The sequence below is a fragment of the Aedes albopictus genome, chromosome 3, assembly GCF_035046485.1.
Source record: "Aedes albopictus strain Foshan chromosome 3, AalbF5, whole genome shotgun sequence".
NCBI classification, from domain to species: Eukaryota; Metazoa; Arthropoda; class Insecta; order Diptera; family Culicidae; genus Aedes; species Aedes albopictus.
In genome coordinates this window covers 45,872,056-45,937,012 of record NC_085138.1, presented here as the reverse complement: position 1 = coordinate 45,937,012, position 64,957 = coordinate 45,872,056, and the positions used below count along the sequence as shown (strand labels likewise).

At 38.4% G+C, this 64,957-nt stretch overlaps 1 protein-coding gene and 1 long non-coding RNA gene across 2 annotated transcripts; one reads left to right on the top strand and one right to left on the bottom strand.

The window, feature by feature from the left end:
• Positions 1-10,099: 10,099 nt before the first annotated feature.
• On the top strand, positions 10,100-34,726 carry LOC109410438 (U5 small nuclear ribonucleoprotein 200 kDa helicase). The gene is made up of 3 exons (XM_062859757.1): positions 10,100-15,040; positions 19,306-19,831; positions 34,217-34,726. The coding sequence occupies exons 1-3, from the start codon at positions 10,227-10,229 to the stop codon at positions 34,457-34,459; spliced, it is 5,583 nt and encodes a 1,860-aa protein (XP_062715741.1). The 5' UTR covers positions 10,100-10,226; the 3' UTR covers positions 34,460-34,726.
• A 24,643-nt stretch (positions 34,727-59,369) lies between these two features.
• On the bottom strand, positions 59,370-62,211 carry LOC115256683 (uncharacterized). Its single transcript, XR_009998565.1, has 2 exons — positions 61,679-62,211; positions 59,370-60,820 (listed from the first exon to the last, which is right to left on the bottom strand). It is a non-coding gene; the product is annotated as an uncharacterized LOC115256683 (long non-coding RNA).
• Positions 62,212-64,957: the final 2,746 nt, after the last annotated feature.

Genomic DNA, 64,957 nt, shown 5'->3' with positions numbered 1-64,957 from the left:
AATCGGAAACACTCGGGCTGCGTGTTACCCGAAGCGTCAAACACCGTGCCCAGTGCCTGAGCACCGCCACCGATACCGGTGTTGAGCCAGACACGGTGCGTGTTCGTTCTGAAACACGGAGAGCTAGGTGGTGGCTTGGCACCCACGGTGGTGTGTTTGAGCATCGACTCCTCGTGCAGTGCAGTGTTTGGACATGTCTGCCATGATGTACAATATTCAGAAGGTGATACCTTCCGGAAAACTAACAGTTTTTTTATGACGTAATGGGGCACGTTCGGTGTAGTACTAGAATTGTAGTAATGAGCTGAATTTTGGTATGGTGAGAAGGTCAATTCTCCGTTTCTGCAATAAAATGGTGCAAACAGCGTGTGTATTATAATTTCTTGCCTAAATTGATGCTGTTTGAGCAAAACTTTGAATAACTATGTTGTCTATGTTGCAAGAAATGGAGAAAACAACAACACTGTTACCCAAAGTTTTGCTCAAACAGCATCAAATTAGGCAAGGAATGAATACCCACGCTTTTTGCACCATTTTATTGCAGAAACGGAGAATTGACCTTCTCACCATACTAAAATTCAGCTCATTACTACAAATCTAGTACTTCACCGATCTGTCCTATTCAAATCGTTCATAGGCGTGAACACAATGATCTAGTACTTCACACCAATTTGATCAACGTAAAACGATGAGAACGACGTCACATGTTTACATCCAAAATCGATGTTGACATAAGTTAGCAACCAAGAAGAATAACAATAGAGGCCTCCGATAGTCGGAGTCCTGGAAGGTGTTCCGGGAGGAATCTCAGATGAAACTTTTTAAGAATCTCAAAAGGGATCTCAGAGGAAACTTCTGTAGGAACCCCAAAAATAATCTTAGATGGAGCTCCCTGAAGAATTATCGAATGAAATCTTAGAACATGGAAGGATTCCTAGAGTTATCTAAGGAAAAAAATATGGAGTTATTCTAGAAGAAGTTCCTGAAGAACGCGGAATTAATTTCTAACAAAAATTTCGGAACGAGTTATGCAGTAATCTAGGAACTGCTTAAGAAATCCCTGAAAGAACATCTGGAACAATCCTGGGAGTTCTTCTCGGAGGAATCCTGGCAAGAGCTCTCGAAGGAATCCCAAACGGAACGTCTTTAGGAATCTCAGGAAGAATTCCAGAAGGAACTTCTGAAGGAATTTAAATAAACCTCAGGAAGATTCTTATCAAGTACTCCTTGGGAATCTCAGAAGAAACTTCTGGAGGAGTCCCACAACAGATGTGTGAATAAACTGCGAAGGATTTTTTAAAGGAATTCCGGATGATATTCCTGTAGAATCCCAGAAGGACCTCCGAAAGGGTGTCACCATAGACTAATTTGAAGACCTCGATGTACCAATGAAAACGATCAAATTTTGTGTGTCCAGTCCGGTACCCAATAATATTCATAACCGTGTATTTTTTTCCGTGTAAATTGTCTTTTGTGTAAATTATATTTAGCGTGTTAAACTGATCTGACAGCTCTGACAGTAAGAGACTAAACATAAATTACGTAAAGTGGGTACCGAGGCTTGTTCACAATCTGCGAACTTGACTTTGGAAAAAATCTTGACCATGACGCCGGCGTGCAGTGCCCTTTTTACGAAACCAATCGCGCTGATGCATCCGTAATGAAACACACTGCGGAAATGTTACTAGTCTTTTAATAGCCTCACATCTATGTTTACTATCTAATACAGGTCGGACTTGATTATCTGGAGCCAGGTTCTGAAGCATCCCAAAAATATACCTGAGGAACTTGAAAGGAACATATTTATCAAATCTAATATTTATTATTCCTCATGATCCCTACACGTACTACCGCTACCGGCAAATGCCATACGCGGCCCGGTTCCGTAGACTCTAGCTCTGCACCAGTGATGCGGTGCACATACCCTTTCTCAACGTACTCCGCTATTTGTTCCCTGACTTTTCTATCAAGAAAATTGTCTTTTACCAGTTTCCTCTCCAGAGCCACCATTCGTCGAACCGCCATGGACAAACTATCCGGCAGACACGGTTCTTCATATCGCCAAAGCAGCCCAATTTCAAATCTTCCGTCTATTCGTCTGCTGGTCTCCTCCAGTAATTTCAACGCCCGCTAATCGTTTTCTGATTATGGAGTCCGATTGATGGTTGCTTCTACAACTGGCAAGAACTGTATGAGCAGGTTGTGCATGATTGGTTAGTTTTCTGCCATCCCCACATGAGCGTTACCGTACCTACTCCACAAGTCGAGTTTTGAACGTAATCAATGCCATGCACCTTCACGATTTTTGAGAGGTCTAGTCAATTTAACATTGTCTACATCGATGATTAACCGAAGGGAGATATAAAGTTATGTAGAAACCACAGAGAAACAGACGTCACACTCTGATCGCTGACCATCGACCACCTTTTTAACGGTTGATTTAAATATTCAATAGCTGATCGATTGGCAACTCACTGCGCTGGCATCGTTTTTGCTTCTGTTTGACGTTTGCTCACTACTGCTATCTAGTGGTGGCTTGTCCAAACACGGCATGATTAGCATTGGCCGATAACGATTTCGCGACAATGATTTTTAACCCACGAGTGATCGCGCTGTTGTATTATGTACAACACGTTGAAAAAATCTCGCTTTTTGTACCCAGCATTAGCGTGGTGTTGACGCAGGTAGCAAATATATGTACTATATTAATAATATAACTCACTTCCAGCTATTTCTGGCGACCCTTCATCCTGTGCTTGTGGCGCCGCTTGTGACGAACGTGGCAACTATTACACTCTAAAACCGTATGCCCTTCAGAATTACACACGCTGTCAACATCAATGAACTAGGGATGTCAATAATCTCTTCAGTTATCGATAAATAATATCAAAATGTTTAGGGTTTAAATAAACAAATCATATTCTTTGCGTAATAGTTTTTGCACATAATATACTTTTAGTCAAAATGAACCAACAAGTATCCCCAGTAGCCATAGCAATTTGACCAAAATATTTCACTTCTCGGTACTTCCAAAACAAATATACTTCTGGAAAAAAATGATATTTGCGAAACGTCAAATTGCGTATGTTCCATCACTGATATAGGGTATATGTACCATTCCTTGGCCTAATTTGCAAACCGCCTTGACAATTTTGACCATAACTCATGAATTCATAGCACTAGAAATAATATGTTGATCATATTACACACTCTAGGCAATTCTTGTTTCCCCAATTGGAAGTTAATTAACGTTAATATTCAAGAATTTACTTTATTAAGTTGAAAAGATTCGATGCGATGGTATGCAACGTTGGTCCATGGTACAAAAATTGGCCTATTAGTGGATACAACGTTGGCCTATTGCTTTCCATGCACTAGAACCACTTATCATCTCATTTTTTCAATATTTCTGCTGAAATATTATCTCTGTTTGTTCACCAATCTTACTTGTTAATTACATTTTCGGAGCCAAATTTTCGAAAAACTGTAAATGAATTACTTAATCTAAAGTTCTTTCTTAATTTATCAACGGTAACAACGCAACCCTATTATTGTGTTATATTTTTGCACTCACCGTACACAAAATCTTTCTTCCTGTTCGTTCTTTCTGGTTCTCACGTAAGCAATGTTGTTGACGTCACTTTATCGGTGTTGTTGACGTCACTTTAGTGATGGGCCAAGATTTGGGTACATAGTGAAAAAAATGTCCTCAATGTTCGGCCCACATCCAATTTGTAAAATATTTATTATTCGTTGAAAACAAATACACAAGTTCAAAATAGAGTCTTTCACCGTCGCATCAAATGTTCAGTTATTGGAAAGTCAGTTCGAAATGTTCCAGATTCATGCCATTTATGATCATGTGTATAGACTACCCACTAAGCCGAAGAATCATGGCGTCTACAAAACATAAACAAAGAGACATTTTCATCCAATTTTAATGCTCCAAAGTACTAAAATTGAAACGAAATGTTACAGTTGTTTGCCGCATAGCTTTTCCGATATCCAGTTATGCGTGTTTGTTTGAGATTCTGGTTAACGTTGAGATAGGCTGAACGAGGGGACTATGCCAACGAAGCATCCCGATACCCTACGACAGTTACTAAATATAAACTTAATATTTGCTTTGTCCAATATCCCTGGGCTTGGATTATATCTTCCAGGAAGCTTTGATTTCAGGCATGTGGTCGATGGCCTTTGCAGCAATGATTGGAATAGCTGAATGTATAATCAATGGCAAACAATTCTGTAAGAATCAGATCTTCAAGTCATCTGATATAGTTATACTGATCATGACGCTGCATAGTAATATCGAACATTTGTCGAAGTCATTTATGTGCCGGGAAAATATAATTCCAAGTTGGAGAGAATATTACAAACTGAGGGAGGGTAATAGGCCCAGTCAGACCCCTGAATGGGCAATGTGGGTTAGTTTATGGGAATGCCATTGAAGGTTTGTAATATTCTCCGAGGCTTTCGAAATCCAACAGGGCGCGTCCCCGGGTTGCGGATAGGGGGAAAAGGGAGATTTTTCACATTTGTACTGTAATCAGCCAATGTGGTATTATCTCCTATGGTGTTGTAGTGCGAATGAATGATCTCATTCTATGGGAATTCGAACCTTGTAATGTATTGTTTATCAACTTCAATTTTCTAAGCTTGATAAGGTTTTGAAGACAAACATGAGATGAGAGAATTGCCTAATAGGAAAGTCACATCAGCAAAGCTTTTACATATGCAAATGCTATCCATGGGGTCATGTCTAGCATTTAATATGTATGGCAATGACTGATTCTTACCTAGCAGGGGTACTACAAGACCACGCGGACAATTCGATTAAAGGCTTAATTGGGAATAATATATTTTCCAAAACTGAAGGGACATTTTTTCCGGGGTGACTGGCGAGTCGGAGAGGGTAGAAGTTTCCGTTTGTTATAATTGACAAAATAAACAATCGGGCGCTTTTTCTTTCTATGACTTGCTTGGTATTTTGTGAATTATTGTTTTTTGGTTTTGGAAGGTATGCGATTCACTATTGAGCCTTAAAATTATTTTGCATCTGAATAGCATTGATATTGTCAAGTCTGTACCAACACCCTAATCCCACACCAAAATACCCTTTTCCTATCCCATGGCGTTTATGTGGTCAGCAAAGACTATTCAGCCATTACCCCTCCTTATCATCGGCTTTGGACTGACTTGCGCTCTCATTGCCCCACCAAATGCTGCAAAATGAAAATGAAAATGAAAATGAAATGAAATATTTGCTTTGTCCAATATCATAATTTTGTTTGTGCAAATTGAATCTTGTACATCTCTAAATATGATTGACGACCATAACAAAAGCAAATGTCATGGAGACACGGTTAAACATATTTAGCAAATATGTGGTTTAATTTAAGGTGGATTGCCACGTTTGACGCTAGATGGTGCTGTAAGCTGTTCGCCAATTCAATGTATGGGGAACGCGGAAGTGAATCATATTGTTTTTATTCTTAATCACTTAACCTAATTTACAGCTCTATTGTCCACTGGGGCACTACGTGAGCAATTTCAATTGACAGCTGCACTTACATTTTGTACAGCGCCTAGATTCTATTCTACTTTATCGAACTGGTTGCCTTTCTGCTGCTTTCACTTTTACTACTTTAGACCTAGTAGAATGATGAGCACAAGGATGATGATGGATGGCCGTTGTTCCTTTCCAGTCCGATTGGGGGTCCATTATGAGTAGCAGTTCGCCGATGTCCAGGTATCCGGGTCCGTTTGAGCCATGGGGCTCAGAAGAGGGTCAGTGTCAGTTGCTCTCGGGGGAAAAGCAACTGACGAAAAATTGCAAGTGACGGGGCTGGGAATCAAACCCATGACCATCCGCATATGAAGCGAACGTGTGACCAACTACGCCACGGGCCCCGGCCGATCATATTGTTTATATAATTTATTTGCAGGTAGTCAACCGCGCGAGTTACGGAAGGTTAATACAATTTGTTCTAAGTAGCGCTACGATTCCGAACCCGCGGTCCTTCAGTATATCGGCGAGTATGCGGGTGCTCCCGATGAAGTTGAGAGATCTGCAGTTCCACGTACCGAGCTCCCAATCGCAAGTCCCTTTTCGTCGCTGTGGTCGTCGCCATTGGTATTGGTTCGCATTCTTCTCTTGTTGGCTGGCTCTCAGGGCCTGACACCAACCCACTAACCTTCCCGGAAGCTACGGGTTCTGCATTGGCATTTCCTCCAACTACAGTGCTAAATAGTTAGGCTCAAGCGCCTGTCTTCGCCGGGGGTGGTGTTTTTAATGGGCGCCCAGGAGATAATATTTTATCTAAGCTTCCACCCCCAATTTGTTCTAAGTGTCACGCCTGTTTCTCTGTGTAGAAACTCCAATCGCTAGGGCTGGATTGCGTTCTGGTACGATACCACCCTCTGGCTGTCTGGTTGTTCAATCAAATTACTAGTGTTTTCTCTGAGAGTTTACTCTGCTCCTAATACTGCGGTTTTCCTCCTTTGCAGAAGCTGGGTTTCAATACGCAGAAAAAAACACTGGAAATCAATTCATTCATTGAATTCGCTTCTAGCATAGCTAACTAATGTATTGAAGAGTAAAGGACGAAAACAAATCAATCCAATTTGCATTTACAAAGTAATGATGATCTATCTTTAGGTGACCCACATTGCCCCGTCCCACCCTATACTTTCAGCACAGAGAAACAGTCGTAACACTTAGAACAACTTTCATTAAAAACATCGTCATGAAAACGTAATCACCCAATGTTCAACCACAGACAGGCAGACGTAACTCTTAGAGGAAATTCATCAAAAACTTTTGCCCGGTGTCTTTTTCATGAGCACACTGCCACCTGTTGGTATAGCCGCGCGATTTGACGTTTGTCTAACAAGCACACTTCTAATAATTCGCTTGTAATTTTCGTTTGCATCATTCAGCAACGTGTACACTGGCAAATGTCAAAGCGATTGAACACTAGCGCCTCTGGTGGAAGAATCGCGGAAATCAAATGCAATTTGAATCGATCGTTAAATGCATGTTAAATGTGGTTTAACATGTTGTGTTTGGCCGGGCCATCATTAGGTGGCGGTAGTGAGTAAACGTCAACAGCAAGCGCAAAAACAATACCAGCGCTATCAGTGGTTAATTGGCCAATTGCTGAATATTTGAATCAATCATTAAAAAGGTGATCGATGGGAAGCGATCAAAATGTGAAGTCTGTTTCTCTGTGTTTCAGATTATGTATACAATTTAAAAAATCATTTTTTATCGTTCTCACGTATGTAACCCCTTAAAGATAACCATTCTGTTTTTTTTTTAAATTTATTTTTTCCTGTATTTCAATTCTACCAGAGATTCCTATATCTACAGGGGATAGACAAAATGATCGGGACAGGTAAAATTTACACTTTTCAAAAAATGGTGGAAATGCTATAACTTTTTGAAAAGTGCATCAAAAAATCTAAAATTTTAACTGGAAGTTGTTCAACTGGTTGTGTATCAATGGTCAAAATTTGGGAAAGATCGGGCTATTCAACATGAAGTTAGAAAGATTCTAGAAAAAGTCATAATTATCCGATAGCCAACTTTGAACTGTTATATTTTCGGATTTAATGAACCAAATGCAATGAAGTTTTGAGCGTTCATGACTTAGGGTATCGCGCCACTTGGGTGGTGGCTTCTATATTCGTCTGTTTTCTACTATAACTCAGTCAATTTTGAACCAATTGGCTTGAAATATTGTACACGGGTAGATACTATACATAGGCATAGTATCTACCCGTAGACAATATTTCAAGTCAATTGGTTCAAAATTGACTGAGTTATAGTGGAAAACAGACGAATATAGAAGCCACCGCCCAAGTGGCGCGATTCCCTATATAATTAGCTTTAAAAAACTTTTGACACAACTTAAAATTGTTAACACGGAAGAAAATTATAGCGTTTAGATTATTTTTCTGAAACATCAAATTATCGAAAATTTCAACATCGCTTCAAAATTCTTGATGGTTAAATATAGTATATTTGAATTCCCTCTAATTGACTTCAATATAAATATGTATTGACAGAAAGTAAAAAAAGTAACCGGCCATAAATTGAAAAAGTAATAGGAAGTATATTGAAATTAGACCAATTTACTAAAAAAATCATAAAATAAATAAAATCGCTGTTACTTTTTTTCTTATTAACCCGGGAGCGGTCGCGTAGTGTACTGAGTACACGAACCATGAAAAATGCACGCATGTGGTACACAGCGTGAGCGCGGCGTCGCTGCAGGTAGTCAAAAACGCGACTGCTCGAGGGTTAATAATTTCAAGTTTAGTCAATTTTTTTCAAAGCTGATTATATGAGTCATAAACGCTCAAAATTTCATTATATTCGATTCATTGAATCCGGAGATATAACAGTTCAAAGTTGTCGGGGCCCGTGGCGCAGTGGTCCACACGTTCGCTTCATAAGCGGATGGTCATGGGTTCGAACCCAGCCCCGGCACTTGCAATTTTTCGTCAGCTGCTCTTCCCCCCGAGAGCAGCTGGCACCTGACCCTCTTCGGAGCATATAGCTCTAACGGACCCGGAATTTGGATATCGGCGAACCGCAACTCATAATGGACGACCCCCAATTGGACTGGAAAAGGAACAGCAGCCAACCACCAGCATCATCGTGCTCATCATTCTACCGTGGACAGGGTAGAAAAGTTGAAGCAGCACAAGTCACCAGTTCGATACAGTTGAATTAGAATAGAATACATGTAGGCGCTGTACAAAAGTGTAAGTGCAGCGTCCAATTGGAATCGCTCACGTAGTGCCCAAGTGGACAAAAGAGCTGTAAATTAGGTTAAGTGATTAAGAATTAAAAAAACAGTTCAAAGTTGGATATCGGATAATTATGACTAATTCTAGAATTTTTCCAACTTCATGTAGAATAGCCCGATTTTGTTCAAATTTTGACCATTGATGCACAACTAGTTGAACAACTTCCAGTTAAAATTTTAGATGTTTTGATGCTCTTTTCAAAAAGTTACAACTTCTTCACCATTTTATGAAAAGTGAAGTTTTTGCCTGTCCCGATCATTTTGTCTATCCCCTGTATGTATGGTATGTGGGGGCAAGATGGGTCAGGGGGCAAGATGGGTCAGTACCGTTTTCAACTGTACTATATATTTTTTGAATCTTTCAATAATTTTCCCAGATGAACGAAGTGGATACACAAAAAAGTGATATATTTTTTTAAAAACTCTTTACGTTCCTTGCACAGAAAAAAATAAACTATTTTTTCGTTATACTCCTTATGCTATACATTCCATATAACTACGTGTATTGTGTAGACGGGGCAAGATGGGTCACCCTAATTTTTCGGTATGTTTGCATAGTTTTTGAAAATGTTTTATTCTTCATTGAAAGGCTATTCTGTGACCTACATTATCGAAGCAATTAGAGCACTGAGAGTTTGTGAAACTATTTTTGAAATTTTCCTACAAAAAATATAAGTTTTCAAAGTCCGTTCATGGCTACCTGAACAAAAATTTTCTAGTTCTGAGAATAATCTGCCGATATGTTTAAACACTTTTTTCATGTAATCTGTACGTCTGTGAAGCTTAGATGTATAGAGAAAAAATAGAAGATGTAGTATTTTTTGTTGGAGAAAAATCGAGTTTTCTGGTAGCTGACCCATCTTGCCCCCGTAAAAATGAGGTGGGGCAAGATGGGTCATGTTTTGAAAATTGCTTGTCAAGAAGCAGGTTTCAAACTTTATGACCTTTCTATACTTTTATATCATAGCTGACTAGTGTATCTGAGAGTCGTGGTAGAATACAGAGAAATGCGATTTATATTCAGACAGTTATAGGGGTCCATTTCTTAGGTGACCCATCCTGCCCCCACTTACCATATTCCTCAAAGAAATTATTAAAAAATGTCTGCGTCAATAATTATCTCTTATGAATTTAAAGAAATTTTATCTAGCCGATTTTAATTAACCTTCGAGGGTCGTTAAGATCTGGGGAATCCTTCTAAAATGCTTCCAGGACAAAAAATTACAGTGTTAATATAATAGCATGTTTATGGTCCTTCCATGTTTCTGAAATTTGTTTTCTTCTCTTTTCACCCCTTTTCAGCTCGGCGGCAACGAGGAGAGCAAGAAGGAGAAGGCTCTGGACCCGCGGGACATCGACGCCCATTGGTTGCAGCGTTGCTTGCGAAAGTACTACAATGACTCGATCATGTCGCAGGCCAAGGCCGGCGAGGTGCTCGGTGTCCTCAAGGACGCCGGAGATGATCGGGAGTGCGAGAATCAGCTGGTGCTGCTGCTCGGGTACGACTGTTTCGATTTCATCAAGCTGCTGAAGAAGAACCGCCAGACGATTCTGTACTGTACGATGCTGGCTTCGTCGCAGAGCGAGAGCGAGCGGGTTAAGATCCGGGAGAAGATGAAGGGGGATGCGTTCTTGGCGAAGATCTTGAGGCAGTTGGATACCGGGAAGCAGGAGATGGATGACTACGAGAGCGAGAAGTCCAAGATGCAGAGGAGGAGAAAGGAACAGGATGATGACAATATGGAGGGTATTGGAGGACAGATTCCGGGGAACAGGAATGTACTGGAGCTGGACGAGTTGGCGTTTACGCAGGGATCGCATCTGATGGCAAATAAGCGTTGTCAGCTGCCGGACGGAAGTTTCCGTAAGCAACGGAAGGGGTACGAGGAAGTTCACGTTCCGGCATTGAAGCCGAAACCATTTGACGAGGAGGAAGAGCTGATGGTGATCGATAAGTTGCCCAAGTACGTCCAGCCGGTGTTCGCCGGGTTCAAAACGCTGAACCGGATCCAGAGCCGGCTGTACAAGACGGCGCTGGAAAGCGACGAGAATCTGCTGCTGTGTGCCCCGACGGGAGCCGGTAAGACCAACGTGGCCCTGCTGACTATGATGCGAGAGATCGGGAAGCACATCAACGACGATGGAACGATCAACGTGGATGAGTTCAAGATCATCTACATTGCTCCGATGCGATCGCTGGTACAGGAAATGGTGGGAAACTTCGGGAAGCGCCTGGCTACGTACAACCTGACGGTATCGGAACTGACGGGTGATCATCAGTTGAGTCGGGAACAGATCGCGGCCACGCAAGTGATCGTTTGTACTCCGGAGAAGTGGGACATCATCACCCGGAAAGGAGGCGAGAAGACCTACACCCAACTGGTCCGCCTGGTGATCATCGATGAAATCCATCTGCTCCACGACGAACGTGGCCCGGTTCTGGAATCGCTGGTTGCTCGTACAATCCGGAACATCGAAACCACACAGGAGGACGTCCGTTTGGTAGGCTTATCTGCTACCCTGCCCAACTACCACGACGTAGCGACCTTCCTGCGCGTTCGCCCGGAAACCGGCTTGTTCTACTTTGACAACAGCTTTCGTCCAGTCGCCCTGGAGCAGCAGTACATCGGAGTTACCGAGAAGAAAGCCCTGAAGCGGTTCCAGGTCATGAATGACATCGTTTACGAAAAGGTCATGGAGCACGCCGGGAAGAACCAGGTCCTGGTATTTGTCCACTCTCGCAAGGAAACCGGTAAAACTGCTCGTGCCATTCGGGACATGTGTCTGGAGAAGGACACCCTGGGGAATTTCCTTCGGGAGGGTTCAGCGAGTATGGAAGTCTTACGATCGGAAGCTGATCAGGTCAAAAACGCTGAACTTAAAGATCTGCTCCCGTACGGCTTCGCGATCCATCACGCCGGTATGACGCGCGTTGACAGAACTCTGGTCGAAGATCTGTTCGCCGATCGTCACATCCAAGTCTTAGTCTCAACCGCCACCCTGGCCTGGGGTGTCAACTTGCCGGCCCACACCGTCATAATCAAGGGAACTCAGATCTACAACCCCGAGAAGGGCCGTTGGGTCGAACTGAGTGCTCTGGACGTCCTTCAGATGCTGGGTCGTGCCGGACGACCTCAGTACGACACCAAGGGTGAAGGTATTCTGATCACCAATCACAGCGAACTCCAGTACTACCTTTCTTTGCTAAATCAACAGCTCCCGATCGAGTCCCAACTGGTTTCCAAGATGCCCGACATGCTCAACGCCGAAATAGTGCTCGGAACGATCCAGAACGTCAAGGACGCTGTAACTTGGCTCGGATATACCTATCTCTACATCCGGATGCTCCGTCAACCCACTCTCTACGGCGTCTCCTATGATGCCATCAAGGAAGACCCCCTGTTGGAGCACTTCCGTGCCGATTTGGTACACACTGCAGCCCTGCACCTGGAGAAGAGCGGCTTGATCAAGTACGATCGCAAGAGTGGCCACTTCCAGGTCACCGAGATCGGTCGCATCGCCTCTCACTACTACTGTACCCACGAAACCATGTTGACCTACAATCAACTCCTCAAACCCACTCTCAGCGAGATCGAACTGTTCCGGGTATTCTCCCTATCCGGTGAGTTCCGAAACATCACCGTCCGCGAAGAGGAAAAACTGGAACTTCAAAAACTCATGGAGCGCGTCCCCATCCCGATCAAGGAAAGCATGGAGGAACCCAGCGCCAAGGTCAACGTACTCCTCCAAGCTTACATCTCCCAACTTAAGCTGGAAGGTTTCGCTCTGATGGCCGATATGGTCTACGTGACTCAATCGGCAGCTCGTCTCCTGCGTGCGATCTTCGAGATCGTCCTTCATCGCGAGTGGGCCCAACTCGCCGACAAATGTCTCACCCTGTGCAAGATGATCGATCGTCGCATGTGGCAGAGTATGTCCCCGCTGCGCCAGTTTCGCAAGATGCCCGAAGAGATCGTCAAGAAGATCGAGAAGAAGAACTTCCCCTGGGAGCGTCTGTACGACCTGGAGGCCAACGAGATCGGTGAGTTGATCCGCGTTCCCAAGCTGGGCAAAACGATCTACAAGTACGTGCACCAGTTCCCGAAGCTCGAACTCTCTACCCACATCCAACCGATCACGCGATCTACGCTTCGGGTTGAACTTACGATCACCCCGGATTTCCAGTGGGACGAAAAAATTCACGGTCAATCGGAGGCGTTCTGGATCCTGGTCGAAGACGTCGACTCGGAAGTGATCCTCCACCACGAGTACTTTCTGCTGAAGGCCAAGTACTGCCAGGACGATCACCTGGTCAAGTTCTTCGTTCCGGTGTTTGAACCGCTGCCTCCGCAGTACTTCCTGAGGATCGTGTCCGATCGTTGGATCGGCGCAGAAACGCAACTTCCGGTGTCGTTCCGTCATCTGATCCTGCCGGAGAAGAACCTCCCACCGACGGAGCTACTCGATCTGCAGCCTCTGCCGATCAGTGCTCTTCGAGAACCGAACTTCGAAGGGTTGTATATGGACAAGTTCCCACAGTTCAACCCGATCCAAACCCAGGTCTTCAACGCCGTCTACAACAGCGAGGACAATGTGTTTGTCGGTGCTCCGACCGGATCCGGTAAGACTACGATCGCGGAATTCGCCGTCTTGAGAATGCTACAGCAGAACCCTCACGGAAGGGTCGTTTACCTGGTGTCCAGGGATAGTTTGGCGGAACTGGTCTTTATGGATTGGCATCAGAAGTTTGGACAGCATCTGGGCTGTAAGGTCGTCAAGCTGACCGGTGAAACCGGTACGGACTTGAAGCTGATCGCCAAGGGACAGATCATCGTCACAACGGCGGACAAGTGGGATATTCTTTCGCGTCGTTGGAAGCAAAGGAAGAACGTCCAGAACATCCAGCTGTTCATCGTTGATGAACTGCAGCTGATCGGAGGAGAAGAGGGTCCAGTTCTGGAAGTCGTGTGCTCCCGTATGCGCTACATCTCCTCTCAGATCGAAAAGCAGATCAGGATCATCGCTCTTTCGGCATCCCTCTCGGACGCCAGGGACGTTGCCCAATGGTTGGGCTGTAACGCGAACGCGACCTTCAATTTCCATCCGAGTGTTCGCCCGGTCCCGCTGGAGTTGCACGTTCAAGGATTCAACATAACTCACAACGCTTCGAGGGTAGCGGCCATGTCCAAGCCGGTCTACAATGCGATCACTAAGTTCAGTCCGCACAAACCGGTGATCGTATTCGTTTCGTCACGTAAACTGGCCCGTCTGACAGCCATCGACATCCTGACGTACTGTGCAGCGGAAGCTCAACCGAACCGGTTCTTCCACGCCGAAGAGGAAGACATCAAACCCTTCCTCGATCGTATGACCGACAAGACTCTGAAGGAAACCCTTTCGCAGGGTGTTGCCTACATCCACGAAGGCTTGACGCCGTCAGATCACCGCATTGTCGAACAGCTGTTCGACTCCGGGGCCGTTCAGATCGCGGTCGTCACCCGGGACCTCTGCTGGGGTCTGAACATCTCCGCCTATCTGGTGGTGATCATGGACACCCAGTTCTACAACGGCAAGAGCCATTCCTACGATGACTATCCGGTCACGGACGTTATGCAGATGGTCGGTCGGGCCAATCGCCCTCTGGAGGACGACGACGCCAAGTGCGTCCTGATGTGCCAGAGCTCCAAGAAAGACTTCTTCAAGAAGTTCCTCAACGAAAGTCTCCCAGTGGAAAGCCATCTCGATCACCGACTACACGATCACTTCAACGCGGAAATTGTCACCAAAACTATTGAGAACAAACAGGACGCCGTAGATTATCTTACATGGACGTTCCTGTACCGGCGGTTGACCCAGAACCCGAACTACTACAACCTCCAAGGGGTAACCCATCGTCACCTCTCCGATCACCTTTCGGAACTCGTCGAAGGCACCCTGTCCGATCTGGAGCAGTCCAAGTGCATCAGCGTCGAGGACGAAATGGACACACTGCCGCTGAATCTGGGTATGATCGCGGCATACTACTACATCAACTACACCACCATCGAACTGTTCAGCTTGTCGCTGAACAGCAAGACCAAGATCCGTGGACTGCTGGAGATCATCTCGTCGGCGGCCGAGTACGAGGACGTTGTGGTGCGACACCACGAGGACAACATTCTGAAGAGTTTGGCCCAGCGGTTGCCGAACAAGCTGACCGGACCCAACGGAACCGCTCCCAAGTAAGTAGACGGAAATCGAAATCGAATCGAAATTGACGAACTTGATGATCAATGATGACGGTGGCCTTGTGGGAAGAACAGCCTGACCAATTATTCCGCAAGTAAAAGTGACATTTTAGTGATTTGACAGGCTCGTACTGTTCGGGTCCTGTAGGAAATACATCCAGGAATTTCTATAGAAATCCATGAAGAAATTCCTGCAGGAATTATTGGAGGAATCTCTGAAGAATTTCCTGGAGGAATCGCTGAAGAAATTCCTGGAGGAATCCCTGAAAAAAAAAACCTAGAAAAATCCCTGAAAAAAATCCTGGAGGAATCCCTGAAGGAATTCCTGGAGGAATCCCTGAAAGAATTCCTGGAGGAATCCCTGAAGGAATTCCTGGAGGAATCCCTGAAGGAATTTCGGGAGGAATCCCTGAAGGAATTCCTGGAGGAATCCCTGGAAGAAATCCTGGAGGAATCCCTGAAGGAATTCCTGGAGGAATCCCTGGAAGAAATCCTGGAGGAATTCCTGGAGGAATCCCTGAAGGAATTCCTGGAGGAATCCCTGAAGGAATTCCTGGAGGAATCCCTGAAGGAATTCCTGGAGGAATCCCTGAAGGAATTCCTGGAGGAATCCCTGAAGGAATCCCTGAAGGAATTCCTGGAGGAATCCCTGAAGGAATTCCTGGAGGAATCCCTGAAGGAATTCCTGGAGGAATCCCTGAAGGAATTCCTGGAGGAATCCCTGAAGGAATTCCTGGAGGAATCCCTGAAGGAATTCCTGGAGGAATCCCTGAAGGAATTCCTGGAGGAATCCCAGAAGGAATTCCTGGAGGAATCCCAGAAGGAATTCCTGGAGGAATCCCAGAAGGAATTCCTGGAGGAATCCCAGAAGGAATTCCTGGAGGAATCCCAGAAGGAATTCCTGGAGGAATCCCAGAAGGAATTCCTGGAGGAATCCCCGAAGGAATTCCTGGAGGAATCCCAGAAGGAATTCCTGGAGGAATCCCTGAAGGAATTCCTGGAGAATCCCTGAAGGAATTCCTGGAGGAATCCCTGAAGGAATTCCTGGAGGAATCCCTGAAGGAATTTCTGAAGGAATCTCTGAAGGAATTTCTCCAAGAAGTCCTCCAAGAATTTCCCTAAGAAGTCCTCCAATACTTTTGCCAAGAAATTTTCCAAGCATTCCTCCATGAATTCCTCCAGGAATGCCTTCAAGAATTTCTTCTAGGAATGTCTCCAAGAATACCTCCAGGAATTTCTCCTGAAATTGCTCGAAGAATTCCTCCAGAAACCTGCAGGAAATCCTCCAGAAATTCTTCCAAAAACTACTCCAGGGATTCCTCGGGATTTGTTTCAGGCATTTCTCCAGGAATTTGTCAAGAAATTTTGCAAGGAATTCCTACAAAAATTACTTAATGAAATCTACCAGGAACTTCTTCTGCAATTCCTCGAAGAATTTTCAAATGCAATTCAATTGAAATTCCCCAGGGATTTCAAATAAAAAAAATCAAGAATTTCTCCAGAAATTCCTCAATAAATACCTCCAGGATCCTTCAGGAAACCTTTAGAAATTCTTCAAGAAAATTCTCCTGGGTGTACTCTTCTTAGTCCGAGAATTCCTTCAGAAATATCCTCAAAAATTCCTCCAAAAATTTCTTAAGGAATTACGTCCTCCTAGGACTCTATCAGGAATTTCTCCAAGAATTCCATAATTAACTCTTTTTGAAATTCCACCAGGAAATCATCCAGAAATTCTCCCAGAAATTACTTCGGAAATCCCTTCAGGAAGTCCTCCAAGAATCTCTCAAGGAACATCTGCAAAAATTCAACCATAATTCTTCCACAATCTCCAGGGATTCCTTTAAAAAAATTCTACGGAAATTTCCTCACGAATTTCACCAGGGGTCCAAGACTACTGCCAAAAATTCCTCCAAGAATCCCTTCAGGAATTTCGCCAGAAAAACCTCAAGAAAATTTTTCAAGAAATTGTTCCAAAAAATCATCCAGGAATTCCTTTATGAATACCTTCAAAATTGTTGAGGAAACCTACAGAAATTCCTCAAGAAAATACTTATGGGACAACTCCAGAGATTCCTCCGAGAATTCTTCAGGAACTCCTCCGAGATTTCTTTCAAGATTTTTTTTCCAAAAATTTCTCCTGGAATTACTCCAAGAGTTCTGTTAAGAATTCGTCCAAGAATACCACCAGCAATTTCTGCAAAAAATGCCAACAGTGAGAGTATTAGCTGAACAATAGCTGGTTAAGGTGTCAATGGCCGAACACAATGACAGCTGAATATTGGTCTGAATATGGCTTGTTCAACCTCTTTAATCAGAAATACAGAGATGGCTGAATATCAAGTTGAATAGAATATTATTCATCTGGTTGACCAGTTTTAAAACATACACCAACATGCAAAAATAATCATCTGTTGTTCAACCTTTAATCAAATAACTTTTGACAGCTGACCCAAGCATGGTTTTCGTGAAGTCCACATCACTTCTTCAACCTTAATACAGACTTAGTTCAACTTGCGTTCTTGACTGTTCAGATACAACAAGTAATGCTCTTCCCAACTAACATTATTGCTGTACAACAGCTGAATAAATCGCTTTTAAGCTTGATATTAAAATTTTTGGCTGAATACATTCCTTATACATTCCTTATACATTCCTAAACATCTCTTGTGGAAATATACGCAGCTAATGGTAAACATAGACTCACGAAAGTGTTCTAATTTTATTTTTACACAAATAATAAATTTAATTGATTTCTGATTAAGTGCATATTAAGCCTTGAATCAGCCTTCCAATTACCCTCAAATCAGCTAAACGTTGAATAAAATCACCGTAATTTGATGTTTAGGAGCTGAATAAAGGATTGTACCTCTGGTGCTCAGGTTTTGTTCAAATGAAGGCTGATTTAAAATACCTAGTTGGAGAAACGTTTGTACAGCATCAAATGGTTACCTGGGCTGAAGTCAGGAATTCTTTCAGGACATCCTTCAAAAATTCCTCCAGATGCCTACAGGAATCCCCCCAAGAATTCTTGCAAAAATTCCAACAGGAAATCCCCCAAGAATTCCTCCAACAATTCCTTCCAGAATTGCCCGGATCAATTCCTAGAGCAATTATTTGAGGAATTCTTGTAGGATTCCCTAGAGTAACTCATGAATAATTTCCTGGAATCATTCTTGGAGGAATTCCTGGAGTAACTCCTAAACAAATTTCTGGAGATTTATTGGAGAAATTTCTGGAATATATCCTGGAGGAATCCCTGGAGGAATCCCTGGAGGAATTCCTGGAGGAATCCCTCGAAGAATTCCTGGAGGAATCTCTGGAGGAATCGTTGGAGGAATTCTTGAAGGGATTCATGGAGGAATCCTTGAAGGAATTCCTAGACGAATCCCTGGAGGAATTTCTGGAGGAATCCCTGAAGAAATTCCTGGAGGAATCCGTGAAGGAATTCCTGGAGGAATCCGTGAAGGAATTCCTGGAGGAATCCCTGAAGGAATTCCTAGAGGAATCCCTGAAGGAATTCCTGGAGGAATCCCTGGAGGAATCCCTGAAGGAATTCCTGGAGGAATACCTGAAGGAATTCCTGGAGGAATCCCTGAAGGAATTCCTGGAGGAATCCCTGAAGGAATTCCTGGAGGAATCCCTGAAGGAATTCCTGGAGGAATCCCTGAAGGAATTCCTGGAGGAATCCCTGAAGGAATTCCTGGAGGAATCCCTGAAGGAATTCCTGGAGGAATCCCTGAAGGAATTCCTGGAGGAATCCCTGAAGGAATTCCTGGAGGAATCCCTGAAGGAATTCCTGGAGGAATCCCTGAAGGAATTCCTGGAGGAATCCCTGAAGGAATTCCTGGAGGAATCCCTGAAGGAATTCCTGGAGGAATCCCTGATGGAATTCCTGGAGGAATCCCTGAAGGAATTTCTGGAGGAATCCCTAAAGGAATTCCTGGAGGAATCCCTAAAGGAATTCCTGGAGGAATCCTTGAAGGAATTCCTGGTGGAATTCCTGGAGGAATCCCTGAAGGAATCCCTGAAGGAATTCCTGGAGGGATCTTTAGAGGAATTCCTGGAGGAATCCCTGAAGGAATTCCTGGAGGAATCCCTGAAGGATTTCCTGGAGGAATCCCTGAAGCAATTCCTGGAGGAATTCCTTGAGGAATGACTGAAGAATTTCTGGAGGATTTCGTGGGGGAATTCATTAAGGGTTAATGCCATTTTTCAAATTGTCACTAAATCACCTAATTATTCTCTCTTACTCCCTCCAGATACAACGACCCTCACATCAAGACCAACCTGCTGCTTCAGGCCCATCTGTCGCGTCTTCAGCTGGGTGCCGAGCTTCAAGGTGACACCGAACAAAGCCTCGGAAAAGCGATCCGCCTCATCCAGGCTTGCGTCGATGTCCTCTCCTCCAATGGATGGCTCTCGCCTGCCGTCGCAGCCATGGAACTGGCCCAGATGGTCACCCAGGCGATGTGGAGCAAAGATTCCTACCTAAAGCAGCTTCCGCACTTCAACGCCGACATCATCAAACGGTGCCAGGAGAAGAAAATCGAAACCGTGTTCGACATCATGGAGCTGGACGACGAAGACCGGATCCGGTTGCTCCAGCTGAACGACCAGCAGATGTCCGATGTGGCCCGGTTCTGCAACCGCTATCCGAACATCGAAATGACCTTCGAGGTCGTGGACAAGGATCGTATCCACTCCGGCTCGTCGGTCAATGTCGTGGTCAATCTGGAACGAGAGGATGATGTGACCGGACCGGTGATTGCACCATTCTTCCCGCAGGTAAGTTTCCACTGGCGATTGGCGCCAGCTGGGCGATAACATTCGGACTGGGACTGGGAGGCGCGTGTTGACCGATCCTCCTACTATCTACACTCGGGGAAATGAAAATGGTACCATCCTCGCCATTCTTGCCTTTATTTAGAACAATTTGACTTCTTCGTCATTACGAAATTGTACCGAAAATAATCAAATTCAGATTCCAAATCCGACGGGGTGACCATTTCTATTTCGCAGAGTATACCAATCACATGCTCCATCAGATTGTTGTTTACCTGATGGGATCGCTCATGTTGTTGATTTGTGTTTGAAGTTGGTTTGTTCAAGCAAACACACGAATCATCGCTGCCTTCCCATCAAAGTGAGATTTTCTGATTCTGATTAGCTAGCTAGCTGATGGTGGAAGATGCACGTAGCACGTTGGGTACTTCCACGAGAGAAAGATTTTTAACCAATGCAATCGTGGGTTAGGTAGTGGGTACATCCCGAAGGCTTTTTACATATATTAGCAAGGCACATTGATTTTGTTTTTGTGATTGGTTTTGATTCGAATCACGGCTTTCTGGACGCACGCCGTACCTGTTTACCAATTATGAACGCAAACTATTCATTCATCCCGGCTTGTTCCGAAATACATATAGAATAGGGAGCTGTAAGCGAATGATCGCTGGCACGATCACGAGGCAGGGCAAAGTTTCCTAGAATATGTAAACTAACACGTTTGGAGTTCTCTGTTCAATCGCAATCAGCATTGAGAACTTTAATTGATTGAAAGGTTATTGGTACTTTCGGTACGAGCTTTATTGATTATCTCGGAATTAGAGAATTTTGATTTCAATATCCGACAATATTATTGATTCCATCCAAAACCGTCAGAAGCCAACACTGTGAAAAAATTTCACGTCCGATTTACGTGAAATATCACGTAGCTCATCCTCATTCACAAAATCTCAAGAGCTACCTGACGTTAGTAACTATCACCCGATAAACACGGAGTATTCATCGCCCTATTTGGTCAAATCCACCTAATTTTCACGTAAATCGTTTGTATGCGTTTGTGTTAGTAAACTTCTGATTTGGAAGTTTCCGCGAAACGAAAGTTACGTGAATTTCAGGTGTGCAAAATAAAAACAATATGGCGTTGGAAATAAGTCGGTGCAGGAACCACGCCGTTTCAGAGCAAGTTGCTGCGAATATTGAACGGTAATTTAATTGTTTAAGGCAATAGATGATTAATTATAAACAGTGTTGACTTTTATTATTTTCCTTAGTTTCAGAAGCAGGTGTTAGGGGCTGTTAGCCTCCTGATGGTGACGGAAAACTATAGTTCAGCGAGTATTTGGAACAGCTGGACTACAATGATTTTGAGTCGACACTTCTGCATTTGTTTGGAATTATCCAATCTTGGAGAGTACGAAACATATGTACGTGTAGATGGTTTTAATTATTATGTTTGTGAATGCAGATTGAATAACTCTGAATAAGACTGATAAGAAATTTTCTTATATTGTTACATATATGTAGCAGCTTGTAGCGTATTTGAGGAGCCAAGAGTTTTTACATCCCTAAAAAATGCAATGATGTATTTTTTCATTGCATTTTGTAAGGATTAAAAATCTCTTGCCTCTTCAAATGCTTTGCAAGCTGGTACTGCTGCTTTATTTTCATACAAAAATCATGAATAAATTACGTGAACTTTACGTAGAACTAATCTTGTTTTCACGTAAAAGTTACCTGAAATTCCAGTAGCACTCACACACATTTCACGTAATCGGTACGTAAAATGAATTTCAAGTTTACCTGACTTATCACGTCGAATAGCGAAGCTCAAATTTATCCAGCTACCTACCTTTCCGATGAAGGTTACGTGAAAAATATCAGGACAAACATTTCAATAGGTCCTATCTGCATTTGAAAGGCTCTCTTTGTTTGTTTTCTCTTTCAATTATTGCAATGTAATGGTACACTTCTCAACTATTTTTGCAGTACAAATCAAAAGACGATTGTTTTGACCATCGTTCAATGCAAGGAGACAATCATAATACAAATAAAGAGCTGAGATATTAACGAAAGAGAGGGAAACTAAAGAGAGCCTCTCTTCTGCAGATAGGACCTTTAGACATGTTCGGCCTGATATGGTGGACGAAAACTACCTATCTTTTCACGTAAATCGTACGTGAAAATTTTTCAGAGTTAACAACAGGCTTTCAGTTAAAAGATAACCCGTGCTGAAATTTTTTTTTTTTTTTTTTTTTTGCTAGGTTTCTAGCTGCACTCTGAATAGAGTTGAAACCTCTACACTAGACCCGAAGATAGAAAAGAGTACGTAATCTTTCAGAAGTAGTTTGCCAGCCGTACGCGGAAAATGATATCCATTAAGACACTGTTGCAACTGATTCAGAAAGTTACGGTAGAAGATTGAAAAGTTTTCAATTGGTCAGTCAGTCAGGATTTGCCTATGTAGTGTTATGGTCACACGGTTTGTGTGTGTCTCCTTGTTTGATGTTGTGGTATGGTTAAATATGTTTTTCTCCTCATTAAGTCAGTTGTCGTATGTTTGTTTTTTTTTTCATCGAATCAATCGAACCCTGTATGTTAAAATATAGTTGATCCTGTGTCAAATTGTTTTCTTGATTTCGCTAATCGTTTTCTACTTGTGTTCATCTCTTGTGTCCTTAAATTGTCATCGGTCCAAAATCCACAGAAACATGTAACTTCTGAACATCTAAGAGATAATCAAAAATACGCCAAGTTGGTCAGTTGATTGCAATAAAATTTAAAAATAATAAAGATTTCATGTCAACTTTCATTATGGAGAAATACTGTTGATTCAGTTTTATCTTGAATTTGATGTAATACTAAATAAATGAATGAATGTTAACTTTCATCCCGCTACAAATACTATTAAAAATATTCAAATTCGTTCAATTGTCCTATCGGTCCTACCTAGATGAACCATGTCATTTTCTCAAGCGTAGCCTAGAAATGTCAACCTAGTCATACACAAGTAACGATGTTCAGTTAATATAAAGCAGTCAGTTTTTGTCCAAAATGTCACGTCGAACGCATTGACGTCAACAATGCGTTTAAGTGTTCGCACGTTAGCTTCGAATCTATCAGCACAATTAAGTGCTGCAAATCTCCTTCCCACCATTGATTCTTCGGTCGATTTTAATTGCTTTATTTAAAGAAAATATGACCAACTAACATTGTAAAAGTTCGAAAAAGCGACTATGACATTAATAAATTACTAATCAAAATCAACCGAGAAACGTGGGAAATAGAGCCCAAACAACATTTTGAAGTCAGCTGGCTGTAAAAGGTACCAAACCTGTCACAAATCCTATAATACTTTTATTAGGATTTGTAACGATCATCAAAACCTTCTCAAATCCAACCGACTTGGAACTATTGCTTGGGAATAGACTCTACTGAGCCCCGGCGGTTCCTCCTGTTTATCGAGCATGTCTGATGCATATGATCAGCCATACTCCATCTGCAGCAGCCGGTTCGTGATGAACCGTTGGAGGCGCATTAAAGTGTTAAAAAGGTGATATGTTTCACTAAAGAACACTACATTACAATAATCAAAATGAAACTCCTTCACTTTAATACCGTCAACCCCTGCGAACTTGGCCAGGGTTAGATAACCCGTGCTGAAATTCTGGATTTTTATTCAAACACTTACGAGTTTTGTTAGCTATTTTGAAGAGTTTCATCTAAAGATGCTAGAGGTTTAGTTCGCATATACTGCCGAGTTTTTCCCACAAATCATAGAGAATTTTGTAGACCCGTAACGTGGGTAGATCACCTTGGAATGGTGCGTTACGGTGTAAGATCTACCATTTCAAGTTTTGATCTTGCTATTTTCCAGCCTGGTTTATTTAAATGCAGGAACATTCCAGGATCAAGATTTGGTGTACTTTTTTTCACTATTTATTTATTTATTTATTTATTTATTTATTCTATTTATTTTTTATTCTATTTATTTTTTACTGCTAATACATATACCGTTTGTTTCAGAGGGATGGAGGTAAATTTAACCTATATATAAATAAAAATTTACAAAAATATAACAGTGGAGAACGTATCACAATTTAATACTTTTTTCTATTTCAGATTTACAAGCAGGCAATCAGCGGTCAAAACGGCGAAGTATCTCTTTCTTTAGAAAGGTCAAGATTACCGTACGATACAGTGACAAGTAGACCACGTTTTTCGCGTCGATTTATTCGTGCCGAGTTCCATAATTTCGATTTCTTTTTCGAACATTTACGATAATGTATTTTTGTTCATCACACCTTCGACTTATATTACGCGTTGCGAACATTCCCGAATAATAAATATGTACAACGGTTTTATTATCCGCAATCGTGTTAACACGGGAACGCGAAAAAAAAAAATACAAGAACATAGATGAAACTCAAAAGCAACGATTCTAGTTGTTTTGTTGTCCAGTTTTCTCGTAAAGCTACGGCGCGAGTTTCGGTTTTTCAGCATTGGCAGTAACACTAAACGGAATTGCATTCAGTTTATTTTCTGACTGAGAAACGATAAGCTTAACACGTGCGTTATTACGAGTTGATCCGACATAAGCGTGGTTTAAAAATTATTCATACCCGGTATATAATTAAATTTAATACACAAACATACAATAAAATTATTGTATTCTTCCGACAGCCGGCTGGCGGAAGACTAAATCATATCAAGGGTTGCATAGCTCACATCACTTACCAATGTGAATCCAGATCTATGTAACTTTCTATCCCTTCCCTTCCCACTAACAAACTTCCTTCCTGTGACAACCGTGGGGATGCGGAGGTACACACGGTCTCTAGTAGCAACGGATGTCACACCAACATTCCTTCCCTTCCCCGATGACCGTAAGGACGTGGCCGGCGCCGGTACTGACAATTTAAAGTTTTGAACCTTCATAATTGCACATTGAGGATGGAAAGCTACACCCAGGCCCCATCTATTTGGTTCCCTGTGCAATGTTGACTGTTCTGGCCAGTAACAGAGTAGCAACTACGAATTGTACGGTCATCTCATGCTCATGCTCATGCTCAAATCATAGAGAATTTTGTCTGAAATCATGGATGATGTTACCCGAAATTCTTGAAGAACTTTGGATGGACATTTTGGATTCCACTTAGAGAAATTCTGGAGGAGTTTTAAATTACTAATGAACTAGATATTGATTGTGATAGTGATTTTTGCTCTAGGTGTCAATAGGCACTGTGCCGATGAACAACGATGGTTCTGTCCACTTCCGGATACTCCGGAATTTCATATTTTTTGCAATTTCACTGTTTAACGGCGTAAAGACAAACGTCTTGAAATCCCGCTTCAACAGTGCATCAGAACTTCAGACGCACAAATCTCAAGAAATAAGCTTAGTGCATTTTATTATTCTGTTCTTGCTCACTTGTGAAAAGCTTGTGCGCTGGTTTTGTTTACGAAGATATTTGTGCGCCCGAAATCGTGAGTAGGTGCCAAAGTCGGCCATTGTGGCGGCCATTTTGGGATGCTAACAAGTCTGTTCTTAAACTTCACGATCGACCAGATGTCGAGAGGCACTGTGCTAAAAACCAACAATGGCTCTAGACTAAGGTGGCCCACACTTATATGGAAAACAAAAATTTCGAAAAATGCCAAGTCTTACCTCCTTAATCAGTTGTTTTGAACTCCCAGAAGCTACGTTCAAAATTTGAGCAAAATCGGTTGAGCCTAAGGGGGCGCTCAAAACGCTTGAAGTTTGCATGGGAAAACTTGGCCAAATGTATGCAGAAATTTTAAGTTTTCGAATTTTGCCGCTAGGTGGCGCTGTGTGCGTTCAATAATCAAACCCAGTGGTATTATTGTAGGTGACTATATGCCAAACAACTTTGTCGAAGACCGCAAAGTGATCCAACGTCTGTGAAAAAAGTTATACCCTAGGAAAAGTGAGGATAAACTTTATTGTTATTTTCCCAATACATGTAAAGGAATAATATCAATAATGAAATCTCTATACTTTGCCTCACTTTGCCTAGGTTATAACTTTTTTCACAGCCGTCGGATCACTTCGCGGTCTTCGACAAAGTTCTCTGGCATATAGTCACCTACGATAATACCAAAGGGTTTGATTATTGAACGCTTACAGCGCCACCTAGCGGCAAAATTCGAAAACTTAAAATTTCTGCATACATTTGGCCAAGTTTTCCCATATAAACTTCAAGCGTTTTGAGCGCCCCCTTAGGCTCAACCGATTTTTTTCAAATTTTGAACGTAGCTTCTGGGAGTCCAAAACAACTGATTTAGGAGGTAAGACTTGGTATTTTTCGAAATTTTTGTTTTTCATATAAGTGTGGGCCACCCTACTCTAGACACTTCCGGGAACTCTAGAACCAGTTTTGATAGGAACCAGAGGACACTTTCAGAATATCCTGCAACTTTAACGTTCGATGGCTCAAAATTAATTGTTTTTCGTCCAGATGTAAACAGGCACTGTGCCATTGATCAACTATAAATCTAGCCAATTCTGGATACTCCGGAATCGTTTGTCAAACGGTGAAGTTACAAGAAGTTGTAATATTGTTTCCTAGAGGTACAAATCGGATCCGATTCCAGCGTATCCTGAAGTGATCAAAACCATTGTTGATGTTGTCCTTAGAGCATAGTTCTGTAGAGACGTAGTTTTCAAACATATTCTAGGACCTCCAAGAACTTCCGCGAGTACAGGCCTGAAATTCTACGAGCGTAATCAATTAATTGTTGCTATATTATTGATGTGGTGTAACTTCCTACAGATGCGTGGAGCATAGTTCTGTAGAAAACTTCTTCCCAAATATGCCCTAGGTCATCCAAGAATTTTCGCGAATAAAGTATTTAAGATCTACACGCGTAATACGTGGATGTTTGTTACATTGTGATGTTGTTTTCAAGGATATTCTAGGGCATCGAAGAACTTCCGCGAGTAAAGGCCTTAAGATCTACAAGCGTAATCGATTGATTGTCGTTACAATACTGATACGGTACAAAATCCTACAGGTCCTTAGAGCGTAGTTCTGTAGAGGCGTACTTTTCCAAGATATTCTAGGACCTCCAAAAACTTCCGCGAGTACAGGCCCAAAAATCTACGAGCGTAATCAATTAATTGTTGCTATATTACTGATGCGGTGAAACATCCTGCAGGTCCATGGAGCAAAGCTCTGAAGAGAAGTTATTTTCTAAGATGTTTTAGGGCATCCAAGAACTTCCGCCAGTACAGGCCTCAAGATCTATAGCAAAATCAATGGGTAATTGTTGCATTACTGATGCCGTGTAACATTCTATAGGTCCATGAAGCATGGTTCTGTAGAGAACTACTATCCAAAAAAAAATCTAGTTCATCCAAGAGCTTCTGCAAGTAAAAGCCTTAAGATCTACAAATATTAAAGTGAAACGTTGTTACATAACTGATGCGGTGAAACATCCTACAGGTCCTTAGCGCATAATTCCGTTAACGTGTTCTAGGTCATCCAGAACTTCCGCAAGTAAAGGCCTGAATCTCCTAGCGTAATTAATCAATTGCTTTTACATTACTTATACGGTGTAATATCATACAGTTTTATGGAGCACGGTTCTATAGAGAAGTTATTTTCAAAGATTTTCTAGGTAATCCAAGATCTTTCGCGAGTAAATGCCTTAAGATCAATAAGCATAATCAATGTACTTTTATTGTATTACTGATGCGGTGCAACATTCTACAGGTCCATGGAAGACAGTTCTGTACTAATTTTTTTTAGAACCTGTGGATGTAGATTGCAATGCGGTGCTCCGTGAAAGGTTGCCGTCAGAAAGGTCACGTTGGTGTTTTTTTTTCGACGGATGTTTCTCTGAACACAATGAGATATGGAAAATGTTTTGATCATATACGTGATACAGTTGGTTGAAAAAATTAAATCAAAGTTGAAAATATTGTTTAATTCCAATCAGTGCTGAAAATTTCATTTCACCATATCAAAATTCAACCACCTACAGCTCATTTAAGAAGTTGAACCTGAAAATATAGTATATGAAAAACTTGTGCGGCTAGACCAGTTCTACAAGAAAGTCACGGAAAAACCGCTATTTTTTTGAATATTTAATGTAAATGTCACGGACTACCTTTGAAAAAGGCCAAATGATATTCACCGTGAATATCATTGGCATTTTTCGAGGGTAATCCGTGACATTTACCTTAAATATTCGAAAAATAGTGTTTTTTCCGTGACTTTCTTGCAGAACTGGTCTAGCCGCACAAGTTTTCCATATACCATATTCTCAGGTTCAACTTCTAAAATTAGCTGTAGGTTGTTGAATTTGGATATGACGAAATGAATTTTTTGTAATTACGTTGTGAAAAGTTGAACATTTCAGTTGGCTGAAGTATGCTGAAATGGCCTACTTTTCACCCCTAATGCAAGTGTGCCGAAAAATACTACTTTTCGGCACTCTTAAGAGTGCTGAAAAGTAGCACTTTTCGGCACTTTTGCTCGAACGCACTTTTTACTTACCACCATGCCTCCGTAGATTCAGCCTCTGCTTCTACATCTACTGAGCAGCTTGAATCCGAATCAGGACGATTTCAATTCGGATTCGAACTACAAATCAAGTGTAGGTAGAGGCAGCTGCTGAATCTGCTTTTGCTTTTGCCCGCGCACAACTGTTTGACAACGGGAGCTCGATCGTTGGTGACGCCTACTACACCAGAGCCTACCTGATCACACGAAAAACTACGCCGACACGCATGAGCGCGCGCACGTGGTTCCTACTGATACATGTTTGTGTAGCTAGATGGGTGTTTTTCGTTATTACAAAAAACTTTGTATGCAACTCGTTGCAAAACTCATCATTTTGCAACTTGTTGCATAAATAACTATTTCAGCACTGTCCAATATATTACAATACTTTCTAATCTGTAATGTTTGGCTCCCGATTCAGGCTCCCGCTGAGAGAGCATATTGAGTCAGTCCGCGAGACCCAGGTTCTTACGGGAGCTCGCTTTGCTTGTACTAGTGAATTGTTTTGCACCAAACATGAATCTCACGCACACGAAGTGTCTTCTTCGGCACATTTATTAGACTCTCATTTATGGCCGACAGTGTCTTGCGCGTCAGTGACAGTGTGTTCATGAAAAAGACATCGGGCAAAAGTTCTGATGAATTTCCACTAAGAGTTACATCTGTTTGTCTGTGATTGAACACAAACTTTTAAATTGGCTTCTTAATCTGCATTCCAAATATAGCCGAAATCCAAATTTTCATGATTTTTGATGCCCGGGAACCTATTTAACCGTTATGTGTCCGACAAAATTTTTGATTTTTTCTACGCAGCTGTCAAGCAGTTGCCCAGCTGTCAAAAGGTGATTTAAAAAAATCTCTTTAAATTGATTTTAGGCACCAAAATAAAGCTCTAAAAATCTGAAAAAAATCATAATGGCTCAGAAAAAGGTGCTCTTTCATATAAAATCAAAAAATCGATACATTTTACAAAATTTAAAAACCCAATTGAGATGTAGGGGGGTGGGGGTAAGACGGACATGTTTAGTAAACACTCTATTTTGACAGTGTAAACAATGCGATAATTAAAATTTTATCTCTATACTATATACTTCAACTAAGGTACTTTACAGTCTGCAAGCCGATTTTGCAATAAAATTTGATTTACCATGACTTTTGAGATAATTAAAAAGTGGTCTCCAAATGTATGTTTTTCAACAGTGTGGGTAAGACGGACCGGTAGGGTGGGTAAGATGGACACGTTTGGAAATTTAGCTAATACGCCTCTAATTGTGTTAAATGATGTTTGTGGCCGTTTGTATTCGGTAGATCAATCATAGTAGAATCTAAATCTGGCCTTAAATCTCTTAGCGGAACGTGTTTCTGCAAATTAAAATCTATTTTGTAAATTGGAAACCTCCATAGACTGATAAACGCCTAACAGTAGGCAATGCTCTGGTAATTTTACAAAGTTCAAACTGTTCCAACAACAAAAATTCTAATAAAATGAATTTTTGAATAAAAAATCAATATGAAATGCTTTATACGGCTTCCACAATCATTTTTGTACTCCATAGATTTCAATCTGTGAACAATGTGTGGGTCTTAATGTATTTCTTACGGCACTTTCAAAGTAACCCCAACACTGTCCGTCTTACCCACCCTCAAGGCGGACCGTCTTACCCCCACACAACGCAAAATATTCATTACACCACCGTTATTTATAATCCATGAAATTTACCTGAATGTCGTTGTGTATAGGATGGAACAGTTTAAAACTACTGGGAAACTCAAAATAAAATGCAAATACTTAGCAATTTAATGTTAAAAAGCTTATTTACTGCCGCCCCAAAATTAGATCCCAGCACAAAAGCGTGTAGCCTGGTAAATGATTGATTATTTTTTGCACTTTTGACATATGTATTCTCTCATGGAGTGGTTCAATAATCATCAACTGATAAGAAGATAGAGTTAATCGTAAAAGAAAGTCAAATTTCAGCTCTTAAGTGCCAGAACTAGTCGGTGGTCCGTCTTACCCACCCGGTCCGTCTTACCCCCACCCCCCTAGGTATGTAGCTTTAGAATATTCCCCCATAAAAATCAATCCAACTTTTCCCATCAGAACAGATCAGATCATGATACGCCATCACAGTGCAAAGGGAGAATTTTACAAATATTTTACCTACAGGAAAAAATGCTTGATTTGATCAGTTGAACAGCTTTTGCTGCATTCTGCAGCAGTGAAAACCAACTTTGAAGTGCCACAGAGTTTTTGTAGAGTGTGAATTGAAAGTTGGTTTAACAAGTGAATCTGACGAATTGAAAATTCAATGGGGATAAAGAACAATTCCTCTGCCTTTGGCAAACACAAAACGAGCAATAATTATTTAATTTGTAGCGCTGAAAAGGCTGGTTATCGATAGTCACATCTTTTTCCATATAATGAGCCATTGGCAAAGGAAAGACGGAATATGTGAAATAATTGACTATCTTCCATCTGATATGACGGATATTAGCGCATATGACGAAGTAAATGTTTACCCTACGTCTGAGAAACAACATAAATCTACCGATCATTTCCGAGAATTTCGCTCACAATACTTACCAGATTTGATTTTACCAGAAAATCCTGGAGAATCCGCAATAAGGATTGCGCCTGCAAATTCTGCTGGACCGCAAATCCTGAAAGAACATGAGAGAAAAATTGATGGAATTAGTTGGAACCTTGAGTTATCCTATCTGGAAATCCCATGTATCAGATCTTTCCATTTCCAATTGCAGAATGCGCACAATTCAGCAAACTTCAGGATGAGAAGGTTCATATTTTACTGTCAATACATTTTAAGTACGATTTCAACCAGCGAAATTTTTGATTTGAAATACATGAACGTGTTTTGCTAAACAATAACACAAGTAAAGAGTACGTAATACTCGATACAAAAAAAACAACTATAACTTACAAGAACTGCCAAAGAAAATACGAAAAAAAATGGTTTTCGCAGTAAAAGTAAAAAGCTACAAGGGTAAAACCCCATTGAAACCTAAATAATAGCTCCATACGTACTATTTTCTAATCCTCTAATTAGCAAGCCCTGTATAACGTTGTTGCACCATAACGTGGTCTTTGCCCTTAGTCCCCGGCCCTCATCACATTCCCCGATGACCACGTGGTTTATGGATCACCACATACGGCTCTGGCTGTATTGCGTCTTACATGCAAGCGTTGGTGGTCTTACATCAGTTGGCACTATACACTCTTAAAAAAATAGGAATTTACACTTGACGTAAACCATCAACGTACGTAAGCATTTCATGACTGAATGGCAAATTCGACTCAATTTTACATCCATCATGTAAGTTCGAGTTGGCTGCACAAGATGTCAACAAACCTATCCGACCTGATAGGTAGAAACAGTTTTACCTTTTTCGTTTGTCTCACAAGTCGGTGATATAGCCGAGAGGTAGTGTATGTGCCTCTCAATCAGCGGACCAGAGTTCGAAATCAATTCATTATTTTACTTACACATGTTTTATCTCTCGCTTCGGCTCTAGCGATTGCTAGCTCGACTTTGTTTTTGTGATAGAAGACGTAAATTTGTGTCAAACGGGCCGCTCCTTTTATGTGCATCCAAGTGGACTTAAATTTACATGATTTTTTCTAAGAGTGTAGGATGCACTCCCAAACAATCCCGGGAAATTCAGGAAACCCGGGATACAGAAATTTGGTTCCCGGGATTCGGGAATCCCGGGAAATTCAATTTCCCGGGAAATCCATCCCGGGATTGGAAGCCCTATTCCGTATGAGAAACCCTAAGTGATCGAGTCTGGGAATCATGTAGAATGTTATTTAGGGATCCTAAAGGATTCCGCCGAATCCTGAGGAATTCCGTCTGGGAAACCTAAGGATTTTTTTCAGAGAGAGATAATGAGGGATTCTGTCTGTGAATCTAGATGGCTCAAGTTTGGGAATTCAGGCGTTTTACGTCTGGAAATCCTCCAGGGACTCTGTTTGAGAATCTTGAGAGATTTGGTCTGGGATTCCTGAGTGATTTAGCCTAGGAGTTCTCAGGTAATCCTGAATGATTTTCTTTTGAAACCGTGCGGTATTTTGACAGGAAATCATAAGAGATCTCAACTGAGAGTCCGGGGGGTTTCCGTCTGGAAATCCTGACAGATTACGTCTGCGAATACGGAGAAATTCCAACGAGAAATCAGGTGGAATATCGTGTGAGAGTTCTGAGGGGTTCCGTGTGAGAATCCTAATGAGTTCCGCATTGGAGGGAAACCGTCTGAAAATTCTCAAGGATTACGTCTGGGTATTCCGAAGGATTCCAGCTGGAAACACATACGGATTTGAGGACTTTGAAGGGTTCCGTTTTTTTTTTCTTCGTCTGGTCATCTTAGTCTTAAATCCTTGGTTTTTTTTTCGCAAGTCCTGATGAATGTCGTTAAGGGATTCTGAGAAATTTCGTCTAAAAATATATAGTGATTCCGTCTTAGAATCCTGAGAGATTCTATCGGAAAACCCATGGGAAACCCTTTTATTGGCTTTTCTCGGTAAACTTAATACTACTCAAAGAAGGAGGGAGTAACGAAAGTAATGAAAGAAACGGTATTGATCTCTCTCTTCTTGGCGTAACGTCCTCAATGGGACAAAGCCTGCTTCTCAGCTTAGTGTTCTATGAGCACTTCCACAGTTATTAACTGAGAACTTCCTCTGCCAATGACCATTTTGCATGCGTATATCGTGTGGCAGGCACGAAGATACTTTATGCCCAAGGAAGTCAAGGAAACTTCCTTTACGAAAAGATCCTGGACCGATCGGGAATCGAACCCGTCACCCTCAGCATGGTCATGCTGAATACCCGTGCGTTTACCGCCTCGGCTATATGGGCCCTATGGTATTGATATCGGCTGCGAATCCTAAGGGATTCCGACAGGAAATCATGAAGGATATCGCCGGAGGATTCTGATGGATTCAGTCTAGAAATCCTGAGGGATACCGTCTTTGAATCTCAATGGATTCAGTATCGCAGTCCTGAGGAATTTCGTCAGACAGCCCGGAGCGACTGTGTCTGGGAATCCTGAAGGGTTCTGTATGGGTATTATTTTTAGGGCCCTGAAGGATTCATATGATTATCCTCAGGGATTTCGTCTGAGAATTCTGAGGGATTCAGTTGAGTAAACCTAGTCAGTCTTGTAATTCTGGTAGTTCTGGTAATTCTTAAGGATTCTGCCTGAGGTCCCGAAGGGATTGCGTAAAAGAATCCGGAGTGATTTCGTCTAGGAATCCTTAGAAATATTGACTGGATATCATGAAGAACTTCTTGTGAAATTCAGCAGTCCCAAATGGAGTCCGGAGGCGGAGGCACTGCGTCTGGAAATCCTGCAGAATTCTGTATCGAAAGGAATTCTGTATATTTTAATTCTGAAATTCGGCAGAAATTCATCAGGAATTCCGTCTTAGAGTTCTGAAGGATTGAGTCTGATGGAAATCATTAAGAATTTTGTCTGAGAGTCCTGATAGATTCCGTCAGATCATTCTTGAAAGATTTCGTCTGGGAATCTTGAGGAAATCTTTTTGGGAATCATGGCGTATTCCACCTGAGAGTCATGAAGGATTCATCCTTAAAATCCTGATAGGCGTCATCTGAGAACTGGAAGAATTCTGTTTAGGAATCCTGATGGATTGATTCTGGAAATTACGGATTATATCTGGGAATATTCCATATGGGAAAGTTTCTATTGAATTGAGATTGATTTGATTTGAGAAACCTTACTGATAGAAACGTTTCACAATCCCTCCCTCGTTATACGCTACCGTGCCTAATCTTATTATGAAACTAACATTGCTATATCTTTTTTTTTGCTTCATTTCTAACAGAAACGTGAAGAAGGCTGGTGGATCGTCATCGGGGATCCGAAAACCAACTCGCTGCTGTCGATCAAGCGGCTCACCCTGCAGCAGAAGGCCAAGTTCAAGCTGGACTTTGTGGCGCCCAGTCCGGGCCATCACGACTACACGCTGTACTTTATGAGCGATTCCTATCTGGGCTGCGATCAGGAGTACACCTTTAGCATCAACGTGGGCGACTTCCAGTCCGAGTCGGAGAGTGAGTCCGACTAAAGTGGGGAGGGGCACCCCACTCACCGTATGTAAGGTAAATGAGACGCATTTGATCACAAAAGTATCCAATCCATATTACATTTCCACATTTTGGCAACATTTCGCGGCGTAAATGTCAGCGGCATCAAATGTTACATACAACCCTCTTGTCTCAGTAAGAACAATTGTGTGCAGTGATCAATCAAGAAGTATGCAAAATATACATCTCCAGCACAGGAAACCACACAATTCCTGGTCCGGTTTGGGTCGACTGACCCTCTTAATGAACAGTGCGATGTTTTTTTTTTTTTGCTATCCGGCGGTGTCGTATCACAGCCTCGATTAGGTGAGCGTTTCGAAAGGGCAATCAGTCTATTAACAAGATAGATACAATGTCATAAGGGAGAGAAATTGATCTGGTGCAATCGTAACCGCAAGAGCGATGGATAATTTAGCACCTCTTATGATTGCACATGTAGGACGATTACCTACTCCCTTCGGTTTGTGTGAAATGTACACGAGAAATTTGATACGGTTGTCTTAAGTTCAACGCAAACGTACGCGTTGTGTTCCACGCTTTGGTTGCAATCGATTCGACGATGTGGCGTCTTCAAAGTGGTACCTACAACAGAAAAGTAAACATGCGCAGCTGTAGTGCACATTTAGGGTTAAGCGCAATCAATTACGTAAGCGTTCATGATGGGAGAGACATTTGTCATACCTACAACAATATTTGGGGTCTCACATGAAAAATCTTACAATGGGTGAAGGATAATAGTCGAGTACATTATACAAAACTACGATTTGTAATCTATCATGTCCAGTGAGACTTCTGTAAGTTCAAAAGACAGTATCAGATCTGTCGGGATATCCTAGATCATTCAAACTGTTCTTGAGTTTAGATCTTAAAGTCTACGGGTGTAACGGTAACTTCTTTCATTATACAAAGCTATAATTTGTAATCTATCATGTCCAGTAAGTCTTTTTAAAGATTAATAGGCAATATCAGATCAGTCGATATATCCTAGGTCATCCAAACTGTTCTTGAGTCTACGGGTGTAACGGTAAATTCTTTCATTATACAATGTTACGGTTTGTAATCTATCATGTCCAGTAAGTCTTCTGAAAGGATAATAGGCAATATTAGATCAGTCGAGATATCCTAGGTCATCCAAACTGTTCTTGAGTTTAGATCCTAAAGTCTGCGGATGTAACGGTAACTTCTTTCATTATACAAAGCTACGATTTGTAATTTAACATGTCGGGTAAGTCTTCTGAAAGGTTAATATACAATATCAGATCAGTCGGGATATCCTAGGTCATCCAAACTATGCTTGAGTTTAGCTCTTAAAGTCTACGGGTGTAACGGTAACTTCTTTTCTGTTTTGTAATCTATTATGTCCCGCGAGTCTTCTGAAAGGTTAAAAGACAATATCAGATCAGTCAAGATATCCTAGGTCATCCAAACTGTTCTTGAGCTTAGATCCTAAAGTCTACGGGTGTAACGGTAATTTCTTTCATTATACAAAGCTACAATTTGTAGTCTATCATGCCCAGTAAGTCTTCTGAAAGTTACAGTGGTTGTTTTTTTTATAAACTAAGCTTCATAACAGTAAGGAAGCCCATAATATCCTAAAAATACCTATATAAAAACGCTTTTTATTCCTCTAACTACTTTGGTAAGTACAGTGAAATATGTAACACTACTTAACCCTCTTATGGATACCTGGGGTCCCCAGAGCCACTTTGAAGTGGTCGTAAAAAAGTTTGGATCGACATATCGGCCCCATTTTTACAGTACCTTCAAACTACACCGCGATGAGTTATTTGTACAAAAATATCGATAGTTTCATGGCGTACTATGTTTTTTTTTTTGGATTTCAAAGTTGAACCGGGCTATTTTGTACCCCTGGGATCCATTGGACCCCATGGCATGAATCATTGTATCTATTGATCGTGACTTCCTAGAATAATGCTGTCTTCGGCAAAATTGTTCAATAGACCAAGGACAATCTTCTAATAAATAAATTTAATGAAAATTAGCTCAGTAGATGGCACTACTTTGTATTGAAAATACGGATTGAAAGTTATATTTAGCTAAAAAAAATTATAATCTGAATGTATAGAATATTCGTGTCTTTGGCAAAAGTGTTGAATACTATTTGATAATGACAATTTTTCTGCGCCAATAAATACATATCCGACCAGCATCCTAGACACCTCATTATACAAAGCTACGATTTGTAATCTATCATGTCCAGTAAATCTTCTGGAAGGTTAATAGTTATAGACAATATCAGTTCATTCGAGATATTCTACGTCACCCATACTGTTCTTGAGTTTAGATCCTAAAGTCTATGGGTGTAACGGTAACTTCTTTCATTATATTTCATTATAAAAAGCTATAATTTGTAATCTATCATGTCCAGTAAGTCTTTTAAACCCTAAAAGGGATACCTTCATGGCCTCAGTTTCGTCACCTCGCTGAGTGTGTTCCAGTAAAGACGAGCTCTGAAAGGCGCCTGGGGTTCAATGGACCCCAGGTATCTCTTTTAGGGTTAAAGATGAATAGGCAATATCAGATCAGTCGATATATCCTAGGTCATCCAAACTGTTCTTGAGTCTACGGGCGTAACGGTAAATTCTTTTATTATACAATGCTACGGTTTGTAATCTATCATGTTCTGAAAGGATAATAGGCAATATCAGATCAGTCAAGATATCCTAGGTCATCCAAACTATTCTTAAGTTTTGATCCTCAAGTCTGCGGGTGTAACGGTAACTTCTTTCATTATACAAAGCTACGATTTGTAATCTAACATGTCGGGTAAGTCTTCTGAAAGGTTAATAGACAATATCAGATCAGTCGGGATATCCAAGGTCATCCAAACTGTTCTTGAGTTTATATCATAAAGTCTATGGGTGTAACGGTAACTTCTTTCATTATACAAAGCTATAATTTGTAATCTATCATGTCCAGTAAGTCTTCTTAAAGAATAATAGGCAATATCAGATCAGTCGATATATCCTAGGTCATCCAAACTGTTCTTGAGTCTACGGGTGTTACGGCAACCTCTTGCATTATACAAAGCTATGATTTGTAATCTATCATGTCCGTCTTCTGAAAGTTTAATAGGCAATATCAGATCAGTCGAGATATCCTAGGTCATCCAAACTATTCTTAAGTTTAGATCTTAAAGTCTGCGGGTGTAACGGTAACTTCTTTCATTATACAAAGCTACGATTTGTAATCCAACATGTCGGGTAAGTCCAAGGGTAAGTCTTCTGAAAGGTTAATAGACAATATCAGATCAGTCGGGATATCCTAGGTCATCCAAACTGTTCTTGAGTTTAGATCCTAAAGTCTACGGGTGTAACGGCAAATTCTTTCATTATACAAAGCTACGATTTGTAGTCTATTATGCCCAGTAAGTCTTCTGAAAGTTACAGTGGTTGTTTTTATAAACTAAGCTTCATAACAGTAAGGAAGCCCATAATATCCTAAAAATACCTATATAACAACGCTTATTATTCCTCTAACTGCTTTGGTAAGCACAGTGGAATATGTAACACTACAGCAAAGTCTGCAAAGCAAAGTCTGATAGCAAATTAAAAACTTTTTTTAACCCTCTAATACCCAATCCCGCCTTTAGACGGGATATAGTTTGAGCATTTTTGTAATTTTTGTTTCGTGGAAAATCATTTTTTTTATATTTTTGGCTGATATTTAGGACTGTTCTGTATATCTCAAAATAGTTTTTGTTGTATTTTAAAGCGTATTTACATTGTTTAAAAATCGTTGAAAAATTGTTGTTTAGTCACCTTTTAGAATTCATTGTTTATTTTGTATTGAATCGCTAAAATTAACATATTTTAAATTTTTCCCTAATCATTCTATCCTTGTTTAACAGTTTAATGGAATCGAATACACTCCAAAATAATTTTCCTTAAAATTACACGGAAAATAAAATTTTCTGTGAAAAAGATTTAAAATAATAATATTTCAACAATAATCATAAAATCTCAAAATGTTTTCATCTCAAAAAATCCGTTTCCCAAATTGGCTTCCAGGAAAAATATAAAAGTGTGGGGATGTTCAAAAATAAAAATTAGAAAAATAAAAAACTGAAATTCACGAAATCGAGAATTGAAAAGAATCATCTTCCAAAACATGTTTAAATCGATTTTAGATGACGAAAAATGTTATTTAGATCAAAATCAAAAATTTGGGTATTAGAGGGTTAATGTTGTGATATTGCAAATTTTAATAACTCAGGTTGTTGTCGTTTTGGTCGTTTTAACGGTTAAAACATCAAAAATTAAAGCAGAAAAATGTTCCTGTGACAGCAAATTGAAAACCATTCCTGCTATCGATGATAGCAAATTGATAACTGTTTTTGTTATCAGCACAAGAAAATTAAAAAATCGTTAAATGTAGAGTTTTTAGGTTGATATCAAATCCTAAATGCAATAATACAATTGCACTAATGATATTTCCCTAGAATTAAAAGATTTAAAAACTATTGTAGTATTAAAAATTTAAAAACTATTATAGTTTGATTGTAGTATTAAAAATTTACATTAATTTAAAATGACAGCAAACCGAAAGCAAAATTTGAAATTAAAGATAAAATGATATCAAAATGTGATATCAATTTGTTGCTGAATACAAATCATGTTTTCGATTTGCTGTAATTTTGTTGTTGGACTTTGCTCGGGTACTTAACCCTCTTATGGATACCTGGGGTCCCCAGAGGCCAGAGCCACTTTGAAGTGCTCGCAAAAAAGTTCGGATTGACATATCGGCCCCATTTTTACATTACCTTCAAACTACACCGCGATGAGTTATTTGTACAAAAATATCGATAGTTTCATGGCGTACTATGTTTTTTTTTGGATTTCAATGTTGAACCGGGCTATTGTGTACCCCTAGACAGTGCTGAAAAATTCATTTCGTCATATTTAAATTCCATCACCTACAGCTCATTTTAGAAGCTGAACCTGAGAATATGGTATATGAAAAAAATGTGCGGCCAGACCAATTCTGCTAGAAAGTCACGGAAAACCCGATATTTTTCGAATATTTATGGTAAATGTCACGGACTACCTTCGAAAAAATGCCAATGATATTCACGGTGAATATCATTTGGCATTTTTCAAAGGTAGTCCGTGACATTTACCTTAAATATTCGAAAAATATCAGTTTTTCTGTGACTTTGTAGCAGAACTGGTCTAGCCGCACAAGTTTTTCATATACCATATTCTAAGGTTCAGCTTCTAAAATGAGCTGTAGGTGATTGAATTTAGGTATGACGAAATGAAATTTTCAGCACTGCCCCTAGAATCCATTGGACCCCATGGCATGCATCATTGTATCTTTTGATCGTGACTTCTTAGAATAATGCTGCCTTCGGCAAAATTGTACAATAGCCCAAGGGCAATCTTATAATAAATAAATCAAATGAAAATTAGCTCAGTAGATGGCACTAGTGTGTATTGAAAATACGGATTATAAGTTATATTTAGCTCAAAAAAAATATATTCTGAATGGGCAACGTCCATAAATTACGTCACGCTTTGAGGGTGAGGGGAAAGGGTTCATCAAAGTGTGACAACCTATACAAAAATTTCAGAGCTCCCATACAAAAAGTGCGACGGGGGAGGGGTGGGGGGTTCAAAATGGTCGATTTTTGCGTGACGTAATTTATGGACGTTCCCATGTATAGAATATTCGTGTCTTTGGCAAAAGTATTTGATAATGACAGTTTTTCTGCGCTAATAAATACATATCCGACCAGCATCCTAGACACCTCAAGCGATAAATGTCCTCAAAAAAGGAAACATCTTTTGAGGTAAATGTCTTAATACAATATGTCTTGACACAATTCCTGTTGGGATTCCTCCAGAAATTCGTCCCGGGATTTTTTTCTGCATTTCCTCCCGAGATTTCTCCAGGAATGGCTCCCGGGATTCATTTAGGAATTTGTCCCAGTATTGCTCCTGGGATTCCTCCAAGAATTCCTTCCGGAATTCTTCCAAGAACCTCCCGCGATTTCTACAGGAGTTCCTCCTGGGATGCCTCCAGAAAGTCCTCCTAGAATTCCTTTTGGAATCTCTCCTAGGATTCCCTTCGGAATTCCTCCTGAGATTCATCTAGGAATTTGTCCTGGGATTCCCCTAGAAATTCTTACAGGAACTTTTTCTGGGATTGCTCTAGGAATTTCACCCGGGATTGCTGTAGAAATTTATCCCGGAATCACTCCAGGAGTTTATTCTGGATACCTCCAGGAATTCTTCCCGGGATTCCTCGAAGAATTCTTTTCGGGATTTTTCCAGGAATTAATCCCGGGATTCCTCTAAAATATGAACTGTGCTTTCCAATTACATTACTGAACTATTTATTCGCAAGTGTCTAATTTTTTAGACCTATGTCCTGCAAAAAACTTTACCGTACATTCTCTATAAATAATAAGTATCCCGATGTACAGCAGATATAAAATGTAAAAAATGCTCATTAGTGCCAGCTTATGGCAGAGTTCGGAATCAAAAAGCCTACCGAACAACTATCTTTCTAAGTAATCATGATCCTGAGATATATGAAGTATAAATTTTGTATGCTCACTACCGCCGCTAAGTGGTGGAGCATCAAATCAAACGGTCCATCATCTATAAGTACTTCACCAATCAAACAACTTTGCCGAAGACACCATCTCTATAAGTAATCAGAAGTAATCAGGATATTGAGGTGTTAATTTCATAAATATTATATCTATTTGTCTGTGATGTTTCTTTGGGTTCATCCAAATCATATGTAATGCAAAATTTGACAATTTTACTCCACGTTACAATTTTGGTATGGTAAATTCTAAATTTTTGTATAAAGTGCTGTGTTACACTTAGATACTAGACTCCCTTGCTACCCCTAGTGATACGTAATATTTGAGCGAACCTTTTTGAGCTATCGCAGACATATACAGGGTGTTAGGTTCATGAGTGCAAACTTTTCAAAGGGTGATAGAGGACCATAAATGGTGAAAAAAAAATGTTCTACGCATATGGTGAAATCTCAACCGTTACGTAGTTATTGAACTTCCCATGTTTTTGACTCTTATTTAAAATGGTCAAACTTATCGCTGTTTTTTTACCCTTATTCGAAAGATTATTGAATTTTCTATCAAATGGCATCTTTCAACCGATTGGTTAAGTTAAATAACTAAGTTTTCTAGAGCAAAATAGCTAAAAATAGCGTGTTTTAATTTGTTTTTGTCAATTATCTTTGAAAAATGCGTAATAAGTTAAAATTCTTTCTTTGGCAAAGTTGTGGCCCCTGTTCCACTCTACAATTCGTTCTTTGATGCCAAACTTCTTACTCTTATCATTATCTTTTACGATTAACTCTATCTTCTTATCAGTTGATGATTATTAAACCACTCCATGAGAGAATACATACAGGGGATGGCCAAAATGTTTGGGATAGGCAATTTTTTTTTCTCTCACAAAAAGTTCAACATGCTATAACTTTTCATGGAGTGCATCAAAAAATCTCAAATTTTGACTGTTTATCAACCTATCATATGTGCACCATTGGTACAAATTTGGGCTCGATTGAATATTTTTTCCGCGAAGTTAGAACCATTCGGGTAAAACACTATTTTTTAGACAACTCATTTTTGAGCTGTCATATCTCGGAAACCAGTGAACTGAATTGAATGAATTTTTTAACGTTTATCAACAATATGATGATACTGAATACGACGTTATAAAATGTAATATTTTCTCACGGCGAATTAAGTTATACCAGGTTGAAATTTTTACCCATATAGAGGAAAAAAGTCATATTTACAATACCACACAAAAATAACTAAATGTGTTCTTCCTTTAGTTTAAATAGGCTCTAATATATCTGATTAAAGATAACTTGAGAACAGAAGTGGAAAATCTTTGGACATCAACACTAAAATTTATTGACATTGACGTAAGAAAAATACATTTTTTTTCGAGAAAAATCCAAAAGGAGTCAATCCATGATAACTTTTTTGAACGCTCAAAAAGTATTCATGTTTTAATAATTTGTGAATCATGTGTATATTGTTAGTGTACGTTAAAAATTTCATTCAATTCGGTTCACTGGTTTCCGAGATATGACAGCTCAAAAATGGGTTGTCTGAAAAATAGTGTTTTACCAGAATGGTTCTAACTTTCCGAAAGATTAATCAATCGAGCCCAAATTTGTACCAATGATTCACATACAATAGGTTGACAAACAGTTAAAATTTGAGATTTTTTCATGCACTCCATGAAAAGTTATAGCATGTTGAATTTTTTGGGAGAGAAAGAAAAGTTGCCTATCCCAAACATTTTGGCCATCCCCTGTATGTCAAAAGTGCAAAAAATAAACAATGATTTAGCTGGCTACACGCTTTTGTGATGGGATCTAATTTTGAGGCGGCAATAAATAAGCTTTTTTAACATTAAATTGCTGAGTTTTCCCATATTATTTTGAGTTTCCCAGTTGTTTTAAACTGTTCCGTCCTACACAAAACGAAATTCAGGTAAATTTCATGGCTTATGGATAACGATGGTGGAATAAATATTTTGCGTTGCGTGGGGGTAAGACGGTCCGCCTTGAGGGTGGGTAAGACGGACAGTGTTGGGGCTACTTTGATAGTGCCATGAGAAACACATTAAAACCCACACATTGTTCACAGATTGAAATCTATGGAGTACAAAAATGGTTGTGGAAGCCGTGTAAAGCATTTTATATTGATTTTTTGTTTAAAAAATCATTATATTTGAATTTTTGTTGTTGGAACAGTTTGCAATTACCAGAGCATTGCATACTGTTAGGCGTTTACCAGTGTATGGATGTTTCCAATTTACAAAATGGACTTTAATTTGCAAAAACACGTCTCAAAAGTCATGGAAAATCAAATTTTATTGCAAAATCGGTTTGCAGACTGTAAAGTACCTTAGTTGAAGTAAATAGTATGGAGGTAAAATTTTAATTATCTCATTGTTTACACTGTCAAAATAGAGTGTTTCCTAAGCATGTCCGTCTTACCCCCACCCCCCCTACTGATGATTAGGAGCGTTTTGGAATTTCGCCTGCTTTCAGTATTCTCATCGTCCAATAACTTGAAGGTTTGATCGATTTTGCAAAATGGGCAATCCATCCCACTTTGGAATTGTAGGAAGACACGTTTGATTCTGAACAAGTACTTCTTTAATATTACAGACATTACCTGGTAGTACCTCAAAGCCTACTACAATCATTAGGCCTGTAGTATACAGGGTCAAATATTTGACAAGGAAAGAACTCAAGAAACAATATCAGTTTGACACATAATAAAAATTCGATCAAGTCAAACAAGATGTTTGAGCATTGGGTTTGTTTTGGACAAATATTTGACCCTGTGTACTAGTAGCTTTAGATAAATAGGCCTTGACAAACCTAACATCTTTTCCGAACGTAAGGATCACGAGATACGCGAGAATATATGTTGGGGTCCAATGGACCCCAGAATCCCAAAACCGACCTTTTTTTATAGGTATCCTCTTGAGGGTTAACGTAGTGGCAAAAGCTATTATCACAAGTGTAGACCTGAAGCTATGGTCTCTGGGGTAGTTATGTTGATCTGGAATATCTTAAAACTATCTTGAAATGACTCACGATATGCCAGGGGGTTTACAGATTACAGTTTAAATTTCATTGTGAGAATAACTACTGTTATTATCAATAGCTAAACTTCAGGATAGTTTGGACGACCCTCAATTTCCCAAAGGTTCATAATAATATATAGTAGACTTCAGGTTGGTCCAGTCACCGCGATTGATTATGCAACGTTACTTAGTATGTCAGATACAACTGATGTTACGAGAGTTCCTGAACATCGTAGTAGACCTGAAGTTCTGAACTCTAAGATAGTTTGACTGACATGGAATACATATTACATATTGTGGAGCCTCGTAGCTGTGCGGTTAGGGTCACCAAGCTTATAATCGCACTATGCTATGGGGTGAGGGTTCGATTCCCGCTTCGGGCGTTGAAACTTTTCGTGAGAATAATTTCTTCCCCGTTTCCACTGGTGCATGCTCCGTTGTCTAATGTTAAGTTTAACCTTCACATACCCGCCCTCCGACAACTCATTTTCAAAATCCTGGCATTTCGTCAATTTTCATCCGATTTTTTTGAAGTCGCCCTTAATCGATCATAAATTGGTGCAAGTTTATTACATCCTAGTGGTCATGTAATATCCGGAACCATTCCGGAGATATTCCGGATTGTACTGGGGTCAGAGGATGGGCCTGTTTTGTCAAATGACTAAAAGTGATTATTTCGTGTGTTATTGTGTTTGAGAGGCTCCCGCGGAACCTGTTTCAGGTGTTCCGGAGAGGCCATATCAGTTGGTACATACTTCAGTTGTTTTTTTTCTGCCCCATTCTCTTGAAATCATGAAGTTTGATACGTGCGACTTATGTTTTGGATGCAAACCAGAAATGTCCCCGATGTCACCCCCGTGTAACCTAAAGGGTGAGTCGATAATTATTATTCACTTTACTATTACTTTAGAGCTTTTAGTAGAACTTGTTACTTCAGACTCTAGTTTAATTTTAAAAACACTTCACTAATACTTTACTTTTGCAAAAGAAAATAAAAAATGAATAACTCTTTTAAAGAAAAACTAGAAAGGACGAGCAAATTCCTTTTAATTCTACTACTGTGCTTATCTTCGGACAGATAGGCCTATTTCGTCTGTGACTTACAGACTTCTTCAGTGTCAAGTGCTCGACTGAAGAAAACCTCGCATTCGTTGTGGTATTTATACTAGGAGTGTATGTGTAGGTACGTGTGTGGGTAAAAGTGTAGGTATAAAAATGTAGGTACAAAATTGTAGGTACATATTTGTAAAAAAGGGGGTGTATCTGCCTGTTAGAAAACAGGGTGTCAATAAGATACCTAAAGCTAGGAAAATTCCTACCGATTTGGTAGGTAGTCAATTGGTGTTTGTTGTGTTATTTTTTCCTGCCGATTTGGTAGGTAGTCAATTTGTGTTTTGTGTATTGTGTAATGTTTTGTGTGTGTTAGGTAAAAATTTAAACAGCCACGTGTACCCATTGCCCTGATCCTTGTTAAGTAGTTTTTTATTGTTTTGTTTGTAAATTTCTAAACTTTCTGCAACATCTAGTTTCCATGGGTTTGTAATGTGTCGTAAGAGTTTAATATTTGAAGTATTCATAAAATGTCCTTCATTGAAAATATGTTCAGCAACTTTAGATTTAAAATGATGAATGAGTCCCTTGTCTGTGTCTTTGTGTGCTTTTGATACTTCCGTTATGTGTTCTTTGAATCGTGTGTTGAGTGTGCGTTTTGTTTGTCCTATGTATATTTTGTCACAGTGATTACATGTTACTTTGTAAACACCAGATTTTGTTAAGTTGTCCAACGGGTCTTTCGTAGATCCTAAGAGAGTTTGAAGTTGGTTAGCTTTGCTTGTGAAAACTAATTCAAAACCAAACTTTCTGAGAATTGGTCGGAGTTTTTTGGTGTCATTGTTGTAGTTCACAGTTATCCGTTTAAGTGTAGGTTCTGTCCGTGTCAGTGTAGTCAAAGAACGTCTGTATTGTTGTTGTGTCTTTTTGTTGATGATCTGTTGTATTGTTTGTTTTGTGTAACCGTTCAACTGTGCTGTTTCGAAAATGTAATTAAGTTCTTTCGTTTTTCCTGTTTCACTAAGTGGAAGTGTCTGCATTCGGTGTATCATGTGATTGTAGGATGCAATTTTGTGTTGATGTGAGTGATTTGATGAATTTGGAATAGTGCGTTGAGTGTGTGTCGGTTTTCTGTAAATTTCGAAGGAAAGTGTTGATTCTTGTTTTACGATGAGTATGTCCAAAAATGGTAGTTGGTTGTTCTGTTCAATTTCACAAGTGAATTCGATGTTTTTGTGTGCATTATTGATATTGTTCAAGATTTCAGGTAAAAGATGTTTCTTAACAATGCTAAACACGTCGTCAACGTATCTCCACCAGACTTCAGGAAGCTGTTTGTTGTTTTCTAAGCGTTTTTCCAAATTTGCCATAAAAATTTCACTTAAAAATGGAGAAAGTGATTTGCCCATGGGGGCACCATTAAGTTGTTTGTAGGTTTCATTTCTGAACGAAAAATAATTTTCTTCCATACAAAGTTTGGTTAATTTGATGTATGTACGAACTTTCTTAATCCAATCTGAATTTGAATCTTCATATTGGTTCAGAAGCCAATCTTCTAGTAGGTTAATGGCCTCTTTAACTGGAATGCTTGGAAATAGTGATTTAACGTCGAATGAAACTAAAATTTCATCGTCGTTAACGGATAAATTCTGTACTAGTTCTGTGAATTGTTCGGAATTCTTGACAGATCTACTGTGAAATTTTTTAGGCATGTTTTGGAATTCTTGTACTAAATATTTGGCAATTTTGTGTGTAGGTGAACCAATGGCTGAAACAATCTCACGCATTTCATTTCCAGGTTTATGAACTTTGGGAAGTCCTTTTATTCTTGGCAATGAAGGGTTAGAACTTTGTATGGAAGAAAATTATTTTTCGTTCAGAAATGAAACCTACAAACAACTTAATGGTGCCCCCATGGGCAATCCACTTTCTCCATTTTTAAGTGAAATTTTTATGGCAAATTTGGAAAAACGCTTAGAAAACAACAAACAGCTTCCTGAAGTCTGGTGGAGATACGTTGACGACGTGTTTAGCATTGTTAAGAAACATCTTTTACCTGAAATCTTGAACAATATCAATAATGCACACAAAAACATCGAATTCACTTGTGAAATTGAACAGAACAACCAACTACCATTTTTGGACATACTCATCGTAAAACAAGAATCAACACTTTCCTTCGAAATTTACAGAAAACCGACACACACTCAACGCACTATTCCAAATTCATCAAATCACTCACATCAACACAAAATTGCATCCTACAATCACATGATACACCGAATGCAGACACTTCCACTTAGTGAAACAGGAAAAACGAAAGAACTTAATTACATTTTCGAAACAGCACAGTTGAACGGTTACACAAAACAAACAATACAACAGATCATCAACAAAAAGACACAACAACAATACAGACGTTCTTTGACTACACTGACACGGACAGAACCTACACTTAAACGGATAACTGTGAACTACAACAATGACACCAAAAAACTCCGACCAATTCTCAGAAAGTTTGGTTTTGAATTAGTTTTCACAAGCAAAGCTAACCAACTTCAAACTCTCTTAGGATCTACGAAAGACCCGTTGGACAACTTAACAAAATCTGGTGTTTACAAAGTAACATGTAATCACTGTGACAAAATATACATAGGACAAACAAAACGCACACTCAACACACGATTCAAAGAACACATAACGGAAGTATCAAAAGCACACAAAGACACAGACAAGGGACTCATTCATCATTTTAAATCTAAAGTTGCTGAACATATTTTCAATGAAGGACATTTTATGAATACTTCAAATATTAAACTCTTACGACACATTACAAACCCATGGAAACTAGATGTTGCAGAAAGTTTAGAAATTTACAAACAAAACAATAAAAAACTACTTAACAAGGATCAGGGCAATGGGTACACGTGGCTGTTTAAATTTTTACCTAACACACACAAAACATTACACAATACACAAAACACAAATTGACTACCTACCAAATCGGCAGGAAAAAATAACACAACAAACACCAATTGACTACCTACCAAATCGGTAGGAATTTTCCTAGCTTTAGGTATCTTATTGACACCCTGTTTTCTAACAGGCAGATACACCCCCTTTTTTACAAATATGTACCTACAATTTTGTACCTACATTTTTATACCTACACTTTTACCCACACACGTACCTACACATACACTCTTAGTATAAATACCACAACGAATGCGAGGTTTTCTTCAGTCGAGCACTTGACACTGAAGAAGTCTGTAAGTCACAGACGAAATAGGCCTATCTGTCCGAAGATAAGCACAGTAGTAGAATTAAAAGGAATTTGCTCGTCCTTTCTAGTTTTTCTTTAAAAGAGTTATTCATTTTTTATTTTCTTTTGCAAAAGTAAAGTATTAGTGAAGTGTTTTTAAAATTAAACTAGAGTCTGAAAAAAATTATTATTCAACTGATTCGCAAATTGTCTACAGTTAACGAAATGAAACTAATTTCTACAGTAGTTTAGTATATGTATGTATTTCAACTTTTTGGTATAGTTTCAAATTTAGAATGCGTTTTAGTGAAACTCACGACATTTTCAATTAACGTCCTCCTTGTGGACATGTTCAGGCTCCACTTGAAACAAATAATTGAAGCTGTCTAGTTTGTTTATGTGCATCGTGCCTGGTTTTCACCCAGCTCTAAGCTTATGTTTCACTAACAACCGTTCCTGAAGCCTATTGACGAACATTAAGATGATCCGATAATGTATAATCATTAATTGTTCCAAGGCGCGATACCATAATTTTTTATTTTAACATGTGATTGTACATCTTTTTTAGAACTGTTAACTAAATTTATTCTATATCGACCGGAATCTCACTGATAACTTCTCAATTCATTATATGTAAACAATAGACTATAAGGAGAAACTGTGCAAAATTTGGTAGATTTTGGTGAAGTAGGAAAAAAGTTACGTTAGTTTGAAAATGGCACAATAATTATCGACTCACCCTTTATGCTAGATGTTCCGGGTTGGCCATATTAGTTGATACAGACTCCAGGGTATCGTTTCTGACTTAGTCATTCGAAATCATGAAGTTTGATATGTCGCACGACATGTTTTGGATGAAAACCAGAAGTGTTCCCAATGAGGCCCCCGCGGAACCTGCCACGGTGGTCCAGATGGGTCAACTTTTTCAAATCTGATTATCGCAGTTGTGTTTTATTGTTCGCAATGAAAATTCCGCTGAAAATCTATGGTTCAAACACAATAACACACGAAATATTCATTTTTAGCCATTTCGGCACCTTTCCTGACCCCAGTACAATCCGGAATATCTCCGAAATGGTTCCGGATATTGCATGGCCACTTGGGTGTAACAAACTTGCACCAATTTATGATCGATTGAGGACGACTTCAAAAAACTTGGATGAAAATTGACGAAATGCCAGCATTTTGAAAATGAGATGTGGATCGGGTACGTGAAGGTTAAAACAGTCTGTACAGCCGAAAGCTGAAGACGTTGTCCGTGTCTTTTATATTCCCATAGTGTCTCTCAATGACATTTGATATTTCAAGAGCTTCACGGATTTCAGCAGATTATGCAGGCCCGGATTAAGGATTGTGGGGGCCCGGGGCCCGCGCAGATGTGGAGGCCCCTCGGAGAGATGACCAAAACTGTTTTTCCTTATTTTCGAACAGTACTTGAGCAATATGAAAAATAAAGCTAATGTTTGCAACCAAAAATGGTTTTGTAGGGGCCCCTAAAATGTGGGGGCCCGGGGCCCGGGCCCCCCCGGCCCCCCCTTAGATCCGGCCCTGAGATTATGCTATGCTATTATTTATGGTGAAAACACATAAAGTTTTTTTTGTACACATAAAGTTTTTTTTTGAAGGACTTCATAATAGAACAGTTTGGACGAACCTGAGTAACCCAAAGATGAAAAATGAAAAAGAACACTTCAAATTGGTCCAGTAACCACGAATAAATATGCAACATTACACGCAGAAGAATCTACGGTCAGCCCATATTCGACGTAAAGTCAAAAGAAATTTGACATTGTTTTGGCCGCAATGAGAATGTATGATTGTTTTTACAATCCTGTATTATTGTTCCTCAATCGGAAATCTGATTGAAATAACAAGAGTTTCAGGCTTTTGACGTGGGTTGTCAAGCTTGACATCTATAAAATTATCATATTATGGTAGTTTCAACAATAGTTTTCTTTTACTTTCAATAATATATTCATTGGAAAACAACATGCTCGTTTTTTCTCTGGATTGTTTTCAAACATTCTGTTTGGTTTGACAGAAGTGACCGATTCACCAGTAAAACATTTGCATCAAAATACTCTGCTTGAATTCATGTTCAATATTGTGGTTTTTACAATCCTATTCGCTGCCGAGGGATCGGTCAGTTAAATTGACTTAAAAACAAAGTAGAAATATGTCAATTTCCACAAGAGCAAATCTGTTCGACACTATAAGACATCACATATTTTCAAAATAATTTCAATGTGTAAATTCAACAAACGTTATTTTAGTTTCAATGTGAACGCTTTTCTGTCGGTGTACTAATTATAGCAGACATGGCTGTTGTTACGAGTGTAGTCCTGAAGTCCTGAACTCCAAGGTAGTTTGGCTGACCTGGAATATCCCTGTAGTGTCTCTAAATGACATTTGGGATTTCAAGGGCTTCGCGGATCCCAGCAGATTATGCAATACTATTATTTATGGCGAAAACACATAAAGTTATTCTTGAAGATTTGAAGGACTTCATTATAGAACAGTATAGATGTTCCTGAATGTCCCAAAGGTTTATAACAAGCTAGTAGACTTCAGATTGCTCCCGTAACTGCGGTTGATTATGTAACGTTACTCAGTATAACAGACATGGCTACTGATACGAGTGTATACCGGAAGTTCTGAACTCCAAGGTAGTTTGGCTGACCTGAAATATCCCTATAGTGTCTATAAATGACATTGTAGATGTCAAGAGCTTCACGAATCCCAGTAGGTTATGCAATGCTATTATGTGTGGCAAAAATACATACAATTGTTCTTGTAGATTTGAAGGACTTCACTATAGGACAGTTTGGAACACCTAAAACATCCCAGCATATAAAACACCTTTTGATATTCTTGACGAAGGCTAAATGAATACATATAAACGTTGCCCGCATCCCAGTTCAGCTTTCAGAACAACTGCTATGTCAATTGTTTCGTTTTTTTCCAAATTTCATGTTGTTCAGGATGTTCTAGGTTATCAATGAAGTCCCAGCTACAAATATTCCCATTTTTCCCCAATAGAGGACTCAATTTGCAACAACTTTGATGAAGACAGTATTCTGTTTTGAGTGGGTGAATTTATACTGCCGTTTCTATGTTGGGGTCATATATGACCCTTCCGGCTCCAAAGGGTTAAACCACATTTTGGCAAGTTTAACGTGGCAGCTCTAGTGAATTCAAATGTAGAAATAAAAATCAAAATAATTCTCCATACGGTGAAGCTGCACGTGCCGCAGTCGACACCGCCGCCGTACTAAGATAATTCACCAATCGCCGGAAGATTCGCGCATTATTTATGAGATGAGATGCAAGAATTGACGTTTTTCCAAGATGTGGTAAGAACCCACTTTAAATATTCGTTCAATTTTATTTAAAAAAAACCTTAATCTCACTTTGCCATAATCCTGCCCGGGGTATTTGCGGCAGTCAATCATTCCAGAAACTTTCCATCGCCGGTGAAATTTGATAAGCAGACAAAGCCATCAAGTTTTGCGTCTGTATTTTTGCACCATTTCGATTTCTCGCCCGATCGGATTCGTATAAAGTCGAACCATCCTAGAAGAAGATTATTATTGGCGGCTGTAGGAAATCCTTCCTATTTTTTTTTTATTTTTCGCCTCACCGCAAGCCCCCTCATGAATCCGAGGATCAGCCAGCCGTGTGCCACAAATTGCAATTGCAGTTTATATTTTTATCGCCACCGTCTGTCGGTCGGATTGATTGCCCGCCGCCGGAGGGATGCAAAAATAGACGGCTCCAATCGAAGAAGACGGCTGCCACGGCGGTGCAGGGTAGCCAGTGTTCGATCGGTGTCTTCAATAATGTTTTGTATATTGAATTATCACGTCGTCTTCCCTCCTCGTTCGGGCGTTATCAATTGAAACAATACATCCTAGAACAGTGGTTGTCAAAGGTTTTCACACTGGGTTTACGCTATTTTTATACACTAATTCATATAGGCCCCCATTTGTTTGACACTGTATATTATAATTTTAAGTTACATCAATATAAAAATTAGAAAAAATGTACGCCCTTTTCAAATGTTAGTCCAGATAAATGTTAGATTTTTAAAGTTGATACATCCATACACTGAACGGCGGCTTGCGGTGAAAACTATTATTCTGAGGGTCAATTTCAATGCACAACGCCACTAAATTATCCTCAGAAACCAATGAAACTTTCACTGAAAGGCGGCTTGCAGTAATGACAAGCATAAAAATGTTTTTAAATTTACCATGGCAAAACATGATCATCGACCAACCAACGCTTCTTCTGTGCGTTTTATTTCTTCTCACACCAACCGGTTCGATAGCCGAGTGGTAGCGTGCGAGCCTGGTGATGTCAAGGTTCTTGGTTCGAATCCGGTTGCCAATAGAAACTTTTTTTTAATTGAAAATCGAGTCCATGGTAAAATTGAAAACATAATTCTGTTGAATTGAAACGAAACTCAGTCTGCACAAATTTAGTGGCGTTGTGTATTTAAATTGACACTCATAATAGTAATTTTCACCGCAAGCCGCCGTTCAGTGTATTTATGGCTATGTTGGAACGAAACACACTGACAAATATTCACTCAATGTAGATACAAAAAAAAAGTTTTTTTAGAAAAACTTTTTTTCCTTAAATATTGTTCGAAGAAAATGTAGGTAATTGAAGTACCTTTCTCCAGAAAAAAAATCATTGATTTAAAAACATAGGGTTTTTGCAACATTGATTTTAATTTTTAAATCCTTTTTTTTCAGTGTAGGAAGTAGTTTTATATTTTTTTTATATTTTTCTAAAAAACTTCATAGAATTTCACGATACTTCGCCATACAACACTTTTTTGTAGCTCTTGTCATTTTTGAGTTACATCGATTTTAAAAAAAATCAATGAAAAAAATTAGCCCCCCTTCAAAAGTTACTCTTGAAAAATTTCGAAAAACAAAGTATGCAAAGTTGCTTAGAAACACCTATTGTTTATGTCCACCAAGTTTCATTCGATTCTGAGAGGGTGCTGTCAACCGTTGCACATTGGGCAAAATCAAGCCCAAAGGTGGAAAAAATTAATAACTTTCTTAATACAAGACACTATGTGATCATCAATGGCTTATTCGAAAGCAAATTTTCTCAATAATTGGTTGGTGGATGATTCATGTACGGGCAACTACTCTGAAGCGAGTTATAGAACCCATTTTACCCCAGTTCCCCCTAAAATTGAATTTCTGTTATTTTACGACATTTGTTATGATTTTAATGATTATTTCGCTGGGATACCATCGCCCCAATCCCATTGAGTAACGTTACATACAAAAAGTTATTAAAATGTTGGAATTTTAGGGTGTTGTGGGGTCAATTAGGCAATGTTATATTTTCAAGGTAGAAATTCATTTTTTATTTTTATTTATGATTTTTTACGTGACAATAAGGCCGGAACAAATCTCATTTTCACTTTGCTCGTTGACTCGTCAAGGGGGAGGATGATAAATAATAAATGAATTTGCTGAAAAATAACCCAAACAATTAGGCAAAATCGTCAAACTCATCGGATTAGTTAACACTCCTGCGTCGATGCTATTTTTCACTTACACGTACGTCTATGCCTCGAAAAAAGTTGGAACGCTAATTTCAACCTTATATATCTCGGCCGTTACAAATCCGATTTCAAAAATTTTTTTAGCAATGAATTTTTTAGGATCTCTGGATGAGTATACATGTTTTGAATTTTTTCTCTGATCAAAATTCTAATTTCTGGTACTAAAAAACCCGGAGCAAGTCGTTATAAATTTCGTAAGATTTTTATGTTCACGCAGAACTTTAAATTTATCGCGATGACCACATAATTTTTTGATGGTGAATAGCCCACACGAGTGTAATAAAGCTATCAAAGTGATTTAAGTGATTATTTATCACTCAAAGCACTGCAATATATTCACAAAATTACGTATAATACAGAGAAAACCATATTTTCTTTTGTAACTTTAAATTTGTCGCGATGACCAACGTATTTTTTTATTTTAAAATGTGCGCATATACTTAAGGAAGAAATTCTCAGAACATTGTTGATATTTTTCTCTTCAAAGAACTACAAAAAAATCAGAAAACTACGAATTTTTCAGGAAAAATATACAATTTTGCCATAATTCGAAACTAATCTTGAATTCTCATACATTTTATGATTTTAAAATATTTGCGTATTTACCCAGAACAAATTTGCAGAACATTGTTGATATACATCTAGCCAAAGAACTACAAAAAATCAGAAAACTACGAATTTTTCAGGAAAAATATACAATTTTGTTATAACATCTTATTAATTTCAAAATCTTAGACATTTTATGATTTTAAAATATTTTTGTTTGTTTCCAGAATAAGTTTGCAGAACATTGCTGATATAAATCTGCCATATAACTACAAAAAAATCAGAAAACTACGAATTTTTCAAGAAAATATACAATTTAGTTATAATTTCAAACTAATCTTGAAATCCCATATATTTTATGATTTTAAAATATACGCGTATTTATCCAGAACAAATTTGCAGAACATTTTTTTATACATCTAGCCAAAAAACTACAAAAAATCAGAAAACTACGAATTTTTCAGGAAAAATATACAGTTTTGTTATAATTTTAAACTTATCTCGAATTCCCATACATTTTATGATGTTAGAATATTTGCGTATTAATCCAGAACAAATTTGCAGAACATTATTGATATAAATCTGGCCAAAGAACTACAAAAAATCATAAAACTACGATTTTTTCAAGAAGAATACAGTTTTCATAAAACTTCAAATTGATTTCCGAATCCCATACATTTTATGATTATAAAATATTTGTGTTTGTATCCATAACAAGGTTGCAGAACATTGAAGATATAAATAGGTTCAAAGAACTAAACAAAATTTAGAAAACTACGAGTTTCTCATTAAAAATATACAATTTTGTTATAATTTCAAATTGCTTTTAACTTCCCATACATTTTATGATTTTAAAATATTTTCGTTTTTATCCAAAACAAGTTTGTAGAATATTTTTGATAGTTTTCTCTCCAAGGACTACAAAATTTCAGAAAACTACGAAATTTTCAGGAAAAACATACAATTTTCATATTATTTCAAATTGATCTAAAAATTTCATACATTTTGTGGTTATAAAATAATTGCGTATTTATTCAAAACAAGTTTGCAGAACATTTTTGATAGTTTTCCCTTCAAAAAACTACAAAAAAATCAGAAAACTACGATTTTTTCAGGAAAAATATACGATTTTGTTATAAATTCAAATTTACCTTCAAATCTCATACATTTCATAATTTTGAAATATTTACGTATTTATCCAAAACAAGTTTGCAGAACATTGTTGATGGTTTTCTCTCCAAAAAGCTACCAAAAGTTCAGAAAACTACGAATTTCAAAAATACGTGTTCTGTATGAATGTGCAACTATTTTGGAATCATAATATGTATGGGATATTGAGAACAATTTTAAGTTATAATTAAAATGTATGTCATCGGAAAAAAATGTAATTTTCTGAATTTTTGTAGTGCTTTGGCCAGCATAATATCAACAGTGGTTTGCAAATTTGCTTCGAAAAAACGTGCATTTTTTTAATCATAAATGTATGAAATATTGAGATCAATTTGACAAAATTGCATATTTTTCTCGAAAAATTCGTATTTTTCCGTATAAAATTATATATATTTTTTTTTTGAAAAATTCATAGTTTTTCATGTTTTTGTAGCTCTTTGACCAGAACTATATCAATCTTTTGTTATTACATAATTATAAATTTTCCGGAAATATTCGTAGTTTCCTGATTTTTTGTAGTGCTTTTGTCCGAATAATATCAACAATGCTCTGCAAATATATTTTAGATAAATACGCAAATATATGGAATATTGAAATCAATTTGTTTATTAATTCAAAAGCAAATTTTTCCAGAAAAAAATCGTAGTCTTCTGTATTTTTTGTGGTTTGTCGGGCAGAATTATATCAGCAATGTTAAGCAACTTGTTTTGCATAAATACGCAATTATTTAAAAATCATAAAACGTATGGGATTTTGAGATCAATTTGAAGTTATAACAAAATTTGATATTTTTCCTGAAAAATTTCTAGTTTTCTTAGTAGTTCTTTCACCAGAATTCAATAATGTTCTGCAAATTTGCTTTGGATAAAGATTTTGAGATCAATAAGATGTTATAACAAAATTGTATATTGTTCCTGAAAAATTCGTAGTATTCTGATTTTTTTTTGTAGTTCTTTGGCCAGATTTATATCAATAACGTTCTGCAAACAAGTTCTAGATAAATACGCAAATATTTTAAAATCATAAAATGAATGGGAATTTGAGATTAAGTTGAAGTTATAACAAAATTGTATTTTTTCCTGAAAAATTCATAGTTTTCTGATTTTTTTGTTGTTCTAGCTTAATTTATATCAATATCGTTCTGCAAACGTGTTGTGGATAAATACGCAAATATTTTTGAATCTTAAAATGTATGGAAATTCGATATTAGTTTGAAATAATAACAAAATTGTATATTTTTCCTGAAAAATTCGTAGTTTCCTGATTTTTTTTGTAGTTCTTTTGCCAGATTTATATCAACAATGTTCTGCAAACTTGTTCTGGATAAATACGCAAATATTTTAAAATCATAAAATGTATGGGAATTCGATATTAGTTTGAAGTTATAACAAAGTTGTATATTTTTCCTGAAAAATTAATAGTTTTCTAATTTTTTGTAGTTTTTTGGAGGGAAAACTATCAACAATGTTTTGCAAACTTGTCTTGAAAAAAATACGCAAATATTTTATAATTAAAAATGTATAAAATTTTGAGATCAATTTGAAGTCATATATTTGAAGTTCCTGAAAAATTCGTAGTTTTCTGATTTTTTGTAGTTCTTTGGCTAGATGTATATCAACAATGTTCTGCGAATTTGTTCTGGATAAATGCGCAAATATTTTAGAATCATAAAATGAACGGGAATTCGAGATTAGTTTGAAATTACAACAACATTTTAAATTTTTTAGCTTAGCTTAGCTTAGCTTAGACTGACTGCACACATCTATGGTTGCTATTCCGTGATTGACCCGAACCAATGACAGTTGCACAATGAATCAACTGAATAATTGACTGGGAGTGGTCAACATTCTCACTGTGCACGCTTCAGAGACTCTCTTTAACGGTACAATAACGGCGCCGGCCACGTCCTTGCAGTCAGGTTGGAAGAGGGAAGGAATATTAGTAACAACCTTTGTTAAGTGAAGGACCGCGTTTACCGCTGCGACTCCACCAAAGGTTGCAGGAAGGAGTGTTTGTTAGTAGGAAAGGTATCGTTGGGTCTGGATTCACTTTGATAAGTAATATGACCTTCGTGTTATGCTGGTTGCCGCATTTGTTTGCTTCACGCGGAAAGCAAACAATCGACCACCCACATCGGGTGGTCGCTTAATATTTACTGAAAACGACGCGACAAAATATGCAATCTAACACGCTATTATTCGCTTCACTCGGAAAGCAAACAATCGATCACCCACGTCAGGTGGTCACTTAATATTTCAAATCGAACTGCGGAAGCTACTCGCCAAATATTTAACTGCAAATGACCCGACCGAACATGCAAGCTGACGCACTATTGTTCACTTCATATGAGAAGCAAACAACTGATCACCCAAGGCAGGTGATCGTTCAGTGTTGCTACAAAAGACGCGACACAACATAAAAAACTGACTAACTCTTGATCAATTCACACGGGAAGAAAACCATGGATCACCCACGTCGGATGAATGCTATATGTTTACTTATCAAAAACAACAAAAAACCTACGAGTGATGAACTATACAAATTCTATGAAAACTGTTTCAAAAGTAAACATGCTCTAATTAAATAACTAGATGCAAGTTAAAACCTGTGCTAAAAAAATCCGAAGGCGGAAAAAAATCGAAGCACCGAAAGCGAAACGCGCGCGATTCTGGCTCTCGAGCTGCTGAGCCACCACACACTCTACAACAACTTTTTAAATTTTTTACTGAAAAATTCGTAGTTTTCCGAATTTTGTGTAGTTCTATGGCCAGATTTATATCAATTATGTTCTGCAATCTTGTTCTGGATAAATGCGCAAATATTTCTAAATCATAAACTGTATGGGAGCTCGAGATTAGTTTGAAGTTATAACAAAATTGTATATTTTTCCTGTTTTCGTAGTTTTCTGAATTTTTTGTAGTTCTTAGGAGGGAAAACTATAAACAATGTTCTGCAAACTTGTTTTGAATAAATACGCTACCCGGATAAAAAATACAATAGAAAAACATAGGATTCTTATGTAACAGTACCATTGAAAACCATACTCTCACAATAGAATTCAATGTTAAAATAACAGTAGAAAAACAATAGAATCAAATGTTTCTAACAATAGAATCAAATGTGAATGAGCATTTCACATTGAATTGTATAGGTTGTTAAGTATCGTAACAATAGAAAAAAGGACTTTTTTCCATACAAGTTTTTTCGCAAAACAGAAGATTCTAATGTAAATGAAATGTTGATAATGCATATACGGGGAATCAAATATACCGTAGATTTTTATGTATTTGTATTGTTTTGAACTGTTAAATATGCCAAGAACTGTCTATTTTGAACTGTGATCTTACATTAGATTCAATGGTTTGGGGATGGTTTTCTATTGTGAAACAGAAGATTCTTATGTTTTCGAATTGTTCCAAAAAGTGAATTGCACGGTAAACGTATTGTTTTGGGTAGTGATTTTATTTATGGTTCCACATTTGATTCAATTGTTTTGGAATTGTTTTCTATTGTAAAACAGAACATACTGTTTGTACTGTATTTACATTGAATTCAATGGTTTGGGTATCGTTTTCTATTGTGATACCTTTGTGATACAGAAGATTCTTATGTTTTCGAATTGTTTCAAACAGTGAATTGCACGGTAAACGTATTGTTTTGAGTAGTAATTTTATTACTGATTCCACATTTGATTCAATGGTTTGGGAATTGTTTTCTATTGTGATACACAAGATTCTTATGTTTTCATATTGTTCTTTGAGCACTGACTTAATTACACATTAGATTCTATTGTTCTGGAATTGCTTTCAATTGTGATTACGGAACATACTGTTTTGCCCTATCCAAAGGTTTGGGAATTGTTTTCTATTGTGAACCAGAAAATTCTAATGTTTTGGAATAGTTTTATTTTACAAGCGATTATGAACATTTGGCATGATTTGATCTATTTCTGCTTTTTACTTTTGTTACTGATTGCTTGAGAAAATTCTGAAAAACAGTGAATCTGAACTATCTTTATGCATTTGGACTAGAAGCTTGTATATTTTATGCTACATTCAGGGCTACATTTTAAGAACACAGATCGAACAATTATCTAATATTTGGATCAATCATGTCGTAAATCGAGTAATGTTTAATTGCATTAATGATTGAAGCTTGGGCTCCCATGCCCCACCAGCCAGATAACTGGTTTTAGCAGACTAAGCATTATATGTGGCAACACTATAAGCGGCATGATGGAACCGTGCCTAAGCGCGCTAAGTGTTATTAGACCACTAATGTAGTTGCATTTAGTGGGTGATGAGGTACAAAAGTAACATTACAGCGTGCTTAACCATTATTGTAGCACTAAAAAAAAAACTCGATATACTACAACTTGAACCTATACTTGAACATCATTCGAAGCGTTAAAATGCAAGATATTGCATAGATTAAGTTCGTTAAATGTTGACTTTACACAAGCTTCTATGTTGTTTGAATAGTTCTTCAAATATTCGAATCGCTCATTTTATTGTTCAATAAACGTCTAATTGCATTAATGGATGAAGCTTGGGCTCCCATGCCCCACCAGCCAGATAACTGGGTTTAGCAAACTAAGCATTATATGTGGCAACACTATAAGCGGCATGATGGAACCGTGCCGAAGCGCGCTAAGTGTTATTAGACCACTAATGTAGTTGCATTTAGTGGGTGATGAGGTACAAAAGTAACATTACAGCGTGCTTAACCATTATTGTAGCATTTATGGACATTTGATGAACTACAGCTTGTGGAATACAGCATACAATATAGAATTTGATTCAAAGGCATGCATGTGTTCCAAGTTTAAAGAGCGAACCTATATTTAAAAACCTTGCAAAGCTACCAAATGCAAAAGATGGTTCTACGGTTCTACTCAGTAATATGTTTCACATTTGATTTCACGAAAAAAAGTTTGATGATGAAACTATTGCAGTCAAGATTGCAGTCAAATTAAAGGAAGGGAAAATTAGTATTTTTACAATAAGTCCGTTGGCCCTCATGCAGATCTTGCTTAGATCGGCATTCAACAAGCTCTGGGTTGATTGCTTATGCACCGCGCACCGGCTTGACGTCCTTGTCACTGTTGAGAGATGAGAAGGGGTTATTAATAACGAAACGTGGGTTCAAATATAACTTAGAATTTTATGTACAGTGCCGATTCGTTCGTTGGGGGCTCATGAGATGGGCTGCCTCGATGGTTAGATATTTGCAGATTGGGGCAAAACCCAACTAAAAAGTAGTGTCCGAGGTACTGTCAATGTCAAAATCGAAGGCGCTGTCGCATCGCAGGTCCTGTATACAGAACGTTTGTGCAAGTATATTAAGTCAATAATCAATAATTTTTAAATGCCAATATTTTCTCTGTGCCTTGATACATACTTTCTGGGGCGGTCTTTAAATTAGAAAACCATGATGCTCCCTTTATCAAAAGCTCGCAACTTTTTCTTGCTATATTTCCATTTTTTTCAATATTTTCTTTTAATATTTTTTTTTAATACTGATACAATCCACTTATCCGCGAGCGGTAATGGCGGCGGCGGGCATATCCAACCGGTTCGAATTTTGACGTTTCGTGGGGGAAAGTCAAAACAGTTTCATTCTCCTCCTCTCCCCTTCATCCACCGTTTGGTGGCGCCAACCGATTGCGATCCCCAAGAAACGTCAAAATTCGAATCGGTTATTTGTGCCCGCCGCCGCCATTACCGCTCGCGGATAAGTGGATAAAATTAGCCCTTTTCAAATGTTAGGCTAGAAAACTTAAAAAAATCTTAAATATAGGTAAAAAGTGATAATTAGATGATTTTATTATATTATGAAAAAGGTCGAACCAACCCTGGGAATTTTTCTGGGAAAGTGTGATTCGCTACCAGCCCTGCCCTGCCAACTCAACTTCTCGCCTCTCGACTCTCGCAAAAGCGCAAACAAAACACATACAAACCTGTTGAAATGCCGCAACTGTTGAATGATTCAGCACTGCACCTCACACTATAATATATTTTCTTATTTCCTGTGAGGAAAATGCGGAAAATTCACGCAGCTGAGCGTGAATTTTCCACATTTTCCGCACACAAAACTGCTATTCAGAATTTTTTACCGCTGACGACCGAGCTGACTACAACAAAACTTGGCTGTCATCGATACACACTGTTTCGGAATTACTCAAAAACCCAAGCAAAAACCCTTTTTTTCAAACGTCCAGACCATTGAAAAACAGTACATTTCAATGTTACTGATACATTCTATTGTAAACTAATGGTTTGAACGCTGAATCCAACAGTAACAAAGAATTCAAATGTTAATCTATTGTTTGGGTATGTAACCATGGAATCTAATGTAAATCTTTTGTAATCATTAAAAAGAATCAAATTTTAAAAATACTGTACAATACATTCACAATAGAAAGCAATGTTAACATAAGAATCTGTGGTTTTTCAATTGTTTTTCCCATAGCCTTAATTGTTCGTTTTTATCCGGGTAATATTTTATAACCACAAAATATATGAGGTTTTAGATCAATTTGAAGTTATATGAAAATTGTATATTTTTTTCCTAAAAAAATCGTAGTTTTCTGAATTTTTTGTAGTTTTTTGGCCAGATTTTTATCAACAATATTCTGCAAATTTGTTTTGGATACAAACGAAAATATTTTAAAATCATAAAATGTATGAGAATTCGAGATTAGTTTGAAATTATAAAAAAATTGTATATTTTTCCTAAAAAAATCGTTTTTTCTGAATTTTTTGTAGTTCTTTGGCTAGATGTTTATCAACAATGTTCTGCAAATTTGTTCTGGATAAATACGCGAATATTTTATAATCATAACATATATGGGAATTTGAAATTTGTTTAAAATTATAACACAATTGTATATTTTTCCTGAAAAAATCGTAGTTTTCTGATTTTTTTGTAGCTCTATGGCCAAATTTATATCAATAATGTTCTGCAAACTTGTTTTGGATACAAACGAAAATATTTTAAAATCATAAAATGTCTATAATTTTGAAATCAATAAGATGTTATAACAAACTTGTAAATTTTTCCTGAGAAATTCGTAGTTTTCTGATTTTTTTTGTAGTTCTTTGGCTAGATATATATCAAAAATGTTCTGCAAATTTGTTCTGGATAAATACGCGAATATTTTAAAATCATAAAATATATGGGAATTCGAGATTAGTTTGAGAGTATAACAAAATTGTATGTTTTTCCTGAAAAAAAAGGTAGTTTTCTGATTTTTTTGTTGTTCTATGGCCAGATTTATATCAATAATGTTGTGCAAACTTGTTTTGGATGAATACGCAAATATTTTAAAATCATAAAATGTATGGGAATTCGAGATTTGTTTGAATTTATAACAAAATTGCATATTTTTCCTGAAAAATTCGTAGTTTTCTGAATTTTTTGTAGTTCGTTGGCTAGATGTATATCAACAATGTTCTGCAAATTTGTTCTGGGTAAATACGCAAATATTTTAAAATCATAAAATGTATGAGAATTCAAGATTAGTTTCGAATTATGGCAAAATTGTATATTTTTCCTGAAAAAATCGTAGTTTTCTGATTTTTTTGTAGTTCTTTGAAGAGAAAAATATCAACAATGTTCTGAGAATTTCTTCCTTAAGTATATGCGCACATTTTAAAATAAAAAAATACGTTGGTCATCGCGACAAATTTAAAGTTACAAAAGAAAATATGGTTTTCTCTGTATTATACGTAATTTTGTGAATATATTGCAGTGCTTTGAGTGATAAATAATCACTTAAATCACTTTGATAGCTTTATTACACTCGTGTGGGCTATTCACCATCAAAAAATTATGTGGTCATCGCGATAAATTTAAAGTTCTGCGTGAACATAAAAATCTTTCGAAATTTATAACGACTTGCTCCGGGTTTTTTAGTACTAGAAATTAGAATTTTGATCAGAGAAAAATTTCAAAACATGTATACTCATCCAGAGATCCTGAAAAATTCATTGCTAAAAAAATTTTTGAAATCAGACTTGTAACGGCCGAGATATAGAAGGTTGAAATTAGCGTTCCAACTTTTTTTGAGGCATCGGCGTTTGAGTGTTAAGAAATTTTCTCAACGACTACAATTTCACTTTTAAAATTTTAAATTCCTTTATTTGTTTACCCCCTCAAAATGTCGAATTCCGACAAAAAAATTCCGAGGGGAGGGGGGGGGGGGGGGTGACATAAGAGAAAATTAAAATTTGTGTCAGCCTAACTAAATAAATGATCGAATACACATGGTTTATTCCTAAAGAAACCATTTTTGGCGAGTTTGATCTCAAATTATTGTTAATGTTTGAGTTTTCCCGCACACAAATATGAGTAGTTCCCATCCTTATACCACCGATTCCAAACATTTCCAAACGATGAGCCATTGCTTATATACTCCAAAAATACCCTAAATGTTGTTTGCGCATAGCCTCATAGACGGGAGGTGACGGCAGCATATAGTTTTAGAGCTTAGTTTACCCAAACTCCCCTATAAACTTATTTTTTTATTTTTTTTAAATTAAAACAACTTTAACTTGAAACTTCTATGCATGATATGAGTTAATATTGATGAAGAGCTAGCCAGTAATATCTCTGCAATTTGGAAATTTAGGGTACAATGGGGTTAAATGAAAAAAAAAACAATCAAAAACGTGACGGCTCGTGTTGACACTGACGCTTTCCAAGCCTGCTGAGGAGTACCAGGGCGCCCTCCACAGTATTTTGCCCTTACTGCGCTACCCGGATAAAAACCAACCATAGGGTGTTTGGTGAAAACCATTCCTGCACCATACAGTGCACTAAGGGCCAGAATCGCAATCTAGCGGAACAAAATTAATTACTCCAAAACTAAGCATTTCCGGCACATGGTGTCTTCGACAAAGTTGCTTGACATCAGCAGGGGCATCTATTGCTAAGAACGCAGTAGTTCGCAAATCGTCCGCATAGGGGGCGCCATCATCTAACTTCTTTGTTTTACGTCATAGACACTTGGCGTCTTCGGCAAAGTTGTTCATTTTGACAAAATAAACAACTCTTTCTCAGACGCCAAAATTCCACAGCCAACTGTTTTCGAGTTATTTTAAAAATAAAAAACAATCAATGAAAAAACAGTTTTTTAAGCTCATTTTGGCATTTTTAATAGAAAGTGTGAGTTTAAATATTTTCCTAATGCAAATGTGTCAAACCAAACACATTGTATGGAAATATATTCATTATT

Bases quoted from the DNA above. Each gene is read 5' to 3' on its own strand.
- LOC109410438 (XM_062859757.1), top strand. From the start codon at position 10,227: ATGTCGCAGGCCAAGGCCGGCGAGGTGCTCGGTGTCCTCAAGGACGCC. The intron at 15,041-19,305 runs GTAAGTAGACGG...TACTCCCTCCAG, and splicing joins CCCAACGGAACCGCTCCCAA to ATACAACGACCCTCACATCA. The intron at 19,832-34,216 runs GTAAGTTTCCAC...CATTTCTAACAG, and splicing joins TTGCACCATTCTTCCCGCAG to AAACGTGAAGAAGGCTGGTG.